The following is a 61,076-nucleotide window of genomic DNA, read 5'->3' as shown; positions in this document are numbered from 1 at the left end:
TTGGAGTGCAGCTTGTGGAACTGATGAGGTGAAGAGTACTGCACAGCATTCCTGCGCTGGTAATCACAGGCCTGAAGAAACACATACATCATCTGCCACATGGGCTGGCGTTTCAAGTTGGGGGGGGGGATTGTAAAAAAAACCTTCACATTGTGTAAAGCGTTGGACAAATGATGGCCATATGCATGTTTGTCTCTCCACAGATGGCTCTGCAGCCTTGGCCTGGTGGGAGGGGAAGGAAGGAAGGCAAAAAAAAGGCTGAGCTAGGCTTTCAAGGGAGAGGCAGCTTCGTAGTGGTGACACAGTGTATGTCCTTTGCAAAATAATAATAATAATAATGGAGGAGAAGGTGACATAAATTATTTTGCAAATCGGTTGACGTACGCAGGCCATTGTCCTTGCAATAATCTCCACCGCTCTGTCAACTTAAGGTATGAACTTTGCCACGAACCATTTTGTATCAAGCTTTCACCTGAGCTGGTTTTAAGTATTTGTTCTTCTGAGAACCAGTGAAACACCTATCTGAGTGTATTATGTTTAGTCAAAATACCACTTGCTGTGCAATGCTGAAACTTGGAGGTGATTCATGTGTGTGTGTGTGTGTGTGTGTGTGCATGCACACACGTGCGCACGCACACACACACCCCATAACTACACCTTAAGCACACACTACCTCAGAGGAATCTGCTGCATTTTAAGGCATGTCTATACAGCCAATCTCAAGCTGGTTTGAAAACTGCTTAGTTGTCATGGCTTACAACAATGGGATATTAGCTCTGCCCAAGGCATGATGGAAAACAGCAACAACCAGGAAAAGATAGACATAGCATTTTATAAGGACAGGAAGAAACATCACAGACAGAATAATTGCCACACACACGTAGAATAAGAATATAGTTTGAGTGCTTCATCTGTAGTTTTATAAATAATTTAATGTGTCAATACGAATGGAAGTTGCTAATATAGCAGTTGTTGCATAAGGGATTGTAATCCTGACTGGAGTGTAACTGAAATTAATAAGAGTTTGGAATGCAGAAATAAAGAAAATAATCAAACCATCAATTCTAGCATGCAGGGGGCAACCTAAATTATATAATTTGGTATCTGAATGGTATCTAATTGTATTATAATTTGGCATTGTTATAATGAGGCTATTATTGGACTGTAATTGAAAACTAATAAAATTATTAATTGTCACGGCTCTCTTTCAGAAAGGACTTTGGGGGTTGTAATTGCATGAAAGCACCAGGGCTTCCTAACCAGGTTCCCAACCACCTTCACATAGCCTTCTGAAAAGAAACCACTTTCAACGTGTTTTTATAGCATAGGTGCTAGCAGAAGAACAGAATTCAAGTGTTCTGGATCAGACTAATGTTTCATCTAGTACAGCATCCTGTTCTCACAGTGACTGACCAGAGATGCGTGGGAGAAGCCTGCAAGCTGGACAGGAGTGCAACACCACTCTACCCACCTATTATTCCCAGTAACAGTTATTTAGAGGCATAATGTGTTATGTATAGTTGTTTAATTGCGCATTGAAATGGAAAATGGCTCTGTGTGTGTATTGCTAAAGGGAACATGGGGAATTCCATTGAAGCTAAGTAAGAGCTCCCTGAGTACCTAATGGGTTGATAATTAACTGTTGGTGTATCTCTGCTGCTCTCTCACATGGTGTTTAACTTTAGATCACATGAGAGGGGTGTTCAATTGCAAATCTCCATTTTGAGAGAGTAGCCTTTGTTCTCAAGCAGAGGCTGGAATGGGGGAGAGACCGAGTTTCGGTTTTAGTTCTGGATAGTTATTTTATATTTTTAAGATGCTGAACATGTGCTTGGACATGACATTATGCAACTAGTTGGATGTAACATTATTTGTTTTTGTGACTGAAGAAAGTTCTGTTAGTAAAGTGTTAGAACCATATTTATGGACTGGACAATTTTTATTCCAAGAGGAGCCAGTTTTTATTCATCCTATTCCTTCAAGCTGCAGAGTATTAATATCTGCAATCCAATGCCTCTGGCAGTGAAGGTAAAACATGTGCCCACAGCATGCTTTCTTTTTTTGAGACTGATGCATATTATTCAACATGCCTACATATTTCTCAAGGCCAGAGAAAAGTGATGTTTTTAGTGTTCTTTAGCTATCCTCAATGATGATGTTTAAGCATTAGAAGGTGCTGTGTTATACTGTAGTACGGTGTCTGGAGGCAGCTTTGGGATGGATGAGGGTAAACATCCCAAGTTAGACCCCAAGTCATATAGAAAACCACAAGGGTTGGGAAAGTTGGATGAAGGTGGGCAATTTGTTCTGGATGTGGCTGCACTCTCTCAGAAGAATCAGGTACACAGCCTTTAGGTTCCCTAAAGGTTCCTGTTAATGGAGGCTCACGCGTTGTTGGTGGCAGTGAAGTGATGCAGAACTTTTTCCACAGTGAAAAATTGTCTGTTTCATAAGTTCATAAATAATGATAACTCCAAATGCAATATTAGGGAAGCCTGACAGTTTGAAAGTTGTAATTATCCCCCCACCCCCAGGTGATTATGGCTAGCAAGTAAAAGAGAAAATGCATTTATGTAATGGAGTTGGATTTGTAAGTTGGAGATGCAGAGGAACAAAAAAATGACATCTCAGCAATTTTCAGTACGTTTAAACAAATTTAAACACTAGTAGGAGAAGTACAGATATTGCTTTGAAAGGCTTCCAATAAAAATTTCTGCATAATGTCACACGACATTAAGGGCACTTTAATCCCTGCCCCCAAAATATTTCTGGTCACATAATTTCTGGCGTACTAGGACAGAATGCTAACACTGCATACTTTTTTTTAAGATTTCAAAATACAAGTAAAATAAACATTCTACATTTTGTCACTCTCTAGGGGGCATCAGAAAAATTCTGACGCAAGCTTAACATTTACCGATGCAAATCAGCACATGCAGATTAACCTAATTTGCATAAAATACTTTACCACACTGTTCCCGGTACCCTTCAATTGGATCTTTGCTGACGAGGGTCCAGAGAGGCAGAGCCTCTGATGCAAATCTTAAACTAATATGAATGGTACAATCCCCTACATGTCTAAGTCGAAAGAAAGCTCCTTGAGTACAGCGAGAATTACTCCCATGTAATGAAGCCCCAACCAATGTCATTATGTCAGACAGCTGCTTTTTACTTTCCTAAAAATAACCTTCCTTATTTTTTGTCATGCCATTCAACAGAAGCGAGGTGGTTTTTATTCATTTTTACCACTTGTTTCTCATGCAATGATGGTGCTCCCGATTTCTGGCACAAAACCCTCATTTGTATATACAAAATACCAGTGTAAATGTTATTGGTAAAAAAAATATGTAACCTTGCCCCCCCCCATCTCACCCCACCCCGGTAAATGGCAGAGGCTATTGCCATGGCTCCACCCCTCTGGTCAGGCCACCCCTGGGTTTAAAGAGGCTGTAGTCTTCATTTTTAATCTTCTGGCTGGTTGTGACACAGTAATATGAAAAGTTCTTACTGCTATCCTTATGCCTGTGATTATGCAGTTTATATTTTATATTTTAGATGTTGTAAGCTGCTGTGGCAAAATGCACACACACACACAAACACACACACACACACACACACACACACACACACACACACAGGCATCTTCAAGAGAGTAGCTATCATGAAATGATGGTCTAGGAAAGAACAGTTCTTATACTGTAGTCAAGGAACAGGCAAACACACATTCCATTGTGTGTGTGTGGAAATTACCTGCAGTTTCTGGTCAGCAGAGAAGAATCTCATCTTTTCTGCCAGACCTTAAACTGGAAGGGTTTTTATAGTGTTTGTTTCTTTGAAAGAACATTGTCTTTTGTTTCGGGCAGTCATTATTACCATTGCCACTTTATATCCTCCTGATAAGTGCAGGCACTAAACCAGATAAATGCCTTGCATGCAAATTAAGTGTGCAAGCCACTGAACCTTGCACACGACCAGAAATGCTTCAATAATATTCGTACTAATAATGAAGCTTGGTCCAGGGGAGGGGAGACTTTAGTAGTAATAGCCTATTTTAAACCTCAGAGATTTCTAAAAATGCCAGGGGGGGGGGATTAATGAGTACTAAGCTAAGAACCAGCTGCTTAGCTTTGTCCCTACAGATCATGAATTACTAGAAAATTACATGGTGTAGAACACGGTTTATAGACAAAAGATACCGGTACCTCTTTTTGTTCAAATGGTAAACCTAACCAAAGAAGGGAAATTAAAAATGCAATCATTGTAGAGCTGGAGTCAGGAAAGTCCAGCACGCAGGCCTGGCATGAGTTTGGCCCTCAAAGTTATTCCCCACAAACTATGCCCACCTGCCCCACATTTGGCATCATATGTGAAATCAGGTGTGGGGCACGTAAAGACATAGAATCATAGGATTGTCGAGTTGGAAGGGATTCCAAGAGTCCTTCCATATGAAGGAAGAATCAGGAGCTTAAAGAGGGTTCCTATTCGTATTTTGTCAAATGTCCTGTATTGCAAATATTTCCCCAATATTCCTTCAGCATTTTATACCTACCTATGGCATACAGAAAAGCCAATGGATGGAGTTACGGCCAGCTGTTTTGAAGCAAGCAGTACCAGAACTTGCCAATACTGGCAAATGCACTGGTTGTGTTCATGGTTGTTTTCACATTTTCTCACCTAGAAGGAAGACTGGGCACATATGCAGGGCTGGATTTATGTTTGATGAGGCCCTAAGCTACTGAAGGTAATGGGACCCTTTATACGTCTACCTGTCCTTTGTCAACAAATGGGATCCTCCTTAATGAGGGTCCTGGTTGCGCGCGGGCCCCTAAGGCACCCCCTCTGGGAGAGTTGTTGCCAGGCGTGGCCCAAGCCTCAACCGTTGGGCCTCGGGATCATGCCAGGCTGTTTGGGCCAATCGGGGCAGTTGCCGCGATTCCTGGGGCCTATAAAAGTGGCAGTGCGGCGTAACTGGGGGAACTTGCATCGTGCTGCCGAACACCCGCCCTCCCTCCCTAATTTTAGGTGCTGCTGCTTTGCTTTGGATTGGGTCACCTGCTTTGGAGCAGGGGCTGGGTAGGAATTTTTTTCCATTTGGCAGACTGGATATAGCCACTTGGTTTTCGCCTATCCCCTTAGCAATTGTCACAACTTTGTAAGGTTTGGCGGTTAGTCACTGGCTTATTGAAGTATGTGGGAGGGGAGGTGTGGGCATCACCTGCCCCTCCATGAATAAGGGTATTCCAGTAAAGGAATCTGGGGGTCCTGGATCTCGTCTGAAGTCCGCTTGAGGGGCTAGGGCCATGCCAGGACCACAGGAACCCCAGGGTGAGTTTCAGTTGGTCTTCATCGATGTTGCTCCCTCGTTTGGTGTTTACCCTTTCAGACTTCCAGCCAGAGAGGCAGGAATCAGTTATAGTCTGTTGCCAATGCCTAAGCCAACACCGCTCACTTTGCTGTAATCAATAAAGTTGTGGCCTAAATTTTGCCCGATAACTTAAACAAAAATTACGTGTCAGTGTGAAGTTATTTTCAGGGGAAGGGCTTGGGGGCCACGAAGTGCAACAAATTGTCGCTGTTTTTTGTATCGAATACATCAGGCACCCCCCAAACTCAGCCCTCCAGATGTTTTGGGACTACAATTCCCATCATCCCTGACCCCTGGTCTTGTTAGCTAGGGATGATGGGAGTTGTAGTCCCAAAACATCTGGAGGGGCGAGTTGGAGGATGCCTGTGCTATATGGTAATTATGGACCTAATAGGTATCTAAAGTCATTTGCACATAACAAAATATGTATTTTATCAAAGTAATTGTTGAACTGAAATAGAATTAAGAAGAAGTATATTAATAGTGAAATTTTTTTGGAGTGGGGGGCCAAGAGAGTGGGGGGCCCTAAGCTATAGTTTGTTTAGCTTATATGTAAATCTGGCACTGCACATATGCCAGAGAGCTCTAAATCACATCCGGTGAATCCCATTCAAGTTGCAGTGGATTCTGGGGCTTGTTCTACACTTAGGCCTCATGGGGCAGTGCCATTTCACACCAGCACTCCTTGTGTGAAATGAAAGTGTGGAACACACCCAAAGTTCCTGTTATACATTGCAGAGGAACAATGGGACTGGTAGCAAGGTGTCTTTGAGGAATCCTGATACTTCCACATATGTGGTTCACAAGAAGATAGTCTTTAATGTGTGGCAATTTTTAATAGGGCTAGTTAATATTTGATATTTCTCATGAAATGCGGTTTCATTTCCTGGTGAATTTGAACGAAAGAACACGTTAGGCGTATGTAACGGGCTCCAACCTGTATCTATGTATAAAATTCTGCTTTCTTTGTGAGTTGTTCTCTCCACTTTGATCTGCAATTTGGATTCTGAGTCGCTCCGTAGAAAACAAAGCTCTGCATCCTCCTTACATTACAATGGGCAATCTAAAAATGGCTAGAACATTTCCCTCTTGGCAAAAGTGAATGAAATTTACAGGCATAGGAACCCCTTCAGCGAGAATTATGCCCGCCAAATTGCAGACAAACGGGTCCAGGAGATTTTTGTGGGGAAAGTTAAAAGGGATTAACTATTTTTCATAAAACTTTATGATGGCGTGGGTGGTCTCATGCTCTTTCTTAGAGGTGGCCAAGTGGAGCATCATACTGCTTCTACATCTTTTAAAACTTTGCAGCTTCACAGCACCCTTCCCTTTCTAGTGCTTCCTTGTGTCCTCTGCTGGGCCTTCCAGGTCTCCAATAGGTCTTACAATGCGAGGCTGTCTAGAATGCTGCCTGCAGAATTCTGAAGAGTTTGGGGCTTTTATTTTCTTTAAAGGAAAGCAACATATAATTCAGAAGCTTAAATAAAGCTTTGAACTTTTTAAAAGTAACTTTGACTCAGCATGGGTGGGGGATGATGATACTACTTTGCCTCATTATTTCATTCCCACACAGACCCCGTACACACCTCTAGAACATGTGCAATTTCAATTCAGTGGTAGACTTTAGTATTTCAAATTTACGTGGCTTCAAGTGAGACACCAAAATCCTGTGCTCCCCTCAGCCTCTTCCACTGGATGTCATAGTTGCCATGCCAGTTCTGCACTTGGAGTGACTGCATCAGTCGCGCTCCCCGAGACCCCCCCATTGTTCAATTAGTGTTTGACGGGTGACACATTTGCCAAAATCAAAGCAGTCTGTCAAAATCAGACCAATCACAAGACACTAAGAAGTGTCAAGAATATGGAACTTTGCATCTAGAAACTCCTTAATTCAAAAAGTAAACATGAAAGAAAGCTGGCAAATTGATGTAATCTGAAATATTTGTGAACACGCCCAAGGTTTTATCAAGCTGTGCTTGTGGGATTCTTACCCACCAAATTATTCTTCTGTAATGTCAGTTTCATCTCCAGTTAAGATTCCTGCCATGAGCGTTACTATAACTTTTGGGCTAAATGCTTCAGTAAAGATCCTGTATATAGCCCCGTTTTCTTTTCTCCACAAGGATATATATCCTTATGTGAAATGTTCGGCAACCTGGCTGGAAGAATTTCTCCCTGGACTGGGTGATTTATAAAGAATACGCACTGATCTGACAACGCTGGATGGATTATTAAATGTAATTCACTGTAGCTTTAGTGTCCTTTTTGCAGTGTTTCATCCCTAGATGCTGAAAAATACCTTCGCTCGAGTTGGATGGCCTCTTCTTTTTAATATCCTTGAGCAGATGGGACATAGACCAAAGTCCCCTCCTTGAATAAGAATGCACGCGCCAGTTTCAGCAGCCAGGATTCTTATTAATAGCTTTGAATTCAAGGGCTGTCGCCTGGAACAATGGTAGGATTGCAAGGGACTTCTCTCTGGTCATCAAACCCAAACCGTGGCACTGCGGTGGGACTTGGTAGACTTACACAGCCTTTGACAAATGCTTAGCCAAGTTCTGCCTAAGAACACCCTTGGAGTAGTTCCCACAAGCGTTCTAGGCAATTTATCCAAATGCAGTCAAGGTGGTTTCCTTACAGGTTAACTGACAGAGACCAGCCTTTCTCTTTCAGATCACCACTCCCTCTAATTATTGGTTTACAGTGCAGTTTTACACCTCTGCTAAGAAGTAAGCCCCACTGGGTTTATTGGGGCTCACACCATGGTAAATAGATATAGTTTAATTCTGCCCTTCCTCACAAAGGGAAACAAACAACAAAAAATAAGGAGGCCCATATTATTTGTCATATGATGTCTGATTTTAAATGTTCACACACACACACAACCACTCTTGCTATTATTTTTTTGCAACATGGCAGTATATAAATATTTGAACAAATAAATAACTGAGTAACATTTGCCATCAAAGACTGTGAAGTACAGGGCAGTTTTAGTCTGGCATGTAAATGGCAACGGCGTTGGTGCCAGGCAAATGTATCTTGGGCATGGGCTCTGCAGTGTCGCCATTGGAGGATTCTTGAAACTACCAGTGATGTTTCCTTGAACTCCCCTTTCCCACCCCAAAAGCCCATTGCACCTGTGAGAGGGGACATTGCTGTTGGTGAGAAGCTCCCAAAGAGGAAGGGAACCCATTACAAGAGCTTTCTCTTCTTTGGATTTCATCGGATGTCTATAGAGGAGTTGCACTGGCTGGCTAGAGCAGCCCCAGGGCATCAAGGCCTGGAGACCACGCTGTCAATATCATTCTGAATGCATTGGCAGGCCCTGGATGACTTTCAGTTTGCAGAGTTTGCTCAAGGCATAGTGGAAACAGTCCAAAATGGCAACTGACAGCATGGTTTTAATGCTACTTTATATCCCAAGGCTGCCTGCGTTGTTGTTGTTGTTAAAACTGGCGACTTCTGTTAGGTGTTTCATCCCCCCCCCCAATGCATTGCTCATTCATCTTCAGCCTGTTCGTTCTTTTCTGACTGTGTCAAATAACAGCATTCAATTTTTTTAAATAAAATATTTATTAAAGTTTCACAAATTATACAAACAGACACAACAATACAAACACAACAAAAGAAAAAAACAAGTATAATTTCAAACCCTTATTTTCTTATACCTTATTTCTCTGACCTCCTCATACCTCCCCTTTCTGCATTCCAATTTCAAATTTTAATTCAGCAAATCCTCACCCTTAAATTTATCTAATTTTTAACCTTTCTTTTCTTTTAACTTAATCCATACAACTGTAATCCTTAATTTCTAAGCCAGCATCATTCTAACATTCACATTTCTTTACACTTTTAAATGTCCTGGTTCGGTGTCAAAACCACAAGAACATCAAGAACTACCACAGTTGCTAGACGTCTCTAGCTACGCGGGCGTCAATTGCATGAAACTGGATCACATATTCTGTGGATTGATGTTCAGTGATAGGCCGGTTTAATGACAGCACAATCTCATGCACATTTACTTGTAGGTAAGACCTATCAAGTTCAATGGGACATAGTCTTAGATCAGCATGTATAGAATTATAGCCTTAGTTAAAGTCCTACTATGGTTTCTACCTACTAACATTGGTCTATATTTATATTTAAATGATTGTGTGTGTGTCTCATTGCCAACATTTCTTGACTTTAGTAGAATTGGTAGAATCCGTTCACTGTCCGAAGAAGACACTTTATGATTCACTTTTGCCCTTTGTCTTTGCACGGTTCACAACTTAAATTCATCAGTCTGTCATAAAATCCCTTCATAAAAGGCCAGTTACACAAAGAGACCAGAGGCCATCACAACTGGAGCTGAAATGAATTCATAGCTGAAAAACATGGCTCTGTTTTGTCTGAACACAGAATCCATTCCAATATTGACATTTGGATTTCAGTTACGTTTGAATTGCATTGGAAACATTTCAAATTCTGTAATGTCAGAAAATATGAACCAACCAGACAAAACGTCACAAAGCAATGAGCAAGTTTCTGAGTTCTGTGGAACTCTTCATTGGGTTTCAAATGGAGCAAAATGGGAGAGAAAACTGGTTTGATGTTGGCGCCACAAACACTGACAGTTGTTTCTTCCCTGTCCTCATTTTTTAAAAGATGCAGCCCCATTAAAGAGCTGTGAAGGGCCCCAACGTTTACAAAATGTGACGTTTTGTTTGGAATCAGTAAAGATATTGGCCAATTTGTGGAGTTTGATTTCCCCTCTTTGTCTTTCTATTTTATTGCAAATAGGGGGCTCTAAAGTTATAAAATCTGATGGCTGAGCCTTAACAATCAAGCCACCCCCTTGGTTTTTGACACAGGGTCAGAACTAAATTAGGAAGCAGGAATAGCACGGGCGTCTGGCTCGGCTGCTGTGGGCAGCGGCCACTGCACAGCAATTTCCATTTATGCACAATATGCCCTCCTGTGTCCCCACTGGTGCTCCCATTCCAGCTGTCTCTGGATCAAAGATTGATGCCAGGGAGTTTAGGCAATATGATAGATGGCCATTGGCAAGCCGAGCTTGACCACAGGTTATCACAGGCTCTAATTAAAGAAAGACATGGGCTGCTGAGTCAAGGGTCCCTTGCACTGGTGACAATAGGGCAGCAGTCTCCAAAATAGCTGCAAAGGAAAATGGATTCCTTTGACTGATTGTGTGATGTCTGGATTAATGATCAGGAAATGAGCTATTAATGTATCCTTACTAGTAGGCAGCTTCATAATGCTTCCACTGTGCCATACGTTTTCTTACTTTGCCATGGGTGGGGTGTTTTTCTTAAAGGCTATGTGGTGTTCAGATTAATGCAATGCATAAGAAACAGGTTTCTCTGTCAGGGGCAATGTCGTCTCTTCATTGTGCCCTCCCCTCCCCTCTCATTGATCCAGTTAACGAGATTCACATACACAAGCTTGCTTCTCCATTCCAGACTGGGAAGTGTGAGCACCAATCGGACGCACCTTTAGATGCACATCCAAATTGCACCCACGGCTGCATCTATGCAACATTTTATTCTAGAGTCAATGGAGACCAAGTCCATGTCTCTTCTACTGAGTCCACACATAGTCCAGATCTATTGTATCTTTTTGCCCCTGAAAAGCACTTCTTGAAAAAAATAAATACGTTTCTTTCTGAAAATAAAATCCCATTGCAGATTGATCCTGCACTTCAGTGTGTTCATTTGAAGACGGAGGACAACAGGTGTAGTGGTCTTGGCAAATGTGTGTGTTGTCTATCCACACCTGCCCAATGATGTTGTGGATGGGCCTGTACTAAGATCACAACCACCACTTCCTTCTTCATTTACCTGAGGCATGTGCTGGGAAGAAAATATGTAGATAACCTGATCAAAGGAGGGTTTTCGTAAATGCATGTCAAGTAACCACGCCCACCTCTATGGATGGCAAGATCTAGAATTAATCTAGATTGAAAGCAGCATGCTGAGGACAAGCATGAATTATTCCAGATTGAGGGATATTACATTTTGTGTGTACTCAGCCCAAGTGAGAATGTAATACATCGCAACAAAAGAAGAGTGGCAGATGAAGTTAATGGACTATGCCGAGTTGGCGAAACTAACTGGGAAAATTTGGAACCAGCAGGACCAGACCTTTTTGAAAGACTGGAATAAATTTACATTGTATCTGAGAGACAATTGTAAACAATTGACATTGTTAGTAGGGCTACAAGAAGTTTAGAGATATCAGTTATTATCAATATGATGTTTAAATGGTGTATTTAAGACTTGGATTTAAGGGTAATAATAATGATAACAAAATGCAATATCAGAGTATAATTAGGAAATCCATTAGTTGAGAAGGAGGGAAGTCTCAGGCCAAGTTATATATTATATGTAAGATGGATGTTTTGTCAAAAAATATTTATAAAATTTAATTAAAAGTTATAAAGAAAAAGAGAATGTAATACACCGACTCTTCGTGTCTCTGAATGTGTGTGTTCTAACATGCATCTCCATCTCAGTTCTTGCTCAACTAGTCAGACATCAACAGCATGTTCTTATGTATATTGGTGTGCATGGGTGCGCCATTTAATATGATTTTATATCATCCTTAGAGAAAAGTGTGACCATGCTGATTTCATTGTAGGTCAGGCTTCCTCAACCTCAGCCCTCCAGATGTTTTTGGCCTACAACTCCCATCATCCCTAGCTAGCAGGACCAGTGGTCAGGGATGATGGGAATTGTAGTCTCAGAACATCTGGAGGGCCAAGGTTGAGGAAGCCTGTTGTAGGTCAAGCTGTTTTTAACGGGATAAGAGCAGGATGGGCGATTTCCTCTCTGTTTAGCTGGCAAATCTTCGAAGAGTCCTCCATGCCCTTCCCTGAGCTCAGCTGAAGCACTCCAGGGACTTTTCATCATCTCTCTCATCAGCTGATGGGCACTACTGTCCAAGCACCTGGAGGGCACCAGCTTGGGGAAAGCTGCCTCACACAAAAGCAGCATGCGTATTTAATTACCGTCGGCCATTTTTAATTGATTTGAGTCTCTCTGGTACCCTGGAAAAAAAGGAAATTTCTCATTAGCCGTTTCCTTATCATCTGACACACATCACCCCCCTCGCCACCATTGATGACAGAAAGTTTACCAGACAGGAAACACAAAGAATGAGATGCAGGAATTAACTAATCAGACAAAACTGTGCCCCCGTTCTCATCCTGTTATGTAGGATCCCATTGTAGCTTGTTTCTGTGAGGCAAATATTCTTGAAACGGGGAAAGAAGAGTCTGAAAAGGTTTACACCTGAAATGCATGTGTTTCCCCAAAAATCCTTGTTTGCTAATTGATGGACTGATTAAAATGTGAACATACCACCAAGAGGTTATTTTCCTGGTTACAGTTTGCCAGTTCCTACGGCAGCAGGCACTCCATTTAATTTTGCTTTATTAAAAATGCGAAGCAGTATGGCAGTCTCTTTAAACACAACGTACGGTTTCAATGTGGGACTTCCCCATACCACACCCACTCTGCCAAATCCACAGTAGATGGCAATTATGCAATCACTGTTCATTTGTTGTTCTATCTGTGAGAGAAGACCTGAAAGCAGCACAGATGCGCCTTCAGAGTTCAAGTGATGAATGTGCACACATGGTTTGCTATCTTGAAGTTTGAGTGTGACTCGCAAGATAGCTAGGTCAACTTCTGTATCTGGGAACATAACCAGGGGAGCAGTCCTGGGAATGCCACAGATATGGGAGATCAGTGGATCATGCATTTAAATAATTGGCATTTGCTATCACAAAAACACCAAGTCAGATGGCTGGGGGTGAGAATGGAGTGTTTTAGGAGCCGGCACCTCATTTTTAGGCACGACCAGCCCTGTAAAAGGTTCTGCAGGGGCACAGCAACCTGTCTTTTACCATGTCAGACCATTTGTCCATCCAGCCCAGAGGTGTGGGGAACCCTTGGGCCTCCAGATGTTGCTGAATGAGAACTCCTATAATCCCTGGCCATTGGCAATGCTTCCAAGGGCTGATGGGAGTTGTAGTTCAGTAACATCTGGAGGGCCAAAGGTGTTGATGTAAGAGCAGCGAAATCACAGCTAAGAAGCTCAAAACGTATATATATGACTGACACCCTTCTTTGGAAATTAAACCAATGCCCATATTTTAACATACAACAATCTTACTTGCAGAAACTTACAGTTATAGATGAATTAAAACATAATACCGTATTTTTCGCTCCATAAGATTCACCTGACCATAAGATGCACCTAGTTTTAGAGGAGGAAAACAAGAAAAAAAATATTCTGAACAAAACAGTGGATGTATCATTTTTGTGGTCACAGACATGTGATTTGACGGTGAGTTTGGGGTTGCCCAATGCAAAAATCCTGAGAATCCATGTGGATCCATGCTTTGTAACCACGTTTTTACGCCATTGCGGCCCCATGCAACAGTGGGTGAAAGCTGTAGCCATGGACATGCTATGTGATCTGATGGTGAATTTGGGGTGACCCAATGCAAAAATCCTGAGGATCCATGTGGATCCATGTTTTGTAACCACATTTTTGCACCATTGCAGCCCTAGGAAACAGTGGATGCATGATTTTCTTGGTGCAGGCTGTAGCCATGGACATGTTATGTGATCTGATGGTGAATTTGGGATGACCCAATGTAAAAATCCTGAGGATCCACGGGCTTTTACCTCCCCCCTCCCAGGCAGCCTCCAAGGCATTTGTCACCTGAGACAGTCACCTCACCTTGCCTAAATATAGGGCTGACCCCACTATAAGCTGTCTAATCAGTAAGATATATTTACATTGTATTTTTCACCTGTCAAGTCTGGTTTCCTATTGTTTCTTTAGTTACATTTCATTTTCTTGTTACTAGTGAGCTTAATGTCAGTCTTGGGTTGTGTGTGTGTGTGTGTGTGTGTGAATTTCTCCCCATCCTAGCTCCCTCCTTCCCTCCCCCCCCCTCACACACAAAGAAGGGGGGCGGGAATCAAAACTATTCACATTTAAACATGAACCTACCTAATGCACACTTTCCAAAGGAACATACAAATTGAAACACAGCCATCTTTCGAAATTTGCACGTCTTTGAATTTTGTAGTGCTTTTCCCCAGCCAAGTGCATATACCAAGGTAAAGCTTGCATAAAAATGCATACATTAGTGAAAATAACGTACAAAAAGGCACTCTATTAGAGAACACTCTTTTGCAAAAATGTGTATATTCATAGAATTTTGCACTAAAAGGCTGAAGAATTTTCATGAGGACTTTTTAATATAATCAATGTTTTTGCAAACTGATATAGAAATGTAGGGAACTGAAATGCAGGCTTGAAAAATGAGAAATGGAGAGAAGCCAAAATTGACAGTTAGCCCATCCCTAAAACATACGAAGTGCTAATGAGCAAACTGAATTTTCTTTCTCTCTGGAGAACGGAGGCCAGCGCTTTCAGATAAAAGAATCAATGAGAGCTGGGGAACATCTGGAGCTGTTTTCCTGTTGTGTTTCATAGGTCCGCCTCAGATTTCAATGATAGATCATCCGAAAGTTCTGCTTCATCTTGCACATGTGTACAAGAAACAAAGATGTTATACCTGTTTTTGAGAGAGTAAAAAAAAGCAGAAGCTAGTTCAGGTTTAAAGCTCCAGGATGCTGACCAGCCCAGGCAGCCCTCTGAAACCAATGGTGAATGCTCAGCATCTGGAAGAACTAAACCACTGAGAGCACTTCCTGTAACACTCTTGCTGGGAGGACTAGGTTGACAAGGTTCGAGATGTATGGCCATTAAATTGCTTACAGATTTTGACCTACGTGTCCATAATAAAATAAAAACAAGACCTGATGGGTTGTTAAGTTATGCCAAACATTTCAAAGGAATTCTTGCCTCAAGATCAAATGCATCGTGTAATCTTATCATGTCAGATTAGGACATAACACCACATAACATGACACAAAACAGGGCTACTTGACATATTGATTCAGAAATTTCGCAAACAATGCCTTTGGAAGCTCTCGTGTTATCAGTGTGAATAATGAATACAATTCTTCCCACATTTCTCATGGCAGTTGGGAGCAAAGGGAAGAGGCCACAAAGTGTAACTAGACATATTGGATTATGCCTCCTTCGGAATCAAGGTTGGCACCAGAGAATAAGTTGCCAGATGTCAACTGATAGCTAATATCAGCTTCTGGTGTTGGGTTTGAGATGGTGTTTGAGTTCAAGGAGTTGTTGACATTCTTCTTTCGGTTTTGACATTAGCTTTCAACATCTTCCCTGTCCCAATTGCCCAATTCCACCCTGTTCACCCACCCAGGTTTCAGTGATACGCGCCAGATCAGCCTCCTCATCCATAATTAGATCATGGATGAGGGAGTTTTTATTCTGGGCTGACGTGGCATTCAACAGCAGCAGTCGCAGACCCGAGGGCTGGCTGATAGGCCAACCACAATTCCCCGGTTGGAGGAGAGGCTGGCACACTGCACAGTCACTAACTGCTTGTGCCGTGTGCCCCTTACCCAGCCTGCCCCACCTCCCACGCCATACCTCCCCCTACCCAGAACCACTGTAATTGGACCTCCCCCTGCTCTCTCCCGCTCCTCTCCCCCCAGGCACATCCCGCCAAGTGCCCTTACAACCCAATTAAAAATGGTTAAAACGGTAAAAAAAAAAATTAAGAGGGTATAAAAAAAAATTAAAAGCAATTTAAAAGAGAAAGAAGCACTCTATGCTGGGCAGCAGAAGCAGTCCCAATAAGCCTGTCATACCATACCCTCCAGCACTTCTCTGATGAAAACAGGGACATACTAAGGAAAAGCGGTATATGCCAGGATCAAATCAGAAGCCAGGATGGCTTTTGTAAATCCAGGACTTTCCCTTGAAAATAGGGGCACCTGGAGGGTCTGGAAAACCCCCCTTGCACAATGTTGGGTAGCCTTGTCCTTAGTCATGACTCTGATGTTGACTAAAAAATGCAAAAGGCTTTTCTGTGCACACAGACATCCTTGGAGCACTTTCAAGGGCTAATAACAATACAGTGGTACCTCGGGTTACAGACGCTTCAGGTTACAGACGCTTCAGGTTACAGACGCTTCAGGTTACAGACTCCGCTAACCCAGAAATAGTAGAAATAGTACCTCGGGTTAAGAACTTTGCTTCAGGGTGAGAACAGCGGGAGGCCCCATTAGCTAAAGTGGTACCTCAGGTTAAGAACAGATTCAGGTTAAGGACAGACCTCCAGAACGAATTAAGTTCTTAACCCAAGGTACTACTGTACACAGTGGAGGAACAAGGAACATGGCTTATATTCCTACATTGTCCATGGGCGACATTCAGCTAAGTCTGACTTGGAGTAGACCCTCCAAAATTAACAAACAAGACTCAGTTAGGTCCATGCATTGCAACGGTTCTGCTCTCAGTGAAACTTCGTTGACTGCAACCCACTGTTGTCTTTATTACTTGCAGGCTACTAGTCCTATGTGTTGCCTTTGATATAATTGCTAAAGGCTGAGCAAATGACGGGGAAGCAGCTTCTTATTTAGAAAACAACGGGCCGCTATTGCACATTCAGCAAAAGCCAGAGAACCACATTTACATAAGCTAGTGAAGGATTTATGAAATGATGAAGCTTCCCATTTGTGGCAAGCACTTGAGGCCTGTTATTCGTTACAAGATGGGGAGTTAATGCCCGCAACACATCTCATGGAGATGTGTTCACACATAGCATTTTCCAAGCACCCTAGGGGCATTATATTCTTGCCTCCTGCCCCCCCCCCATCCATAAAACTTTCAGCAGCTCCATGTAAATGAAATATGATACCCAGAGCCTTAAGAGCTGCTTGGGGAAACTGACATGGGCTTTTAGAGTATGCCAATGTTTACATTTCTCTTCCAGAGCAATTCCCCCCTCCCAATGGGAGGCATGTGTCCTACTTTGCAGAGACCTCTACTTGAAGGAGTCCCCTATCTGGCAGGATGCTAAATTCAAGAACCCTAAGAGGGAGAGCAGCAGGGGCCTGGAAGGTGTCTGGAAGTTCAGCCAGAGAGCAGAAGGAGCAGGCAGACAGGTCACCTAGTTGCATCATCCTCCCCGCATGCTGTAATACATTGTATTTCCATTTACATGATAACTCCAAATTGGTACCATATGTATGGACCATATGCAAATTTTATGCAAAGACACTTTGGCCTTGTTTTGCAGCCTAAGTGGCCACCATAGGGTGACATCAAATCAAGAAGATTCCACCTAAACATTAGGAAGAACTTCCTGACAGTAAGAGCTGTTCGACAGTGGAATTTGCTCCCAAGGAGTGTGGTGGAGTCTCCTTCTTTGGAGGTCTTTAAGCAGAGGCTTGACAACCATATGTCAGGAGTGCTCTGATGGTGTTTCCTGCTTGGCAGGGGGTTGGACTCGATGGCCCTTGTGGTCTCTCAACTCTATGATTCTATGATTCTAAGATCACCTGGGTGATATTTCCAGGTAACAAGTAGAATAAAATTGCTTAGGGTTGCAGCCTTCATTGGAAGCAAACAAATTTGAAATTAAATTTGCACCATAGCAAAATGTTCAAGGCCATGATGCAGTCCTAAAGACACGTGGGGCCAAATTGCATATTACATCTCATTCTTTTTCTTTTCTTTTCTTCTTTTACAAATAGCTGCAGATTCAGCCCATGGGCCTGTAGTACATTACAACAGAGCAAATAGCAGCTTCAGAGGGAGATGCGTTCAATCAGAAAAATTTAGGAGGCTTACCCTGAAGTAAGCTGTCACAGAGTTGCAAACTTAGTGTGACATATTTCTGGTTACTCATGCTTAGGATCAGGTTAGTGGGTACAGTTTGGAGCAGCGTGCTGGAATATTTGTTAAGGATAAAGAGAGACAGACCTCAGATTTTACCGGGCAATTTTTATACCAACTTTATTTAAAAACAAAAGTCTGTAAGTCCGTGTAAAGCAAAGGTTCCCTGAGTCAATGCAGGAGGTTTTCTAAGGCTGTGTACACATTGTTTACTCTGGATCCATTGCACTCTCAGGGCTGGTTTGGGAAGTGGTGTACACACACCATTAACCCATAGCAATCCTGTATCTACCCTGCTGTTTCTTTGGTAATACCGTGTTTCATTGCAAACAATCTTCTGTCTGAAATGAAAAAGAAAGAACAACTTTGCTGCATTTTAAGTCAATGCAGCACGGCTTGCGTTGCTCTTTAGCCTTCCCTTTCGCACCGATTTAAATCCATAGTCCTTATCCGAGACACTGCCTTGCCCGTGGCAAAACAAAACAAAGCTAGTACACAGCGTTAAGAGCTGACTTTAGCTCCACTGTTCATTGTGCTCTCATTAAAGAGGTCTAAATAAACATCCCCGGAACTATCCAGTCCACTAGCCATCTTGCTTCAGACTAGTTTTGTTCTCCGTTTCTTCAGATAAGCTCTCCAATCTTGCACCAGTCCCTCGGGGCAAACGTTGAAGGTCAACTAATTTAGCAGAGTGAAGTTTAATTTTCTGAAGGAGAGGATTATTAATTTGCTCAGGTTCCTTTTGTTGATCTTCGAAATCTCCTGCACACTTTTTTGTCTCGGATGGCTATCCAGTGAAACAGTGCCTAATCTCACAATATTTGTACTGGCAAAATACAAATTCCCCCTCATCATCTACGTTTCCATTGAGTTTGAATTCTTGAATTTGTTTAGATGTTGTCCTCTGGCTGCCGGAGACATGCTCAGCGCTGCATGTAGTGTTCACAACCCAAGTTAGCAACGCTGAGGAATATTTATTGGCGAAAGAAGAAAAAGCACAATATCAACTGTCTTTAAACAATGCATTAACATTTGATGGGATACTGTTGGCCAGAAATGAATCTGTTCTGTGTAATAAGTACCTCTTGGCAGCTGTCTTTTAAACATTCGTAGGCTGTAATCCTATACAAACACTTACGTTTTATTTATTTATTGAATAGCTTTATATTCCCCGCTTCGTCCAATCTCAGGCATGGGGCAGCTTCCAACAGTAGCAGATACTATACCATAAAACAATCAAACTATTTTGAAAACTAACATGACAAGTAAAATAAGGTAGCTAGCAGCAGTGAGGTAGTACAGATAGACACTATCTGTGAAACCCCACCCAAGAATTACTTTCCTTTCTGTTAAGAATTAGTTGCCAACTGTGTCCTTATAGCACACAACATTAGCATTGCAGATTTGTCTGTAGCTAATTAATTCGGCAGGGGAAACGTGCTGTGCTGCACCAATATTGCGGAGAGAATTATTCTAACTGAAAAATGGAAGCAGTCACAGTCAAAGCAAGCACTTCCAACTTCCTGATCACCTCTACCAAAACAGCCGGCTACTTCCTGATTCTCAAGTATGTGCCTTAGTCCTTAAAGCACTTATGTGACCCATAATTACGCAACAAGAATGTGGTTAGTGAAGATCATCAATATGCGGCACTTAGGGGGTTTTTTTAGACACATCAAAGAAGCATTTCAGTTAAACGTGTTTTAAACTTTGTTATGAGAAATTGCATTGGCAAAAGCGGAACTTCCACAGCGCCATTTGGTGCCACAGCGTAATAATGGATATACAACGCTTTTTATTTACCAATCTAGCTGAGTCCTAAATAGAAAGAGTTGAGCCAGGGGACTGAATATTTCAGGTTTCTAGCCCTCTTATTTTTGGAGGACTCAGCTATGTGTGTTCCATCTAATTCCTAACAGAAAGACAGTTCATTATAAGGGGTGGAGAAACCTGTACTTGAAAATGATTTACAGATGGTATTTAACTCCAAGTAGGCTTGCTAAGCTGTATAAGACTGAATTTGATAAGTGCTGCAGATGCAAAGAGGTGGAGGGAATGTTCTTTCACATGTGGTGGACTTGTAAAAGGGTAAAAGAGTATTGGAAAATGATCTATAATGAATTGAAAAACATGTTTAAAAGTACTTCCCCCCCCAAAAAAAACAAAATTCCTTTCTGTTGGGGATAATTCAGACTGAAATTCCCAGGTGTCAAAAAAGGTTATTTATTTATGCTACAACTGCAGCCCGTATTTTGTTAGTCGCAAAATGAAAAACGAGCGAGGTCCTATCCAAAGAAGAATGGCAACTTAAGTTGACAGAATATGCGCAGCTTGCAGACTTAACATATAGAATAAGAGAACAAGAAGAACATACGTTTAGAGAAGATTGGAAAACGTTTATTGAATATATGGGAAATAATTGTGTACAGCTAAAAACGCTGCCAGCATTAAGATAAATTCAACAGTGTAAATAAGCTTTGGTGGATGCAATAATGGAATACTGAATGATTTAGTTTTTGTAAAATATGCAGCGATTTATGATATGTAAAATGAACCATGGAAAGAGAAGAAGGGAAGTCATTGATATCTTACGGATGTAAAAATGAGTATTTTAAATTGTAAAACAGAAATTTTAATAAAAATTATATACAAAAAAAGAGAGAAGAAACCTGGTGTCCCTCCGAATTTTCCCGGACTACAATTCCTATCATCCCTGGTCATGGATCATGCTGACTGGGGCAGATGGGAATTGGAGTTTATTTCCGCTTTTACTTGCTGGCAATCAGTTCCTTTCAATATTCTGGCTTGAGCTGCTTTGACAGAAGATTTCACGTCTCCTGTTCGAATCCAGTGCATTCTAACAAACTCTTAAATCTGGGACAGAAGCAATGCCGCACTCAGCCACAACTCTCACACTATCTCACTCAGGGCCTGCCCAAGACACTTTGCTGCCTGAGGCAAACCAGAAAATGGTGTGTCCCCTTGGGCATTGTAGTTTGTTAAGGGTGCTGGGTTAGAGGGAAGATAGAGGTGTCATGGAAGATAGAGGTATCAATGATTATTAGCCATGTTCAGTAAGCTGAAGCATCTGTCAGCTTCGGGGAATGAAATCCCTCCCACGGTGGCAGCCAAGAATCAGAGAAATGATAAAAGTTCTTACCAAGCAATTTATTCACTAATTCACAGAGAGTGGCAAGGAATGGAGCCTTCCCTAAATAATGGCATTGCTCCAAGTCCCAACCCCTATGTCTACCCTATTCAACATCACCCCTGCATCAGCTAATCTGAGCTTTCTGCCTCTGAGCTCTCTGTTCTGCCACTCTCATTGCCCACCTGGTCTTGGGGGAGGGGAGGTCAGGAATGCTTTCCGAGGACACTGAATCTGTCAGCTGTCTCTCCCCTGGTGCTTCTTCTTCTTCTTGCTGTTCCTCTTCCAATATTTCCCAGCTTCTGCCCTCTGCAGCCTCTGAACTATGCCCTTCTGCAAACCACTGTTCTAAATCTATACTGTCCTCCTGTTTTGGGGAAGGTTCAGGAGAAGGGGGAGGGCGGTTCCCACCATTCCTCCTCAGTCCAGCTCCTGACAGCATTTTATACAGAGACTCTCTATACCTCTGAGTGTGAATGCTGGTGACCACTTGAGATGGTCATCCCCATCTGTAAGACTCCAGAAACACAGAACTCCCCCTTCCCCAATTTGTGGCACTCCAGATATTGTTGCAATACAACTCCCATCATCCCCAGCATGGCCACTGATAAACAATTATGGGAGTTGCAGTCCAGTGATAACCCGGAGGGCATCAGGCTGGGGAAAGTTGATATCCTGGGAAAACTTTCTGGACTAGATGCATGGGCTGGTCTGATGCAGCAAGACAAGTCTTGTGTTCTTATTTCAAATTAGGAAGGCATTTGATGTTGAGAGCAAGGAAGCAATTAGAGAACGTGAGTAGTGGGGGGGGGGGAGAAATCGGAGGGAGTTTGTGGGACAGGGGAAAAGAAACACAATCCATTAACCTAAAAGCTCTGCCCGACCTCGCAAATGCAATTCCACAATTCTTCTTTTAAACTGTAGTATGGTCTCGTGCCAATCTGCAGTACGCAGATAATATTAAATGGGGAACGTTTGCATGATATATGGTAACTGCTCTGCAGGGATATAGTATAAAGACATTAAGAAGGAGATCTTTAACACAAATCTGGCGTGATTTGAAGTATCATGTCAATCGCCAATTCCATGACAATATTAAAAGGATTTTAAAAAAACCAAAAAACAACAACAACAAAAAACACAAAAAAACCACACACACACACACACACACACAAAAAAAAACCACTACAACCAAACACCACCCATGTATAATGGAATCAAGAACTTATTTCTTGCAGGAAGAGAACACCATCATTTCTGATCTGATCCCAGAATGTCCCACTTTTCTTAGGACGTCCCTATTTTCATCAGAGAAATATTGGAGGTTATGTCATTAAAATGGCAGTCTGGAGACCTCATGAGGAGGGCAATAAGTGATAGAACAGCCAGATAAGGCAATTGAGGGGCCCTTCTGAACTGCTGGGGCCACCAGACCAGAAACTGGTGCGAGTTCTAGACTCAGTGATGGTGCATACAGTTCAGCTTTCTACCAGTGCTAGTACCTAGCCTGCCTATATGCTTTCACCTTCACCTCTTCATGCAATGTATCAGAATGCTGCACAGGTTTTGCCTCACGGGACACTTCTGCCAGGACCAAGGTGCTACACTGCCACTCTTGAAAGTGATGTCATCTGGATTACTCTATTTTGCTGGGTGGTGGGGCTGGCTGTACATGTAAATCGCCATTTGGATGGTCTATATAGGCAAAGGTTTAAAACATTTGCTGGAATCAAGAAGGACTTCAAATGTTCTCAGACTGAGAACTGAGCTCTGGAAAGAGAGGAAAATACAGCTGTTTGAAAGTTAGAAGAAGAGAGTGTAAGGCCATGCTTGGATAAGCATGAGACTGTAAATATTATGTTTTAATTCATCCATAAGCTTCTGCAAGTAAAGTTTTTTTGTGTTAAAATCTGGACATTGGTTTTATTTCCAAAGAAGGGTGTCAGTCATTTGAGCTTCTTAGCAGCGATTTCAGTACCCTTACTTCAACACAGAACCCATCGTTTTTCTGAAAAACTGATGAAAGCAACCATGATCTTACTCTTTCTGTCCTCTGCTTTCATATGCTGTCCAGAGCAATTCGGACAAAAATATTAAAAGCTTATTAGAGTATCTAAAATGCAAGGACAACAATCACAGCAGACCACATCCTGTCTGCAGATGGCACATTTGTGGCAGGAGGAGCTGAAATGAATTTCCTCTTCAAAATTCTCTTTTGCTGCTTTTGATGTCGAGTGTTTTCCAGATGTTCTGTGAATGCTCACATATTTGCCAAATATGCTCCCACTGTCTGATATAGGTATTGGGCCACCCAAACATATTTGACTTCAGTATCCATTATCTGACAGTAGATATCTGATAACATTTGATAGTTGACATAAGCTGGTATTTCACAGTTGACCTTGCTGTTAGTAAAAGCATGCTAGAGTAATTTACAATGCCTTTCTTGGGTGTTTCTCTGCCATTACTGGCTTTCTCCCTGATGAAATTCTGGTTCCCTAAGGAGTCAGACATGACAAAACAACTAAACAACAACAACAACAAAGGGCAGGCTTCCTCAAACTCGGTCCTCCAGATGTTTATGGCCTACAACTCCCATGATCCCTAGCTAGCAGAATCAGTGGACAAGGATGATGGGAATTGTAGTCTCAAAACATCTGGAGGCCGAGTTTGAGAAAGACTGCCCTAGGGGATGTAGACTGCTATATTATGTTTGTCAGCATTAGATGGTAAGCATTCATTGTATGTATGTATGTATGTATGTATGTATGTATATAAATATGTATGTGTTTGTTTAAATCAGTCTTCCCCAACATCGTGCTCTCCAGATGTTTTGAACTACAACTCCCATAACCCCAGCCCACATGACCAAAATGATGACAGCTGAATTATGTGGAAGGTACCAGTTGGGTAAAGGCTGGTTTAAAACCTTTTAGACTGCCCTTCATCAAAACTGGTTCCAGGGCAGTTACAAGGTCAGCGTCTCCCTCCAAAACGAATTGTTTTTAGATCAGCTGGGAAAGGAAGCAAAATTTTAAACGCTGTAATTGAGGTCATCCATTCTGCTGTCTAAAATGGTTTCGAAATTGCCGCAATTTCGGAAAGTGCTTTGGTTTAAAATGTGTGCCATTTTAGCAACATTTTAGTAGCCTAATTATAATTACGAGGAGTGCTTGAAGGAACTGGGTATGTTTAGCTTGGAAAAGAGGAGATATGATAGTCATCTTCTAACCTTTCAAGGGCTGTCACATGGAAGAGGGAGCAAGTTTGTTTTCTCCTGCTCTGGAGGGTAGGACTCAAACCAATGGCTTCAAGTTACAAGAAAGGAGATTCTGTGGTGATCTTTGTGTGGGTGAGGTGGGTGGGTGTTTTGGATCAGGTTAGCCATATTGATTTGTATGCTGTTGGTGGATTATTGTCACTGTCCTGTTGGGCTGTGTATGTGATAAAGGGGAGCCATACCGGGGTGAAGGCGTCTTCTTCTGTTTGTCCCCGTGTCAGTTTCAGTTTATTAGTTAATTTTTCTAGTAGGGCTGTTTCCCATACTATTTGGTACCATTGGTCCATGCTTACTCCTGACAGGTCTCTCCAGTGTCTGGTTATGGTGTTTCTGGCTGCTGAGAGCAGGTGGGTTATGAGTTCTTTGTGGTGTAAATGGGCATTGTTGTCTTGGAAGATGTTTAGTAGGGCCAATTCTGGGGTGATGTCTATTACTTGCTTAGTTATTTTACACATTTCTTGTATGGCTGTTGTCCAGAATAGTTGGGTTTTGGGACACTCCCACCACAAGCAAACAATCACACCCTAGGCCAACCCCAACCTCTCTCACCACCAAAGGAACACAAGTGAACAACACAAGCAACGCTGACACCAAACTCTACATACATTAAACATAATAGAAACACCGCCACCCGACCCCACCACTACCCATCTTCCCTCTCTCCGCCCCCTTCTTTTTTCTTTTCTTCTCCCCCTAATGCCTTAACAAATGAAATGGATTTGTAAAAATGTTACATGGGAAAAAACAACAACGAGGCACTACACTTCTGTAAAACAAGAATATCCTGAATAATATATATATATATATATATATATATATTAAAAAAGAAAGGAGATTCTGACTAAACATACGAAAAAAGCCTTCTGACAGTAAGAGCTGTTCGACAGTGGAACGGTCTCCCTCGGAAGATTGTAGACTCTACTTCCTTGGAGAGTCTCCTTCCTTGGAGACTTTTAAGCAGAGGTTGGATGGCCATCTGTCATGGATGCTTGAGCTGAAATTCCTGCATTGCAGGGGGTTGGGCTAGATGACCCCAGGGGTCTCTTCCAACTCTAGGATTCTATATATCTATGATTCTAATTTATTTTGCGATTGCGGATTTATTTGTATGAATGGCATGCAAATACCCTAAACAGGGCTGCCTTCAGAAGTCTTCTAAAGGTTGTATAGTCACTTATTTCCTTGGTTCGGGGGCTGGGTTGTATAACTCCATACCCTCCAACCAAGGCTGGATTTAGGTTCGATGAGGCCCTAAGCTACTGAAGGTAATGGGGCCCTTTATATGTCCCGCTGTCCTTTGTCAACAACAAATTGTCACTGTTTTTTGTGTTGAATATATGCTATATGGTCATTCAGGGACCTAACAGGTCCATACAAAACACTGTCGCTGTATGTAGATTTTATTTTATTTGTTTTGTATCTTATATTTTGAAATGTACAACCAGGTTTTTTTCCGGTTTTTTGCGGCCCCCAAGAGAGTGGGGCCCTAAGCTATAGCTTGTTTAGTTTATGCGTAAATCCGGCACTGCCTCCAACATTTCTCTGATGAAACCAGGGACATCCTAAGGAAAAGCAGGACATTCTAGGATCAAATCAGAAACTGGGATGGCTTCTGTAAACCCGGGACTGTCCCTGGAAAATAGCGACACTTGGAGGGACTGCACTCCTCAACCTTGGCCTAAAAATAGTTGAGGGAAAGAGATTGTACTCTGTGACTACCCAGCAACCACCATATACCTAGGCCTGCAACTCCTGGCAAAATAGCTGATTGGGCCTGGGCGCTCCAGTTGTAGCAGTACTAAGATGGGAGAGGAGGGAGGTTTCACACTGGGGTAGGGCCTGTTTGTGTCTGCGTGCGTACATTCTGCACTAACATTGCCCTGAGGTTCCAACAGGCTTACGAACACATGCTATGTATACTCTTCCTTAAGTAGTCTCATCTTGAACGGAGGAATGCAAGAATAAAAATAGGAAGGCTTACTGCTTCCTGACCAGATGGTGACTAAAAGACAAATCGCCCATTTACTTAACCTACTCATCAATAAAACACAGTTCATTTTAAAGGTGGCTTTAGTTTAAAGCAACTGTACGTTTTATGGAACAAACCTGCACTCTCTCTCTCTGTGTATGTAGCACCTCAGTGCTTAGAATAATGAACAAGATCATCATCCCCTCTCGCGAACATTTGCAGATTCTGCAAGAACAGATAAAAGCAGCCTTCGATTTTTATTTTTAAAGGAAGCCACACACCAAACAACCTGAATCTCTGTTTCCTTTTTTCATTTCTGGGAGGGCATTCAGATAGTGTTGTGAATTATTAATTGCTATTAATGCACCATCAGTCTGTGTACAGAACATTTACAAGTAGGAGTTGCAATAAAAGGTTGCACTGCCAAGTGCTCCTGATCAAGGTGCTGAACAGGCAGGCGTGCTCTTCTACACACAACTCCATTCCGTTTTCCCTTGACCCTGGTCACGCAGCACCCCTGCCCATTCAACACACTCGGCTTTTGTGGCCCCTCTCACTTTAGCATTTCCTCCCTTAAGTTTAGAATTCTTGCAAACCTTGAGTCTGCTAACATCACCCTCTTTTGCGTGGCTACATAAGGATCCACCCTTGGTCACTGAGTATATCTTCCAGTAGCACCTTACAGACCAACTAAGTTTGTTATTGGTATGAGCGTGCACACGAAAGCTCATACCAATAACAAACTTAGTTGGTCTCTAAGGTGCTACTCTATCCATTCTTAAGGAAATCAGCCCTGAGCGCTCACTGGAAGGACAGATCGTGTAGCTGAGGCTCCAATACTTTGGCCACCTCATGAGAAGAGAAGACTCCCTGGAAAAGACCCTGATGTTGGGAAAGATGGAGGGCACAAGGAGAAGGGGACGACAGAGGACGAGATGGTTGGATAGTGTTCTCGAAACTACCAGCATGAGTTTGACCAAACTGCGGGAGGCAGTGGAAGACAGGAGTGCCTGGCATGCTCTGGCCCATGGGGTCACGAAGAGTCGGACACGACTAAACAACTAAACAACAACAACAAATGTGGAGCATTGTACTGGGGAACCATTTCTTTCCTGGTCTTCGTGTGAGGACTCTCACGATCCACATGAATCTGAACAAGAATGGAGCATCATGGTTGCAGTGTTGCCCCGAGGCTGTGGCCTGCCTTTATTGTCATGTGGCAAGCATTTTCAGGGACAATGCAGTGTGGCCAAGTCACATTTTCATGTGAATTCTCCTAGGTTGGGTTCCTAGGAGCTCACCTAGCCCCTCCGTTCTTGAGCTTCCTCCTTGCTCTTGAGGGAGAGATTTTTCTTGATACCCTGGGGAGCTGTAGCCATTGTGAGAACCCACATTTTGAAACCGTGAGGCTGCAAAAATCCCATCTACTTCAGTGAGATTTAAGTTGCCTAGCTATGTGCCCAGGAATACAGCCTGAGCTCATAAGTGTATTATTTACTGCAATATGTGCTTTGCTGTATATTGCTTCTGCTCTATACTCCCTAAGCACCATCCCTTGTGTACATTCAGGTCACTAAAATTTATATAATGCCTATTCCACTGTGTTAAACTTTCATAGTTTGGAATATGTCCAGTGTACCATTCTAGAGCCGCAGAGAGAACAACTTCAGCAATAAATCAAGTATCTACAGTGCAAGAAAGGGGTTAATTATGGGTCCCAGACTATAATAACTTATACCCTGAATTAATCCTATTTGTAATGAGGCTTATCTTTTTTATTTACCCAGGGCTATTAATTACCAAAGTATTTTCAACATTTATAAATTCATATTTCCAAGTTTACACTAACAAGAGATCCAAAAAAAGGAATAACCGTTAATGAGGCTTGCATTGTTATTTACCCAGCTATCAATTACACAAATGTTCTGTTTGCAAGTTCACAAACTCACGTGTCTTGCGTTAAATGAAAAGCAACAGATTTTGTTATGGGTGAAATTCTCCCTATGTGCCTATCTTACAACAACTATGGTTTTACTTTTTTCGAAATGTGAAATAAAAAGAGGTTAAGTTAACAGGATGATTCGTTTGGCAGTTTCCCCCTGTAACACAGTATTTTACTTTCAAACCTCCAGCTTTAACCAGATTTATTTTTTTAGTTTTTATTTAAGCCCGTCTAAGCTTTTGATATTCAGACCCATTTACATTTCTCCTTCCGCCTAATCAAAAGGTATTAAAATGTGGAAACTCGGAATTGTGATTCAGATTTCATTTTAAACTGCTTATCTCTGGTTGCCTTCTGATTAAACACAATTTGGGGGAAATCAAAATGTCACATTATCTTTATGGCCAAGCTTTTGATCAACGCAGTCAAGGGCTTCCAAGTTTACTGCAAAGAGGGCTCCCCTTAGTGGTATCTCAGTGAATCGCAAGGTCAAGGAGACTGAGTGGAACACAATTCAGGCCAGCTGCTGACTGTCTTTACTTAATACAGCCCTTTGCCAGAACATTTCCCCCAGATAAAATTAAAGGCACATGCTTATATGGATGTAATCTGGTGCCTGCTAAAAGCTGGCTGCTAATGTTTGCAGATGCTTTGACTGTGTTTCTCTGTGCCCTTTGAAGTTAAAGGATGAGGCACAAAAGAAGTCCGCAAATACACACCTACATTCTGTTCTGATCATTAAAGTTCTCGACTAGAGGCAATATTCCAAGGGATGTTTTCACAGTGAGGGAACGATTCTACCTCTAAAGTGGCTTGGGGAGGTGGGGGACAGCGACTTTGATGTTTTGCACATCCATCTCGGCCCACCCTGACTGCACTTTCCCCTTAAACGCTGTAGGGTAGAGGGTGGTCTCTTTTGTTTCCAGCTTTCTAACAGTCGTGTTGAAGGTAGGAAGGGCATCATCTGTTGACGTGGATTTGCTGGCACAATAAGCAGACTGGAACACAACTATCCTTTGAAACTGGCGTCTCTCTGAATTTTTGCGGTCATGTTTTCCAGCGGTGTCATGTTTTGCAAAAACGTGTATACTAAAGTTTTCACAAACATGCACATCTTTGCGAACGTAACATACAAAAACGTGCAGCGGTATGCAAAATTGCTTTGTAAAAACATGTTTATGAAGTAAAACTGTATCCAAAGATGTGCCTCTTGGGAGAAATTTGCACCAAAATGCTAATGAATTTTCGTGAGGTTTTTCCCCCCCATGTGGAAATGTGGAGAAATGAATTGATGTATGGGGGAAAACGAGAACCTGACAGGAAACTGAAATCGACCGATTCATCTATCCCCATCAACTCTTGAATTTCTGTTTGTCGTGAAGTTAAATGTTCTCTCTGAAAAAATCTCACCCGGAGACTTCGGAGAGCCCCTGTCAGTGTAAGTAGATAGCAGAGCTGGATCAACCTTTGCCAATTTGCTGCATTTTGGAATACAATTCCCATCAGCCCCAGCTGGTTTAGCCATGATGGGAGTTATAGCCCAAAGCATCACAAACATTGATGAATATAATAGCTTCTCCATGTCACACACACACACACACACACACACAGAGAGAGAGAGAGAGTTATTTGGTAATTACTGTATGTTCTTGAGATTTAATAAAGTTTAATTTTAAAAAACCTCCTGTAGTACCAAGTTCTAGGGCTACATGAACAAAACACATATTTAAATACACTCATTATAGGACCCATACTTCATGCCCTTTTAGAACTTTGTTTGGACTGCCTCTGGAAAATTTCATATTGGAATCTCATATTGACAGGCCATGAGGAGTGGCTGGCTGATGAAATTTGGGTATGGCACACAACTCCTACCCCCAAAGCAAATGCATTTCTCTAGTAAGTTAACTGAATTTTTAAAAAGTTGTTTGTGAAATTTCTAACTCGCTTTTTGTCGTTATCAAGCCCAGGGCAAGCTACAATATCAAACGTAAGATAAAAAACACAGCTAAACAGAACAGATAAAATACAGCATTAAAAATACCACTCATATTAAAACACTTCTTCATGCTATTATGCTGGTTCCATCCTGGGCATCAACCAGTTATCAACATCCCATTTTAAGTTGGTTCCCAAAAGGAAAGTAAGGTATGTGCCAATCATATTTCGGAGGGGAGGGCATTTCGTAAGTGAGGAGCCATCACAGAGAAGGTGCTTTCATGTATCACTGTTGAATGCACCTGTCAGGGGTTCAGAAGCAGAGACGCAGAGAAGGGTGGAAACAGAGAGCGAGGGGGAGGAAGCCGAAGGGAGAATGAGTGATGATGACGACCCGAGATCTCCAAGCCTAAGCAGTGAGTCAGAGGACTCCCAAAAGGGAGCCCCAGTGAGCAGAGCAAGGGGGGGATCCGGGGGGACACCCCAGGAGGAAGGGAACCGAGGAGATTCAGAGAGCAGCAGCTGGAAGTCGGGACCCACGCTCATAACTGAGGGCGGCAGCAGCTGGAAGTCGGGACCCACGCTCAAGACTGAGAGCAGCAGGGAGGAAGGTAGCCAGGCATCGGGTTCCGGAGGCTGTCAGCAGGAGGGAGGGCACGAGTCAGGGGTGGTCACGCCCTCCTCAGAGAGCGAGGCAACGGTTAAGAGGAAAGTAGAGAGTTGGGCGCGCGCGCCAAGTTCAAATGCAGCGGAAGCTGGAGCAGTAAGCAGCCCGGAGAGTGAGCCAGGTCCTAAAGCCCGCCGCAAGGAGGCAGAAGGATCAGGGGGGTCAGCGTCAGAGGAGAGTAGAAGGGAGGAGGCCCAGGGGGGCAGAAGGACCCAGAGACGTAGGGAGAGGCGAAGGAGGTGGAGCAAGGCTAGGGTATTAAGCTGGTGTGCAAGAGGCGGGGACTCAGACGGGTCTTCGCCGACCTAGAGCAGAAGGTGTAGAGCTGCACGCTGCAGTTCGGAAATGAAACCTGTAACTCAATAAAGACTCTTTTAAAGTGGACGCTGTGTGGCGTGGTCCTATGTGAGCTGGGACCTGGTAGCAGCTCTGACAGTAAGACCCGTCTCATCAAAGCTTCAGAAACCTGAAACCTCGCAGCGGGAGCAGAAGCCGCTAGGGGAGGAAGAGGGGTGTCTGTAAGCGAGCTCACAAAGGTTAGCAAGATGACGGAAGAACAGAGGATCTCCGCGCTGCAAGAGGCAGTGAACCAGTTGTCCTCAGAGGTATTGGCTTCCAGGAAACGGGAGGAGGAGACTACAGCCGCCTACAGAGACCTACACGCCAGGTTTGAAATGCTTGTTAAGCAAGGGCAACCGGGACCCAGACCGGAGGGCGTGGGATTGGCACGGAGAGCAGGAGGGCTTGTGGCTCACTTCGATGGGACTTTGCAACAGTACCCTAATTTTAGAGCAGACGTAATGTGCGCACTGCAACTGCTGGCAAAAGACTTTAGAGATGAGGAAGAGAAGGTGGGGTTCATATTGTCCCATTTGCATGGGGATGCCAAAGCCTGGCTGCGCAATTTGTGGAGGGATAAAGATCCGGCGCTTCAGAATGCAGATGCCTTTATCAAAGCGATGGATGCGTGTTTTTTGTCTACTATTGATGTGGATCTTGCCAGACGGGAGATTCATGGACTAAAACAAGGGAGGGCGAGCGTCCGGCAGTATCACGCCCGATTTTTTGCGCTGGTCAGTGCTTTAGAATGGGATCGGGATTCGCCCCCTGTCAGAGACCTCTTCTGGGAGGGTCTAAGTTCTGCGGTTAAGGATGAAATTGCAAGGGGGGAGAGGCCCCGAAGCACGCAGGAGGTGGTCCAAAGGGCGCTGACTGTGGGGGTGAGGCTGGAAGAACGTCCATGGTGCAGAGATGAAGGGCGTGGAGGGCGCGAAGCAGCGAGAAGTTTCTCTTTCGTTCCGAGGGAAGCAGCGCGTGCGCAATCCACATCTCCGCCAGGAGGGGGAGGGGAACCGATGGAGGTTGGAGGTGCAAGGGCTCAGTCAGCAGCCAGAGCCCTAGCACCGGCAGCAGTGAAAGCGAAGCCTCCTAGAGGGAACAGGAAGTGTTACATCTGCGAGGATCCAGGCCATTTGGCGAAGGAGTGTCCCCGGAGGCTCCACAAGCACACTGCAGCCTCAGCAATGGTGACTGCAGCAACGCAGCAAGGAGAACCACAGCAGGGAAACGACGATGTCTGGCTGGAGACGGAGGCACTGGGGCCCAGCCAGACGCATCTGTGAAGCAGTCCCCAGCAATCTTGCAACCCACGGATCCCCTCCCACCCAAACCAGTAGTGCAGCTCACAGCATCTCTCCAGCTACCCGACGGCGTCACTATCGAAGTGCCGCTTTCTGTGGATTCTGGAAGCAACGCAGACTTTATAGCGCAGAGCTTTGTGGAGCAGCACGCTATACAGCTATTGCCTGCCACTCTGCCCCTGCAAGTCGTCACAGTGGATGGCAGAGAGTTGCTAGGGGGGCAGGTGGTGAAGCAGACGCCACCGATGGTGATGCGCCTTGGCAACCACAGGGAAGTCATCAGTTTTAATGTCACCCAACTGTCGGACACGCCCATTGTCTTGGGCATGAGTTGGCTGGACAGGCACAGTCCGACACTGGCTTGGTACCAGAGACAACTGATCTTCGGCTCCTCTTATTGCGCAGAACACTGCATCCTGCCCCGACGGGAGGGAGAGGAGGAGGAATCACAACTGCAGTTGGGAACGTTGCAAGCGGTCCCCCACAAATACGCGAGCTTTTTGGAGGTCTTCTGCGAGAAGGAGGCGGACAAGCTACCCCCTCACCGGCCATATGACTGCAAGATTGACCTCCTACCGGGGGCGACGCTGCCGAAGGGGCGGCTATACTCCATGTCTGAAGATGAAATGCAGGAACTCAAACAGTTCATCGAGCATAATCTGGAGCGTGGCTTCATCAGAGAGTCCAAGGCAGTGGGGGGCAGTCCCGTTTTCTTCGTGAAAAAGAAAGACACGCCCCAAAAAAGACTAGTTGTGGACTACCGCCTTTTGAACCAGATGACCAAACCGTCTGATTACCCCATGCCCAGGATTGACGACCTCCTCGCGACGGTGCGCAAGGGACGCGTGTTCACCAAGTTGGACCTGCGAGGGGCGTACAATCTCATCCGCATGCGGGAGGGCGATGAGTGGAAGACGGCCATGTTCACACCGCTGGGCACCTACGAATACAGAGTTATGCCCTTTGGATTACAAAATGGCTCTCACTGTTTTCAAGCTTTTATGCATCACGTGTTGGAGGGACTCCTCTACAAGACATGCGTCTGCTTCCTGGATGACATCCTGATTTTCTCTGACTCGCAGCAAGCTCACGACCGAGACGTGAGGGAGGTGCTCAGCAGGTTGAAACAACATAGACTGTACGCCAAGCTGGAGAAGTGCCAGTTCGACACGACGGAGGTGGATTTCCTGGGATACAAGTTGTCGGACAAGGGGATAGCCATGGACAGCACCAAGGTTCGTGCGGTATTGGATTGGAAAAGCCCGCGCAACCGGAAGGAGGTCCAGCGGTTTGTCGGCTTCGCCAACTTCTATCGCAAGTTTATCAAGGGGTTCGCGATGCAGACGGCAGCAATTACGGACACGCTCAGCTCCAAAAAAAAGAAATTCATCTGGACGGAGCAGGCGGAACAGTCCTTTCAAGCGCTCAAGCATCTCTTCGCATCGGAGAAGCAACTGCTGCATATCGACCCCAGTAAACCGTTGAGGGTAGAGACAGACGCGTCAGACAGAGCCGTGGGAGCTGTCCTGCTGCAGCGAGACCCGCAGGGGGTGTGGCGGCCGGGAGCGTTCTACTCCAGAAAGCTCAGCAAGTCGGAGCAGAACTACACCATCTGGGACAGGGAGTTGCTGGCCATTCATGCAGCTTTCAAGGCGTGGAGGCACTTCCTAATCGGCGCCAAGCACACGGTGCAGGTCTGCACGGACCACAAGAATCTGGAGCACTGGCGCACGGCTCAGTTCCTGAACCAGAGGCAGATACGTTGGGCGGAGTTCTTTGCTGACTTCAATTTCCGAATAGAGTACGTCCCAGGCGACACCAACATCATGGCGGATGCACTGTCCCGAAAACCGCAATACCTAGAAGAGGTGACGCCAGCGGCGGCCATGCACATCTTCGCACCGACGGCGTGGGCGTGTGCCTCAGCTACAGTAGACCTGGATGCGGTGCGACGTGCATTGCGGGACGACTCATTCGCGCAAGACAAGATGGCGGAACTGCTCAGAGGCACGGCTACCACGGACGAGTTCCAGGTGCGGGACGGCTTGCTCCTACGCAAAGGGGCTGTCTATGTACCAGGAGACGACCTTCGCGCCAAGGTACTGCAACAGTTGCACGACGCACCCACGGCCGGTCACTTTGGCACAGAGAAAACGATGGAATTAGTCGCGAGAGACTTCTGGTGGCCCAGGCTTAGAGGAGAGGTCGCGGACTACGTCGCGAGGTGCGACACCTGCCAGAGGGCCAAGCCGGTACACAGACCACCGGCGGGACTGTTAGAACCGCTGCAAACACCGTTTGAACCGTGGGAGAGGGTGGCCCTGGACTTTGTGACGGATTTACCCAGCTCGAGAGGCAAGACAGCTGTGCTAGTGGTGGTGGACTTGTTCACCAAGATGGCACATTTCATTCCGTGTGCGAAGGTGGCCACGGCGGAACAAACCGCCAAACTGTTCATAGATCACGTGTTCAAAGTGCATGGCCTGCCACGGTCTATCCTGTCCGACCGCGGACGCCAGTTCATCTCGTCTTTCTGGCAGAAGCTGATGGGTTTTCTAAATGTCAAGGTCAATCTGGCATCAGCAAGACACCCGCAGACCAACGGGCAAGCAGAGAGGGTCAATGCCATCATGCAGCAGTACCTGAGATGCTATGCCAATCAACAGCCTGCGACGTGGGTGGATTACCTGCCGCTAGCCGAGTTCGCTTACAACAACACGAAGCACGTGTCCACAGGAGTGACGCCGTTCTTTGCCAACAATGGGAGGAATCCCAGAACCTTCCCGGGACTGGAGAGAGTGGGGGAGGGAGAACCACAGACGGCGGACGCGTTCGCGTCAGAGCTGCAGGCGGTCCACGATCAACTCAGACGGCAGCTGGAGCTAGCTAAGCACGCCTACAAGGTGCAAGCTGACAAGCACAGGCGGGTTGGCGAAGTGATCCAAGTGGGAGACTGGGTCTGGTTGGCAGCCCACGCAGTGCCGACCAGGTCGCTTGCCAAGAAGAAGTTGGGGCACAAGCAGATCGGTCCGTACCAAGTCGAAGCGCAGATCAACCCGGTAGCCTTCCGACTGGCGCTGCCGGAGGGTTCCAGAATGCATCCGGTGTTCCACAGGTCGGTGCTCACTCCCTACAAGGCACCTCACAGGTTCCAGGAGCCAGGGACGGCGCCAAGTCCGCTCCGGGAACGGACGGAGACGCGGGAGGTGAAGCACCAGGACCGCATCAACGAGGTCACGGAGATTTTGGACTCCAGATGGGGGGAAGAGGGAGTCGAATACCTCTTAGCCAGAGAGGGCACCCGGGCCAGCGCCAATAGCTGGGTACCAGACTACGCTTTGGAGGAACCCCTGCTCAAGGACGAGTTTCATGCCCTCTTCCCACACAAACCCATGCCAGCGAGCTTCTTCGACGACTGGTTGTTCACACCCACACTTTCTTCCAGCACGTTCCATGGATTCGACTCAGAAGGGGAACCCGCACGGAGCACCCGTTCCCCAGAAGGTTCACCGGCAGGTTCGGCATCAGGCAACTCGTATTGGTGGGACGATCGACCAGAGGAGCAATGGCGCAGGACGTGGCTGGAGATGCCAGGTCGAGCGACCGACGCAGAGACTGACATGGACGTGTTCGGGGAGGACCTCGGGTTCGAGCACGGCGGTACAGAGATGGAAGAGCAACAAGTCAACGTCGACGACCGCGAGGGGGAAGACTCGGAGGTCTTCAGTTGGCGGCCACCCAAGGGGAGCGACCTGTATCCAGCATTCCCTCCCATGATGATGGAGCGCCCAGCACCCACACCTGACAGCGGGGAGGGGGGAAGGGGGGGCTTCGAGGGGGGGATGGATGTCAGGGGTTCAGAAGCAGAGACGCAGAGAAGGGTGGAAACAGAGAGCGAGGGGGAGGAAGCCGAAGGGAGAATGAGTGATGATGACGACCCGAGATCTCCAAGCCTAAGCAGTGAGTCAGAGGACTCCCAAAAGGGAGCCCCAGTGAGCAGAGCAAGGGGGGGATCCGGGGGGACACCCCAGGAGGAAGGGAACCGAGGAGATTCAGAGAGCAGCAGCTGGAAGTCGGGACCCACGCTCATAACTGAGGGCGGCAGCAGCTGGAAGTCGGGACCCACGCTCAAGACTGAGAGCAGCAGGGAGGAAGGTAGCCAGGCATCGGGTTCCGGAGGCTGTCAGCAGGAGGGAGGGCACGAGTCAGGGGTGGTCACGCCCTCCTCAGAGAGCGAGGCAACGGTTAAGAGGAAAGTAGAGAGTTGGGCGCGCGCGCCAAGTTCAAATGCAGCGGAAGCTGGAGCAGTAAGCAGCCCGGAGAGTGAGCCAGGTCCTAAAGCCCGCCGCAAGGAGGCAGAAGGATCAGGGGGGTCAGCGTCAGAGGAGAGTAGAAGGGAGGAGGCCCAGGGGGGCAGAAGGACCCAGAGACGTAGGGAGAGGCGAAGGAGGTGGAGCAAGGCTAGGGTATTAAGCTGGTGTGCAAGAGGCGGGGACTCAGACGGGTCTTCGCCGACCTAGAGCAGAAGGTGTAGAGCTGCACGCTGCAGTTCGGAAATGAAACCTGTAACTCAATAAAGACTCTTTTAAAGTGGACGCTGTGTGGCGTGGTCCTATGTGAGCTGGGACCTGGTAGCAGCTCTGACAGCACCGTTCCTGGTAGAGGTGCTATGTTGGAAAGGGTCTCTTGAAAGATCTTAACACAGGGAGATGCATTCCTTCAAGTATAGTAGGTGGTCCAGGAAGCCCAAATTGCTTCACGATGGGCTCCAGATCTCTTTCCCCTTTTTAAACTTAATTTTTTACCATTGTTTAGGGCACTGCAGTGAGGGCACCACAAGCACAGTGCTAGTAAAACTCCAGCCAATCACCATGTTCATTTCACAGAGGCTATATGTATAAATTAGCCCATGCAAATTTTGTGCAAATTTATGCTGCACCCAAAGTGTTTAGCAGTGTCCCTTCAACGCTGCTACATGGAGACTGCTCTGCTGTGCTCCTTCTCTCCCCCTCCCTTTCCTTTTTGGCTGGGCAATATGTGCTTAACTTCAGATCAGTTTTTGTATTAGTAATAAATTAGGATTACCCTGTGTAGCTGATGCTTCCTGACTCTCTGCTATCTTTCCTGCGAGTTTGCAGTTGTCAAAATGAATAATACACAGCATCAATTTAAAACCTCCTTTTCTCTGTGCTCAGCTGCAATAGTTTCACTCTGTCTCAATTCTGTTGGTTGCTATTAAATCCAAGACTGTTTTAAATTCCTTGAAGACTCTCATGGAAGCATCAATTATACATTGTACGTATTTATTAAAATTCTGCTTCAGACAAAAGGATGCTCGGTCCTCTGGAGAAAGTTTTTCCTCCCTTTTCTAAAACTCAGAAGTTAAGGAAACAAAGAGTTTGCCATTCAGGAAAGTAGATGAGCCAAAGACTCAAATGTTAAAGTAAGGAATATATATGTTCCTTTTCAATAGAGTGTGGACTGCAGCCAAGAACCACACACAGCTCACAGTTTGTTCATCATATAGTCCTCTCGTTTAATGAGTCTCTGGTCGCAGCCATTAAAAAGGTTTTGCTCTTCAGTGTGATTAGCCTGGGCTTTGGAAAAGAAAAGATGAACTGTTCTCCTGCACCTTTTCTGGTGCTGTTCATTAAAACCTTGGAAAGAAATCCGACCTTGGATTTACAAGAGAACTTCAAAATGGATATTTCTGATTAGTCGTTAACTTACAGAGGGGTTTAAATGAAGGGAAGCCGTCCAAGATGCACGTGGCCTTGGAGGTTGTGAAAACTGTGACACCTCCAATTGAAGAAGACCTGTCGGAAATAAAGAGTTCCTTTCCTTGTAGTCAATGCTTCTCTGGCTCTGCCTCACTGGTCAGAACTACCATTGCTTAGAGCAGCTCTTCGTACCCCAGAACATCAGATAAAAGGTAGATCCATTCCAGGGTTACTTAGCATTATCTAAGTAATGAAGTTTCCACTGTTCCACATCCCTTGAAGGAGTGTGGGCTGGCTAGATGTGAGAAAGATATTTGTACAGTGACCAGCTTCCGCTTGGCACAATGTAAAATCAAACAATACTAGCAGGTTTCAATAAATCAAATGAGCTCAATGGTTGTTTTTTAGGTTTTTTTTAGAAAGGAGCTTGACAGATGAGAAGGTTTCTTAGAGTATCTTTCATGGCTAGAAGACGGGTTCAATTCTCAACTCAGCTAGGAAGCTGGCTGGTTTTGAGCAGGGCATAACCTTTTAGCCAAATCTACCTCAAAGGGCTGTTGTGTCAGTAAATGAACACTAAGTGTACTGCTGTGAACTTCCTGGAGGGAAAGCAGTACAGTGGTACCTTGGGTTAAGTACTTAATTCATTCTGGAGGTCTGTTCTTAATCTGAAACTGTTCTTAACCTGAAGCACCACTTTAGCTAATGGAGCCTCCTGCTGCCACCGCACTGCTGGAGCACAATTTCTGTTCTCATCCTGAAGCAAAGTTCTTCACCTGAGGTACTATTTCTGGGTTAGCGGAGTCCATAACCTGAAGCGTATGTAACCCGAGGTACCACTGTATATAAATGTAGAAGGCAGTTGCATATTCAAATATGTGTGTGTATGTGGAGATGTGTAAATAAATGTGGGCAGGTACCTAGATGTAGATATAAATATGTGGCATAAAGAGTTAGAACATAGTCACCTGTATGGGACAGGATAGAAATTAAAATAAGTATGAAATCATTTATGATTACTGTGGGAATGTTCTGGGGTGCAGGAGAGGATATATTGACTAATTATATCCTTATCCAACTTGTGCTAACAAGTTCCCAAAATATCAGCAGAGTTTATAAACATTCCCCTTTAAGTTCGCAACGGTAACGTGTGCACAGGTTCGCTAGAACCTCTATAATAATTACTCTGGCAATTTCCCCTTTTGTTCCCTCTTAAAATACAAGACACGACACAGTCTTTATAAAAGTATAAAAGAGTTTACTCACGTTCTGTTCACAATATGATCCCAGAAGGCATACAGCTTAAAAAAGGTAAAATACACTCAGAATCTATCTTGTAGGAAAATAGTACTGTCCTCTCTTGGCTGAGAGCCAAGAGGGCATGTTGCTCCTTCAGAAGATGAAGATGAGAGAGAGAGATATGGTTGCCTGCCCTGTTCTTTTATCATTTACCTGCACAGGTGAGGCCACACCCACCTCTGGTCACATGCGGAGGAAGTCCGTCCCCAGGAAGTTTACCTGCTTGCTGGACAGACATCCCTCCCCATGTTCTAACATGTACACTCTAGGAATGTTGTCATTGACTGCTCCTGTGTTTACATCCCTCAATTACTGAATAGTGGAAAAATGCAAATACCCATATTCATTTTGATTATTAAGGCAGAGGTTGAAAAATCTGATTAAGAATACATTTCCTCTGATGAATCTGAAATAATATCTGTATATTGCTCTGTTCTGTCTGTTACACTAGATGTTATATTCTTGGTACATATCAAACAGTAAGAATATATATATATATATATATATATATATATATATATATATATGCAGGTTTTGGTGTCTTCGGGTGTCTTCCCGTGTAAGAGTCGGGGTGTCTGTGCGACGTTTCGACGAGGTCTCACTCGTCATCTTCAGGCTGGTGCTTTCGGCTTCTTGTTACTGGAACAGAGCAGAGTCTGGTGTTTGAGTTCCTATAAATACTGTTGAGGGGTGTGGTGTATAGCCTCCAACGTTCTGGGCAGAGAGGAAGTTCCTAGATTAGTGTGTCTTTTCTTCTTTTGTTCCTTAATTACTTGAGGGATATCTTGGGTGATTTCATGAGTGATATTCTGAATACCACTGGGTGGGTCATTAAGTGTAGATTAGTTGCTAAAGCTTTCGTGTCTTGACCTCTTGAGCTTGTGAAGAGTTTTTCTGAGAAGATGGCTGTGCTGCATTTAGTTGTGCTCTGGCTTGGCTTCGTGTATAGGGGCGAGCTGTGGTTTTGTGCCTTGTGCCAGCCAGATCTGTGTAGGGATTGCAGGGGGGTGCAGCATCCGGAGGTGCCACTATAGGCAGGGGATGCTGCACTATAGGCAGGGGATGCTGCACCCCCCTGCAATCCCTACACAGATCTGGCTGGCACAAGGCACAAAACCACAGCTCGCCCCTATACACGAAGCCAAGCCAGAGCACAACTAAATGCAGCACAGCCATCTTCTCAGAAAAACTCTTCACAAGCTCAAGAGGTCAAGACACGAAAGCTTTAGCAACTAATCTACACTTAATGACCCACCCAGTGGTATTCAGAATATCACTCATGAAATCACCCAAGATATCCCTCAAGTAATTAAGGAACAAAAGAAGAAAAGGCACACTAATCTAGGAACTTCCTCTCTGCCCAGAACGTTGGAGGCTATACACCACACCCCTCAACAGTATTTATAGGAACTCAAACACCAGACTCTGCTCTGTTCCAGTAACAAGAAGCCGAAAGCACCAGCCTGAAGATGACGAGTGAGACCTCGTCGAAACGTCGCACAGACACCCCGACTCTTACACGGGAAGACACCCGAAGACACCAAAACCTGCATTCCTGTACCCGTGAAAATCTACGAAAGCATATATATATATATATATATATATAACGTGAAGAAAAATAAACATGGAAAGCAAACCTCTTTGTGAATGGAGAGCTGGATGAACTAGAGGCAAGAGTGCAATACCATCCATATATCTGTAGCAGCTGTCTATGCTTTGTTGTATTGGTATGGGTGGGTGGGAAGTCCAGAACTGCTGAAACAGGGTGACTGTAGTGGAAATGCGGAAGACAATTGTATTTTGAGGAGTTAGGTGGTGTGTCCCTTTCCCTTTAACACCCCCAGTTTGAGGTCTGCTGGATTCTTGTGTTTCACACACCTGTCAGGAGTTTCTTGGGTTCTTCTGGGTTGCAAGTGCTGGCTGGATGCCGGCTGCAGGTAGTGCGAGACTCTCAGCCGCTCTGTATTAATTCCATCTCAAGGTCCTGCGCTAATCATGAGTAATGCCTGGTGCGCTTGATTACATCAAGGCAGGCTATAAAAGCCATAGGTGGGGGGGGGGGGGACCAGGAGAGCTTCTACCCAGATCAAAGGATCTGATGCTGGGAGACCGACGGTCGGGGTCTTTCTCCTGCTGCTCTACCTGGAGCTCGGGGCAGCTGAAGGGGAGATTGGGTAGCTCCTGTTGACTATGTTTTATTTTAAGCTTTGCATGCTTGCTGTTTATTTGTTAATAAAACTGTTTTGGTTCCCCTTCTACCTCCTCATTCCTTTTGTCCTGATATCCTTGGAAAGAACTGCTGCATTTGGCAGCACAGTGACCAAACAATGTTTAGAATTCTAATACACGAGATCTTAAAAAAATCCCCTTTTTTGTTTGTTTGCTTCACTGTTCATTTAATATTTCGCTCACAAAACATCCATTTTCCCACAGGATTTGCATCTGACTTTTATCGCTACTGGCAAACAACACAGAGTCGGTCTGCGTTCCTCAGCTGCTTCTGGAAATTCCCCAAAGGTGAATCCAAATGTGCAAAGGAGCAGTGGAACTTCCACAGCCCAACAACATTCTCTCCCATGTTTGGCTTGGCTTGCTTGGCCTGGCAGACTGCCCTGCAGTGCATCCTGCATTTTAACCATTAGCTCTACAAAGGCCCTGGTTCTTTTCAGACATTCGTAGTAATCAGGGAGCCTTCTTGACCTGCACATGCATGCAGCTGCTGGGTGACCTTGGGCCAGTCACACTTCTCTGAAGTCTCTCAGCCCCGCTCACCTCACAGAGTGTTTGTTGTGGGGGAGGAAGGGAAAGGAGATTGTTAGTCGCTTTGAGACTCCTTAGGGTAGTAATAAAATGGGATATCAAATTCTTCTCCTTCTCCTTCTTCTCTCCTTAGGGTAGTAATAAAATGGGATATCAAATTCTTCTCCTTCTCCTTCATTCTTCTTGACGCTGGGTGCTTCTCGACTGCCACTGTTTTCAGGGTGGCATTCAGTGCATATTGGCAAATTCAGGTTGTGTAAATTGAAGTGGATCTAGCACCCTTGCACAAGAAACATGTCCCCACCACCACAAAATTGGACTGTTTTGCTGTAAGGAAATGATGGGGAAATGAGCTGGAAAGCTTGGGATAGCAGACGCTTGATGCAGCATCATTTAGCTGCCCCACAAATCGTGGGCAAACAAATCAGGATGAATACTGAACAAACAGGTTGTCGGAAGCAGGCTAGGTATATACAAAACACCAGCTTCTTAGAGAGTGTGGGAGCAGCTTAATCATTTTGGGGTGTGCTTCACGCCCCTGCTTGGTGGGGGAAATGTACAAATGTCTCCTTTCAAGATTCTTCCAGTGTGCCTTAGATTATACAACGTGGCATGGTGCCAAACCCCTGACGTTGGGACATTGATACTATCCAAGGCCACTATCAAGGCCACTATAGGACCCTTATAGGACCCACTGATTCCTTTCAGAGGAATGCCTTGCAGCTCTTAGTGCAGAGCCAGAATTGGCCACTGGACTCTGTTTGGCTCGGAAGATGAATGGAGGTTGCGGGAGACTTCAGGAAGAGGAAGAGGTGGACTTCCCTTCTAATGCTGGAAACTCTCCTCTCTTTGTCAGCATAGGCAGCCTAGCTAGGAAAACAAGAGGAAGACAAGCATGGCTTTCCTTTTGAGAAATGGTAACCCAGTGACACCTGGAGCAAAGTCAGATGGTTTCTGTGCTGGGAGAGGCCACCAGGAGACAGGTGCCTTTCGTCTCCTCTCTCCAGATGCTGCACCCCACCCTCAAGTGTCACCAGGGGAGAACCCTTTAGAAAGCCCTGAAGGGGAGATGCAGGAAGGAAGCCAAGGATCTCTAGCAGTTCCTGAAGCAGAGGGAGGGAACCCTCACCCCGCAGAAGACCACTTTCCCTTGGGAGGTGTTTGGGGGGCTGCATTTCAGAAATGGGTGTGTGTGCACAAAACTTAAAGGGGAGGTCAATCCTCCCCCGTTCTATTCTGCATGCTGAAAAACGGACACATCTGTGAGAGCTGAACATGGAGGCAGAGGGTCTTCTCCACAAGGAACTGATTTAGCAGGAGCTGTCTCCACTGATAGGCTGTTTCCCTCTGATAGTCAGAAGGAAACAACTATCGTGAGAAGCAGCCCAGCAGTTAGGAACATAGCTGTCAACTTACAGATTTGAAAATAAGGGACCAGCAGCCTCGAAAACAAGGGATCAGCAGCCAAAATAAGGGATTTTGCTATTGTAAAGAGTTACATACATTGGTAGGATTGACAGATACTCTCAATCCGGCATGAGGTGGTTGCGGCGCCGCCACGGCTGCTGAAGCACTGCCCTTCTGCATTCCTCCCCATCCCCTCCTCTTCCTCCTCCCTCAGGCCGTCTCCTCGGCTGCCACCACCGCTGCTGCCTCTGGGCTCACGGGCGGCGTGGGCGAGAGTCTCTCTCCCTCCCCTCCCTCTCTTGGGCAGGGAAAGGCTGATGGAACTCCTCGTGCCAGGACGACGGCACCAGCGCATGCTCTCCCTCACGGCAGAGGACACTGAGCCACTGCTTCCCTCCCGAGCCGGGTGAGCATGAAACCCGGGAAATTTAAGGGACATCATCAATAAGGGACAGCAGCGGGACACAGCCCTGGGATAAGGGAGTTTCCCGCCAAATAAGGGACAGTTGACAGCTATGGTTAGGAAAGTGGGGCCTGGGGACATGCCTTCATGCTGGGTGTGGAGAACCTACAGGCTCCCGCTAGCCGACCTTTTCTTTCAAGGCTCCTCACCAGCGTCTCAGAGTGAGGGGACTCTGAGCCCTTGTCCCCACCTTGTATTGGACAGGGTTCTCTTCTCCTAAATTGTTTGTTTCCCCTTGGGTTATATAGCCCCTGCCTTCGCTCATGTCAGCACCAGGCCTTGCTGTGACTAAAGAGGGAGGCCCAGGCTAGCACCCATTGGATTGCGGTCCCTGTGTGCTACTCCAGGCAGCATCCCCCCATCCCATGGTAAGGGGAAGCAAGGTGCAGCTTGCCAACTCTTGTGCAGCCACAATGGGAAGAGTCGCATGTACCAGCTGCAACACATTTCAGATCATCAGGTCAGTTAGCATATTATATATATCTATAGATGATTGAACTATAGTGACGTTTCTGTTAGATGAAGCTTATGGTATCTATCTCTTCTCCCTCTCCTGCTGCCACCACCTTTAATCTGAATACTTCTAAGGACATCTTTGATTTTAGAAGCCTAACCACCAACTTTTCCATTAAATGAACCCAACTAAATTCCAGACTGCGATCATTAATCCTTCCTGATTAAAGCTAAGCAAGGAGTCAAATTGTTCCCAGATGTGAACTAATTTCTACTTTTTTTTTTAGTTGGGAAAAGGATCCAGGTCTACCACCCCAATACACTGATTCTTAATGGTATTTTATTAGAGGAGAGATAAGGACCAGAGAATAACTTCCAACCACACCAGATGTGCCTCATTGATATATAAATACGACAGTCAATCATTGTTAGGGTTGCCATATTTTGAAGAGCAAAAAAGAGCACACACACACGGGCGTAGCCAAGGGGTGGGGGCAGGGGGCAACTGCCCCCCCAAAAGTAATAAGAGTAAATACAAATCAATACAAATCTGAGGTTCTTCCCTCCCTAACAAAAGCCTGTCCCCCCCCCAAGAAAAATCCTGGCTACACCCATGCACACCCATGTATTTAAAATAGAAATTTAAAAATGGGGGGTGAACACAAATTTAAAAAATAAAGGAAGAGAAAATGGGGGGAAAATGAGGGAGGGATGGAGGGGGATGGAGGAGAGCTTTCCTGGCCAGACCTGCCCTTTGGATGGAGGCTGCAGCCACATGAAGGTTTCTTCTCCCATTGTTCCTTGCTTTCTTCCCAGTAACTGTGGGAATCACATGGATCTCTTAGGAGGACTGAAGCAGGGGAAATGTCACCCTCCAGCAATGACCCTGTTACTCCCAAGGGTAGGAACACAGGTGGCACTGTGGTCTAAACCACTGAGCCTCTGGGGCTTGCCGATCGGAAGGTGGACGGTTTGAATCCCCGCAACGGGGTGAGCTCCTGTTGCTCTGTCCCAGCTTCTGCCAACCTAGCACTTTGAAAGCATACCAGCACGAGTAGATAAATAGGTACCACTGCGGTGGGAAGGTAAACGGCGTTTCCATGTGCTTTGGTTTCCGTTACGGTGTTCCATCGTGCCAGAAGTGGTTTAGTCATGCTGGTCACATGACCCAGAAAGCTGCCTGTGGACAAACGCCTGCTCCCTCGGCCTAAAAGTGAGATGAGCACCGCAACCCCATAGTCGCCTTTGATTGGACTTAACCATCCAGGGGTCCTTTACCTTTACCTTTTTTTACTCCCAAGGGTCATTGTTGGAGACTAGGCTTCTGTCCCCCACCCTGTGTTTTTGGTGATACAGCCTCTTATCCCTCAGCAATATTCACGTTCATAGGGAAAGAGGGTGGTGGCAATATAGCATGAATTCCCAGGGATGGGGAATGCCACCCCCAGGCAAGAACCCTGTTGCTCCAAGGATTAGTGTTGGTGGGTAGGATTCTGCTCAAACTGCAAATTGAGGGGTGGGGATGCAATAAATCTCTCTCTTTTGATTTGCATAGGGGAAGGTTCATCCCAAAAAAATTTTTTAACCCCTCTGCGAAATCTCTGTGATTTGAGTGCACTGAGATAATCATTCAGTACGATAAAATCTAGACGTGCCCATCAAAACAACACCTCTCCATTGCCTCAGTTCTTAAGCTCTGGGTATTTCTAGTCTGCTTGGTTCCATTTTTCAGCAAAAATAAATAACAAAGAAAGAAGATTACTTCCTGATCTGACTGATACTTAATATAACAGCAGCTCGATGTACCTGAAAAATGGGAGAATCTTCTCTGAATTATCCCAGTTCATTTCATAACTTGGGGTGCTCACAGAGCTAATGCAAACCACTACCACCACCACCATTATTTGCTGGCCAGAAGAGTAGCAATATCTTTTAGTGGTCAGGAGTACAGTCGTATCTTGGAAGCTGAACGGAATCCGTTCTATAAGTCTTTTCAACTTCCAGTACGTTTCCGAGCACAATTCAAAGTGTTGGTGTTGACCCTTAAGGCCCTAAACGGCCTCAGCCCAGTATACCCGAAGGAGCGTCTCCACCCCCATTGTTCAGCCCAGACACTGAGGTCCAGCTCCGAGGGCCTTCTGGTGGTTCCCCCATTGTGAAAAGTGGGGTTACAGGGAACCAGACAGAGGGCCTTCTCAGTAGTGGCGCCCACCCTGTGGAACACCCTCCTATCAGATGTCAAATAAATAAACAACTATATGACCTTCCATAGACATCTGAAGGCAGCCCTGGTTAGGGAAGTTTTTGATGACTGATGTTTTAATGTATTTTTTATCTTTTGTTGGAAGCCGCCCAGAGTGACTGGGGAAACCCAGCCAGATGGGTGGGGTAGAAATACTACTACTTCTACTACTAATAATAATAATTCCAAAATGTTCAGAAACCAATGCATGGCTTCTGATTGGCTGCAGGAAGCTCCTGCAGCCAATCGGAAGCTGCGGAAGCCGCATCGGACGTTTGGCTTCCAAAGAACATTTGCAAACCGGAACACTCTTTTCTGGGTTTGCGGTGTTTGGAAGCCAAAATGTACAAGTGCCAGGGCGTTTGGCTTCCAAGGTATGATTGTAGTCAAAATTGTTCTCTAGCATAGAAGAACATCTGGAAACGTAATAAATGCATGCTTAGAAGGTCATTTTCGAAAGCACTGTGCTTTCACATTGCCAGAGTAATTTTAGAGTTCATTAAAGCATTGCCATGCGTGACTCTTTGAAAACTGGATACATCAATAGCAACAGTTGGTGAGTATTGCTTTCATAGCCTAGATTTTATTAATAGTATGGACACTCTTGGCATAGTGGCATTGTAATACTGCATTGCAAGGATGTGTGTGCTTTTGGGAAAATGCCAGGGATATCTTTATGCCCTCACTGAAGCTATCAATTCCTACAGTAATGGCATAAACCTTTTTCCTGGGTTCAGCAGTTTCATTTTTACTGTTCCCATCGTGTGGCTTTTCTCAATCTTGATTTTAAGATTGTCCGTTATTCAAAAGCACCTATTAAGCTGATGGCTGTCTTTATTACGATCTGTAAATAATTGTGATCTCTCACACCAAAACATAATAAAATATGGATTAATCGTGATATGTTAATGTGGTGGAAAGGCACTCTGAGTCTGAGAGAGCAATTTCTGAGCAACTAGCGCAGCACTGAGGAGCACACCAGGTAGACTTCATCAGTCAGGGAACAATGTGAATCTATCAAACTCAGAGAGGACTAGTGAGTTTGCCATGTTCACAGAACCCAAATGTCAAATTCTTACACATCACAGGAGCATGACACATAAAAATGCCCTCATACCACAATGTTCTTATTCGGAAGACATCTACCCTCAAAATGTTACAGTTCCATCAGCACTTGAGAAACCACGATGGGTAGATTTATTAGTAAGTAGTGAGCAAAAGTCAATCTACAAATACCCAGAGACATTATTCTTTATGTTGACTTGTCCCACTTTCATTCAAGTGCAGAAGGGTGAGGGAATGTCCCCTTTCCTCCCTCAGGGGTTTGGAAATCGCAGCTGATGCAGAATTCAGCCGCCAGGTCGTTGACCAGGGCAAGATGGTCTGAATATATAAACACCAATTTTGGTGCAGCTGCACTGACTATCAACTAGTTTTCAGTAGGGCAGGGCAATAAATGGGTATATCGCCCAAAACCAGTTTGAGGTCCATAGAGTTATATCGGTTTCATAATTTTTAACCTGGCGATATATCATGGATCATGGTGTGTGTGTGTGTGTGTGTGTGTGTGTGTGTGTGTGTGTGTGTGTGCCACGCAGAAATCACAATGTGGGGAAAATCCAGCCAATGCTTCTTTCGATTCCTGCAGCCCTTGTTAACTGCCGACTCAGCTCTTCCCTGCCTCCTGAGGAGGCAGTGAATCACAAGACCAGCAAAGATCATGATGCAGGAAAAAACATGAAGCCAGCCAATGGCTCTATGCAGCTCCACCCTTATTTCAGACATCGTGATATATTGGTATGTCATTATTTTTTGCTGGTGAAATATTACAATGTTGAAAACCAGATATTTCCCAACCCTGGTTTCCAGGCTCAATTCAAAGTGCTGGTTTTGACCTATAAAGCTTTATGTGGCTCTAGATATTACTGAACTACAACAGCCATCAACCCCAGCAAGCAGGGCCAATGGCTGGGGATGATGGGAATTGGAGTTCAGCAACATGTGGAGAATTAAAGGTTCCCTACATCTGCTTTATGGGATGTAGCAAGAAAATGGCTCTCTTCAACAGAGTCACACAAGAGAGACTGAAACACTGTTTGCTGGTGAGAAAGGGTGTTCTTGTTTTACACAGACATATTAGTAAAAGCTTTCCGTCTCCGGATTGCTCTATAACGTGGGAACGTTCCTCCTGTTTGAAGAACTCAATGCACAATCAGATCAAAAGGAAAAACCATGTTCAAGAGATACTGAAATCTTTCAACTGAATGGCCCAGGGCTCTGGATTCTAATATGACAGGCATTTATAAGTGTAATTGATGGAAAAGTTAGCAAAGCTGGGAAACAAAATGCCTCACATGCTTTGCCAATGCAAAGCTCCCTAAATTGAGAAAGGTTTTTATAGTAATGCATGTCCCATAAAAAAGATAACCTGCAGCCACATCATAAAACAGTTTAAAAAAAAGTTCCTATAAATGAGCAAGCTAATTATATTGTTGGCAAACTGACATTATCTACAGCTAAATTCACTTGTTTGGTTTTCTGCTGAGCAAAAGTGTTTACAAAGTTCTCTTAGCTACAGGTTTTGTCCGTTTATCTCCCTTCACACCCACCCACTTTGCATAATATGTCAAGGACCCCCGCAGCCACAGGCTTACAGTACCTGGCAGCAGCAGAACTGCCGCCATTTTGATTTCTTAGAATGATCCGGAGCAATGCTTCATTGGAGGGCATTGTGAGAAATTAAAATGGCAGCTCCTCTACCTAGCCATTGGCACTCATTAGTCTGGAGTGCCAATTAAGGTGTGTGGGGTGTGTGTGGGTGCAGGGCAGGTGCTACTCAAATATGCTATTTGTTGATGCTTGCTATGTGGATCGGGAGTCAACGTGACCTAAGGAGCGTCCTGCTGGATCAGACCAAAGACTCAACTAGCCCAGCATCCTGTTCTCACAGTGGCCAACCAGGAAGCCCACAAGCAGAACCTGAGGGCAACAGCACTTTCCTCAGTTGTGATTCTCAGGAAATTGTTTTCAGAGGCATACTGGCTCACACCGTTGAGATAGAACATAATCATCATGACCAGCAGCCACTGAATTTTTGTAAATTCTTCTTAAAAGCCATCCAGACTGGTGGCCATCGCTACATCTTGTGGGAGCGAGTTCTGTAATTTAGCAACATACTGTGCGAAGGAGGACTTTCTTTCGTCTCCCCTGAATCTTCTAATATTCAGCTTCATAGGTTGGTCCCAAGCTCTAGTATAAAGAGAGAAAACTTACCTCTGGGCTTTCCTCCACTCTTTCCAGACAGGACCCACTATTAAAAGCTCTGTGTCCGAGCACCCTTTTTCGCTCCAGATCATTCTTCGCGAAATCCCGTTCTTTCAAGCTCAATTGGATCAAACATCAATCTGCAGAAAACCCAAATTGATGTTTGTTCCGATTCAAATTTAAAGAGCAGGGTTGGGTTTGTTTTGTTTTGGTTTGGTTTTTTTGCAAGGAAAGCTTGGGACATGGAGCATTAAAATGTGAACCTCTGCCTGGAAAGAGCAGGGCAAAAGGGAAGCCCTCTATCCATTTTCTCCATACCATTCACAATCTTTTTTATCATTATTTGAATCTGAGTTTTTTAAAAAAACATATATTATAGTATATATGCGCCACCATATTTATTTTATATTAGCATGCAGAATACACAAGAGTTAGTATCTTGCTCTACTTTTGTTATATGTAATGGAGTACATTGGTGACTTATTGTAGTTTAAAAAATACCAAATGAGATTCCTTGCTTCCATCATATATAAAGCATCATTTAAATAGCGTGCTCCCCATGCACATGGAGTTCCCTTGCTGTCTGTGGCAGAAGTGCATGAGTTCATGGAGATCGTTCATAACCATAAATAAAATTGTATCGTGTGAAAATCTCCTTAGTCAAAACTGTGTTATGGAAACCTCAGGATAACATATGAATAAATATTATTTTTAATTGGACTGGGTTTTTATAAGTACATGGGATTTGCAGAATCACCACTCAAATCTCATCAGAGGAAATTACACTGCATCTAGTAACCGTTATTGCAAAACATTTACTAACAGCATGAGTTTTCTGCTAGAATAACTCGCGAGATTAATGTGCAGGCACCTGAACGATATTGCAAACTGCAGTTGCCTAAACAGCAAACACTTGGATATGGCTAGGAGCATGCATAATAATGCAGAAGCTCAGTAGCATAGCCTCTGTCCTTTTGTTAACAATGGCAGGAAATACAAAGAATCCCCTTCTGTGTGTGTACATACCAGATTACCATCTGGACTGCCCCATATTTCCTCTCTCCTCTGTAAGTGATAATAGATTAAAACAAATGCTACACATCACCACCATGGCTGATCTCCCAGCTCAATGGAAATCCATACCCCAAATATTTGTTGAAAATATTACAACCCTCCTTCTAGCAGATTAGTTAGTGCACTAGGAAAAGACAAGGCCTCACGGTTCTTATGCCACTTTGCATTTAGGGCTTTTTAATTTATGGCCTGTGAAAAGTTTTATTGTGCTGACTGACAAGGCCTGAGAGATTGAGGTTTCCTACTTCACATACTAGAGGATTTAGCGAGCATTAGTTGGCTCACGAAAAGGGATTACGCAACCTTTTAGTTATTCCACCAGCCAACCCCTACTGCATGGTCTGATGATGACTTTATACCTAGGCCCACAGATAATGCCTTGAAATTTATTACTGCACATTCAAATGATTTTTTTTTTTTTGGTATGAATATCATTAAACATAAACTTTTATACACTGCATACCCTCCAACACTTTGAAGCCAAAATCCAGGATGCCATCTTCCCATTTTTAAAAAAGGTGAGATCACAGTTGCCATTGTGTGCGATCACAGCGATCAAAATGGCCGCCGTTCTTTCTCGATGAAAAACAAGATGTCCCAGTTTTTCCAGTGTTAAGTTGTGGGTTGACATAGCAGCCGGCACAGCCATTTCTTCAAGTAGCGCTTTTATTCTGGTAAGCTGGAAATAAACTGACAGCGAACAGCTCAGCCGGCCTGTATTTATAGTCAGCCGGCTGTCAACATTGTAACCATAACAGCTCAGAGTTCCCGCCTAAAATAACGGACGCGGACCTGAGTGAAAACTATCTACAGACCTGAGTGGAAACTATATACAGTATCCCCCTGTTGGCCCAGGGTGAAACTACACTACATAACATCCAGGACACTTGTTTTGTATGTACACTGCAAAGTTTTTCCTTATTAGTGAGTGACAAGGCATCCATTTTATGCAGTTGTAGTGGTAGGGCAATCCTGTGGCCTTGTTAAAACAGCCGCCACTATGCCAGAGTCGCTGCTGTTGTATCTATAAGCTGTCCTTCATCTATCCAAAAACCAGGAAAATGTACAAAAAGGCATGAGATAAACTTGTGTCATTACAATACAATGGAGCAGGGTAGGGTGGGGGGTATCTTTACATCAGCGTATCAAGCTGGGGATCTCAACAGCATAAACACAAAAATAACACTACAGGGCGAAAGGCATTGATGCAACAACAACAGGCATTACCACATAGTCTCTAGGAACATATCTGGCACCCACAAATCATGATGTTATTCTTAATGTCCCCACATTGGTCATTCATTGCTGGCACCAATCAACAAGCAACAATGGCACAAACACCAGAATGATACCCCTTGACCCATTCCATATCCTTGCCACACACAAAATATAAGCATGCTGCCAGAAAGCGCCCACAGCACCTTCTCTAGAATACTGCTTAGGAAGGCAACAAACACATATTTCCATCTCTAAGTTATTGCAGTCTCCACAGTTGCATATGATTAAAAATCTCTGTGCTACTGGCGTTTCCAAGAGTTCTTTTCAAGTCCTCAGAAGGAAGGGTTCCACGTTTACTGCTTCCCCTCTCCCGGATCATACAGAAGCCCAGGAAACAGAAGAGGGAAATCAAAACCTTTGTTGTGGGTGCAGGAGGCAGGAGGCTGAGGAGAAGGTTGGTGGGGGATGTTTGCCAGGGGCTCGCCGTTGAATTTATTGGTGAGCCAGCATGGTGTAGTGCCTACCAGGACTGAGGAGAGCCAGGTTGAGATCCTCATTCAGTGTCACCATCTTTCAGCCTGACCTTCCTCACAGAGTTGTTGTGATAACAAAAATGAGGGTGGGTGGAGAGAACTAGATACCCCAACTTGAGCTGATTGGATGAAAGAGCTGGATGGAAATAATGTGCATGTGTTTTGTTGTAGCAGCTATTATCTTAGAGCCCTACACTGGGAGGGAAGTGGGACTTACTCCTGGGAAAAGGATGTGACTAAACTTGCTCCCATTCCTTCAAACATCCTGAATCGCATCCCCCAAGACTGCCCATTTCTGGCCCCTCTTTTTGCAGTCATAGTTATGATGGTGGCACAACCGTACTGACCATGAACTGTGACTCTTTTTCTGCAAAAAGCCACAAAGAGCAATGCACGGTTGCTTCCTCCTTCCCGGGAGTCTCTCTTTTTTATATATAAATATTTATTAGGAGTTTTCCATTTTAAAAAGCCAAAAAGAAAAAACAAAAAGAAAAATTAAAAACATATACAATTTGCAATCCTTATTTTCTATAACATCTTTCCCTGACTTCCCCACACCTCCCCCTTCTTATATTCCCATTTGAATTGTAAATTCAACAAGTTCTTATCCCCAGTTTTTAACCTTTTTATACTTAATTCATTTTAAAAAACCAATTTTACCTTATAAACCTCAAAATTTATACCTCAGTACTCATTCTTAAATCCTTTTTTCTAAAGTCGACCCAAATTCCTTTCCACGAATTCCCCACTTTTCATACTGATATCAAAACAGAATAAAAGAAAAAGACAAATTATATTTATACACCCTTTGGATCCCCAAACCCCACCCCCTTCCCGGGAGTCTCTTTGCCGCGAAAGAAAGGGGGTGGGAGGGGACAACAACTCTGTACACCCCAAAATAACAAGCACGAAAAAATTACTTTTGTCTGTTGTGGGAATAGAAGTTACGGTAACCTTTAAAATGCTGCTTCCGCTCCGTATTTTTCAGGCTGAAGACCTTGACGTCCTCAGGGGAATTTTAGAAATGTCACGCAGAGATATCTGTTTGGAGTGAGATAATACCTGATGATTATGTAGGGAAATCATTCCTCGATGGGATATATCACGTACTACATATTACTAGCCACTAAAACTGTGGCTAAACAGCAGCAGCTGCACAGCTGTCCTTTAAGCACCAGAGAGTTATGAAAGGCAGAATATAAACTGGAAACAACAAAGCCAAGTTCTGAGTATTTCTTTTTGAGTCAGCAGGTTAAAGTGCCTGGAGGGCCAAATCCCTAAGAGGGACTGTTTGCTTACAAAGGAGTTTTATTAGTTCATTCGTTTGTTTGTTTTTGGGAGTTACAGACAGTTTTACAGTCACATTCTAAGCTTCTGAAGCCAAAGCTTGCAATTCTACATATTCTACAACGAATCGTAAATAAAACTCATCCCTGGGGAGAAAAACCAAATACTAAAACAGCAATAACTAATAGGCAACAGGACAGCACCCAGGGCCATCTGAAAGCATTTTGCTGTCGTAGGAGAAGGACAAGATGGTTCCTCATTAATAATAATAATAATAATAATAATAATAATAATAATAATAATTTATTTATACCCTGTCCATCTGGCTGGGTTCCCCAGCCACTCTGGGTGGCTCCCAACAGAATATTAAAAACACGATAAAACATCAAAAATTAGCAACTTCCCTAAACAGGGCTGCCTTCAGATGTCTTCTAAATGTCATATAGTTGTTTATTTCTTTGACATCTGATTGGAAGGGCGTTCCACAGGGTGGGCGCCACTACCGAGAAGGCCCTCTGCCTGATTCCCAGTAGCTCACTTCTCTCAGTGAGGGAACCGCCAGAAGGCCCTCGAAGCTGGACCTCAGTGTCTGGGCTAAACAATGGGGGTGGAGATGCTCCTTCAGAAGCCATTTAGGGTCTGACCAAACATGAATCTGACCAAACTGCGGGAGACAGTGGAAGACAGAAGTGCCTGGCGTGCTCTGGTCCATGGGGTCACGAAGAGTCGGACACGACTAAACGACTAAACAACAACAACATGTGTAAGTCCCTTCCAGGTGTAAAAGCTGACCAGAATGGCAGCTGAATCTTACTTCAACACAGGCAACGGGACAGTATGGGCACAGGGTAGGCTTCCTGATGTAGAATAGGATGTCCCTATTCTAATCAGAGAAATGTTGGAGTAGCTGGTCTTTGAGTCCCTTTCCAGTGCTATGATAACCTGCAGCAGAAGACGTCTTTAAAAATGGACTTGACCTTCTTCCTACAAGCCAAAAGTGAGCTGGCCAGGGTTTCAATGGGGTGCTATGCAGCTGTCCTTTTAATAGCAACTTGAAAACATTAGCAGGTGTTAAAAGCTTTTCTCCATGCTGTGAAAAGCTTTGCCTGTTGATCATCATCTGAAGTTGCTCTTAAAGGTACAAGAGCAGGCCAGGCTCTTTTTCTTTGTTTCTGGTCAGTTCTTAGGTCTACTTTTTAGGCAAGTCTCAAGGAACTCCACCTGGAGAACAACTCAACTGAAAAGGCCCGAGACCAGGAAGGGGTGATGCTTCAGGTAAGGGGACTAGCCAGGAAAGGGTCTTCCCCTACCTCTGCCCCAGATCTTAGAACATTATCTTCTGAGCATGAACAGTGAACGGCAAAACCCAATCAGAGCAATCCACTCCATTGTATCACCTCTGCACTAAGGTTAGGAATGGGAAGGAATATACAAAATAGACAACAGATAGAAAATACTCATTCGGGCACTAATTTCTCATAGTAACACTCTACTAAGGGAAGCAGTTCTGGATGAAGAGGATCCAAATGGCAGTTAGTCACAAGTAAGGATCGGTGAATCTGTCAATTTCAGATTCTCTTACTTTCTCATTTTTTCCAGTCTTAAGTTCAGTTCTCCACATTCCCGTATCAATTTGAATTTGAATTTAAAACTTTTCATGAAAATTCATCAGAATATTAGAGCAAATTTATCCTAATGTATGCCTTTTTTGAACACAATTTCCCCTAGTCTATACATTATTTCCCCTAATATATTGCATTTATGTATGCTGTTTTCACTAATGCCTGCATTGTTACGCACATTTACCCTATTATATGCATTTTTGTACACAATTTTAACTGTTTTCAACTATTTATTGTACAGTGTGATATTTTAACTGCTGTAAACTACTTCAGTATATTACATATATACATATACATATTCATACATACACACCAATACTTTTTAAATTGATTAATTAAGTAGTTGGAGAACGGCACTGCAAAATTCAGAGAAGTGCGAATTTCAATGGACGGTTGTGCTTTGGTTCACATATTGTTGTGGAAACTAAAAATTGGGTAGCGTTGCCTTCAGATGAGAAATAAATCTACTTTCTTATCTATCCCTAGTCACACCTGTGCTGATGGTGTGAGCTCTTCTGACCCATCTTTGCTGCAGTCAGGTGGCTCATAGGCAGCAGTCCTGGATGAGGAGCAGTCAAATGGTACTTGGTCCTTTAAAGTGATTCTTCAAGGTTTCCTATAGCAGCCCAGAACATTGATAACAAGCCTGGCTGCTACATTTTCCAGCTTGCTGCCGTTCTCATGGCTTCACGTCACCCTTATTAAGCATATAATAAATGGAGAAGCGCAACTGAAAAGTGTAGCTCAATAAATATGAAGGCAGCATGTTTTCATCAGTGCAACTAACCATCTGAACCAGTCTTTCCCAAACTTGGGTCTCCAGATGTTTTTTGGACTACAGTTCCCATCACCCCTGACCACTGGGTTCTGCTAGCTAGGGATGATGGATGTTGTAGTCCAAAAACAGCTGGAGACCCAAGTTTGGGAAACCCTGATCTAAATATGCAATTCTAAAGCTTTATTCTTGGGTTCATCTTAATAGGGTGAGCAGAACAACTCACAGAAGTTTTAGGGCGTTCTGAAACTGAGGCATCTTTTGAAATCTGATATTTAGCAGTGCTTACTTTTGTGTTTTTAAAGGTATTCTGGCTCTGGGGTTTTGCTATAGCTAAGAATATTTCATTCCCAAAACAATATAGAAGAGGGTTTCCTCTTCTAATAATGAATAGTAGCATTTGTTTATTAAATTGTATGCTTACCCAACACTTTCCCTCAGACAGACAATGTTTACAGCAGGCATAGGCAAACTTGGCCCTCCAGATGTTTTGAGACCACAGTTCCCATCATCCCTGACCACTGGTCCTGTTAGCTAGGGATGATAGGAGTTGTAGTCCCAAAACATCTGGAGGGTCGAGTTTGCCTATGCCTGGTGTAGGCTTATGCAGCTGCAATTCCCACTCAGTTAAATAGTAATTATTCCCAGGTAAGCGTATATAAGATTGCAGTCCCCTTGATATTTTACAGTATCCAACATGCTCTTTAAATCCGTTGAATCAGTTAGAAGCCACTTTATCACTTTCACCATAAAGAACACCTTAATCATAAAGAAAAACTTAAATACTCCCCAAACCATATATGCAGTTGAGTGACCCGCGTTCATTGCACAATAAAGTGTTTTTGTCATAAAGCAGCGCTCTCAGTATCGTTTTCATTGGCAAACACTAAGTATTGTGGAAGCTCTCATGATTGCGGCACTTGAAATATCCTTCTCCCACCAAATGATTTCCTCTGTAATTGATGTCATAAAGAATATCTGTGTTAAGTTGTCTTCATTTCCCCAGGTTTCAATCCTTATGATGATCAATTATTTATATACAGGCTAGATGAAAGGCAAGATTGTAATGACCCGGAGGACTTTAATAGTGACATCATAAATCTTGAGAGCGAAGCTCAAGTGGGTGATATTAACATAAAAACAGTGCTGGTTCAAGTATATTTCACTCTTTTCTCGAGGAAGCTCCTGAACTGCCTACAGATCGTCCCTCCTCCTTTTAATAGACTAGTAGCCTTATCCTATGCATTTTTACTCTGAAATAAAATCCACTCACAGCAGGAGGAATGACCGCTGGGAGGAGCACAGAGGGAAGAAATGCTATGGGGCACCTGTAGCAAAACCAGACGCCTTCATCTGCCCCAGCTGCAACAAAACGTGTCTCTCCTCTATCAGTTTCTGCAGCTGTAACTCCCCAACGTTTTGACTAAACCCCCATCAGACAAACTCTCCTGAGACAGAGGGATGGCAACACAAGCTAAATCCACTCAGTTCAATGAGGCTTTCTCCCAAGCATATCTGCAAAGCTTTCTCCCAAATATATTTGCAATACTTCACACAATATTTTCATGGTCTAATGTAGTTTTGGCCCCTGTGCACCATACACGTAAAGCACTGTGATACCTCTTTAACAGCCAGAGCTTCTCCCATAGAATTCTGGGAAATGTAGTTTGTTAAAGGTGCTGAGATTTATTAAGAGACCACTATTCCCCTTACAGAGCTACAGTTTACAGAGTGGTATATCAATCCACCCATCTTAACAGGGAACTTTGGGAAATGGAGCTCTGTGAGGGGAAGAGGGGGTCTCTAAACAACTCTCAGAACCCTCAACAGTTCTCAGGATTATTTGGGGGTGGGGAGTTGGAACCATGACTGTTAAGCTGGCATTAAACATACAGTGCAGATGTGACTTTTAATTACTCTCACCCAGACTAAGACATTCCACTGGCAATCACTTTTGTGTTTGTGCAACTCCCATTCATTTTACCAGGACAACCAACAGGGGCTTTTCCAGTCCATTCTGAGCTTCATCATATGTTTCACAACTACGTCAGGTTGAAGTGTTTTCATAGAATCATAGAATTGTAGAGTTGGAAGGGACCCTGAGGATCATATAGTAGCCTTATCCAATGCATTTTTTCTCAGAAATAAAATCCACTCATAGCAGGGATATGCAGCTGTTGTGCACAAAGTTTTATGCAGTTCATGTTTCCATCAAATTGTGTAATACAAATGTAAAATCAGGGTGTGTGTTTTCCCCCCAGCCAGAGCTCACCAGAACTCAGTTCCAGCACCTCTCAGACGGGCACCATTGCCATTCTAAGAGAACAAGGGAGGCGTTCATGGTGAGTTCATGGTGAAATTCATGGGAGTTTCAGATGTTGATGTCAAGGCACCTGCTGCTCTGCCAATCAGATGTGATTCTCAATGCGCAACTGACTGTGTCATCCATGTGTGACTTACTTTGACATCCCGACTGCTAAAAAACCCAGAAGGGGCCACTCAAACGGTGTCAGCAAAACAAGGAGCCAAAACCCAGCATAGCAATAATTGTTAACATAAAGATACCATCAGGATACATGACGAGTCCCTTGTCATTTCACATTTCACGCAACACAAACGCGACAGCTTTCCCTTAAGATTGCTAGACATTAATCAAACGTACCTCCTCACTTGAGAAGATGAATGCTACCTAAGGAGGGAAGCCTCCAATATATTTACTGTGAGGTGGTTGGTTTTTTTAGCCCTGCAGACCATAATGACACATGGTACTTCAGACCGCAGAACCACGTGAGAAGCCACCGTGTCACAGGGAATTTCTGCTCTCGTCCTGCACTGTCTTCTCATCTTGGTCCGTTGATTTCTCAAGGGCACTTTTCAAATCCAGTGAATTTTATTTAAGGGGGTTTCTTTTGTTGGGAGTAGGAGATGTGAGGATGCACAATCCTTTTGTGTGTTTCTTAGTCAATGTGACACAGCAACAGCTGTAAATTCATTCATTCATTGGAATTATTTCCTACAGCTTCCATTTATCTACGGAGACTTGCAGGAACCACATTCATATTCACCTGGGAAAGGAATTTGTCCTAGAACTTACTACAGTTGTACCTTGAATCCTGAACGCCTTGGTACTTGGACATTTTGGCTCCCGAATGCCACCAACCTGGAAGTGAGTGTTCTGGTTTGCGAACATTCTTTGGAATCCGAATGTCTGACGGGGCTTCTTTGGACTGCTAAGGAGCTTCCTGAAGCCAATCAGAAACCGTGCTTTAGTTTCCGAACTTTTGGAAGTCGAACGGACTTCTGGAACAGATTCCATTCAACTTCCAAGGTACGACTGTACTTAGGACTGCTGCTAAGCGCTGGCTCTTTAACCAACTTATTAAAGTAAACTTAAAATATATTTGCAACGACCAAATGACTTCTTGAGATATTGGGAGAAAACTTTCAGTTTAATGTTCGCCCATTACATATCTTACTAGAGATGGGGCACAGTGGGTTAGTGTGTCTGGCTGTTAACCTAGAAGGTTGGTGGTTTGAGCCCAACTGGGGATGGCTGTTGGCAGAATTCCTTCATTGCAGAGGGTTCAACTAGATGATCCTTGGGGTCTCTTCCAACTCCACAATTTTACGAAATTTCAAAAGGTTTTGTGTACAGCTACTGCTAGGGATGCGGGTGGCGCTGTGGGTAAAAGCCTCAGCGCCTAGGGCTTGCTGATCGAAAGGTCGGCGGTTCGAATCCCTGCGGTGGGGTGCGCTCCCACTGCTCGGTCCCAGCGCCTGCCAACCTAGCAGTTCGAAAGCACCCCCGGGTGCAAGTAGATAAATAGGTACCGCTTACCAGCGGGAAGGTAAACGGCGTTCCGTGTGCTGCGCTGGCTCGCCAGATGCAGCTTTGTCATGCTGGCCACGTGACCCGGAAGTGTCTCCGGACAGCGCTGGCCCCCGGCCTCTTGAGTGAGATGGGCGCACAAACCCCAGAGTCTGTCAAGACTGGCCCGTTCGGGCAGGGGTACCTTTACCTTTACTGCTAGGGAACAGGACATAAAATGTGCCTGTCAGGATAAAGCAGCTTTCACCAACCTGAGTGATGCTGTGGACTTCAACTCCCTTTGGCCCATCCCAGACAAGGATATAGCAAAGGATCTTAGAATGTGGTTTGTTTGCTTTTTTACTTCAATGTCTGCCCCTAGTGGGCAAATGTAGCATGGC

The 61,076-nt window shown here is 44.5% G+C and overlaps 1 long non-coding RNA gene across 1 annotated transcript; it reads right to left on the bottom strand.

Moving 5' to 3' along the window:
* Positions 1–14,621: 14,621 nt before the first annotated feature.
* Positions 14,622–39,875, bottom strand: LOC309525263. Its single transcript, XR_014216123.1, has 2 exons — positions 39,737–39,875; positions 14,622–14,963 (listed from the first exon to the last, which is right to left on the bottom strand). It is a non-coding gene; the product is annotated as an uncharacterized lncRNA (long non-coding RNA).
* Between the last annotated feature and the right edge of the window lie 21,201 nt (positions 39,876–61,076).

This window comes from Podarcis vaucheri (assembly GCF_965113315.1).
Source record: "Podarcis vaucheri genome assembly, chromosome: 1".
Taxonomy (NCBI): domain Eukaryota; kingdom Metazoa; phylum Chordata; class Lepidosauria; order Squamata; family Lacertidae; genus Podarcis; species Podarcis vaucheri.
The sequence above is the reverse complement of the archived record's forward strand: the minus strand, read 5'-3'. Positions and strand labels throughout refer to the sequence as shown.